The sequence below is a fragment of the Octodon degus genome, unplaced genomic scaffold (genome assembly GCF_000260255.1).
Source record: "Octodon degus isolate 3935 unplaced genomic scaffold, OctDeg1.0 scaffold00120, whole genome shotgun sequence".
In the NCBI taxonomy this organism is placed as follows: Eukaryota; Metazoa; Chordata; class Mammalia; order Rodentia; family Octodontidae; genus Octodon; species Octodon degus.
The window spans coordinates 5,157,626-5,218,597 of record NW_004524696.1 but is presented as its reverse complement, the minus strand read 5'-3'; the positions used below and the strand labels follow the sequence as shown (position 1 = coordinate 5,218,597).

Here is a 60,972-nt window from a genome sequence, read left to right as displayed (position 1 = left end):
CTGGGCTAGGACTGGGTCTGGGTGTTCTCGGAACGTGGCAGAAATTCCTACTCAGCGGGCGGGGTGGGGGAGATGCTGCGGAGTGGTGGGGAGCGTCCCAAGGGGGTGGAAGACAGTCTCACCCATGCTGCGCCTGGGCTGGGACCCGGAGTTGGTCCCTCCAGCGCAGGGTAGCCGGAAGCTCTCCCACACACTCCTGCTCTTTCTTGTAGATATAAATCCTGGTATCGTGCTTGCCTTTACCTGTTCAGCATCTTTCTCTGCTTCTGGCACCAGTTATCAAACAAGCATTGAGTAGACAAAATGAGTGTAAAATGTTGACAAAGCCTACATAAGAAATGACTTGAAACTTGCACCAAGTTTATTTTTCATGTTTGAAGAAAACAAAAACAAAAACAGGGTAACAGCTATGATATTATCTTTTTTTATTTTTTTAATTTTTAAAGAATTCATAATAGTAAAGCATTAGAAACAATACAAAGTTTCATTAAACAAAGTAATTATGATATTTTCTTGACTGAACAGTTATACCAGGGGAGCTTATGCACATGATAGCAAAGAAGATATTAATCAATTTAAGAGGTACAAGTTGGGTTGGAATATGCCAATTATGTCAAAGTTACAGCAAATAGACAAAACTCAGATGATTGTGTCATGTTCCTACTCATTTCTGCCTGTTCCTGATGACTCTTTTCTCCTTAACTACAGGGAGCCTGACAAGAGGAAATGATAGACATGATTAAATATTTGGAGAGTTGGTGAAGTGGAACAAATGCTTATGGAAAATTAACTAGCAATTCAAAACCATTTATAAATGTCGGGTGTGGGAATGAGATGACGAACAAAGTTCTAACCAGGGAAGTGCATTGCAAGATGAATTTCAGGGAGACACATGCACAGAACTAATTCACCATGTTTGCCTTGTGTCCTGACTCACAGGAACTATACACACTCTTCTTCACCAAGAGTTATCATCCAAACCTTTATTCTCCAAGCAGTATGGCCTCATTGCAGAAGGTAGAATATGTTTGTCTGTTTAAGTGACCACCTTGCACAGATATGGCGGTGCGCACCTATAATCCCAGCACATAGGAGGCTGAAAACAGGAGGATCACTAAGAGTCTGATCTAGGTAGTGAGACCTATGACCTCTGTAGACCATGTACTAAACACATAAAAACTTTAAAGTTATGTTATTGCATCTGTTACTCATCAAAATGCATTCAAGAATACTAAGCTTGTAAATGTAAATCAATTAAAAATATGAAAGTATTGTGGCAGAATACAGATAAGTTTGAATTAAATTTTGTTAATGAAAGACCTTTATAGTCATCATGGCAAAGACAAATGAATATAAAGGAAAATACTAATAAATTGAGCTATAAAAATTACAATTTTTAATCAAACTACATACAAAATAGAAGCCACACAGCACACAGTGTGATAATCACGATCATGAGCGCTGAAGAAATGGCTACCTGTATGTCCTGGCACAGTCTTTGGGTCTGTCACCCTCCATCTCTACAGCCACAATAGTCCAGGTTGCCTGCACTTCTTTTTCACTGCATTGCTTCTGACCATAAAATTCTTTAACGCTTTCTTATCAGCCTCAGATAAGTGGCACCATCTTCCATGGGTCTGTAAGGCCCTAGATAAACTGGCCTTTGCTTTTATCTGAATCCTATTCTTCTTTGCTTATCATGATTCATCTCTCAAGACTGGCTTAAATATATGAAGCTTTTTTTCTTTTTCTTACTATTTGTTCTGTGAAAAACACACCTCCAGCTTCTGCACACAATTGGTTATTGCACCTTGGGATTTCAACCTTAGAAATGCTTTCCTGCCTCATACAATCAAAGGAAAATCTTCATTTCTTCCCACCCAAATGTTTCCATCTTACTATCACCCAAAATATTCTCTAATACTTCTACTTACGTGCTTATTTACTCTCTATAGAACTATAAGCTCCATAAAAGGTTAGACAGAGTTAGGCTTTGGTCTAGCATGCTCTCTGTAGCCACCAACATTACAGTGTACAGAATTTGTCAGCTTTACTGAATAAACACTGATAGGATGATTTCAAGAATGGTAGGTGCTATGGTTTGTGTCTAGTTGTCCCCCCAAATTCTCATGAAGTCATGGAGCAGCTTCTGGAGTTTGTGACTGATTCTTGATCCAATGCTTGGATTATGTATGTGAGTGCCCTGAGGTAGATATTCTGAAATACAGTGTAATGGGGGTAGAGAGGGTAGATAGCTGCCTGAACTGCTGCCACTCTTTTTGCTCTCTTGATCTTTGCCACCACCATGAATGGCTGCTCTCTGTGCCATGTGACACTCTGCCTTGGAGCCACCTGAGTATGGACTGAAACGTACACTGATTGTAAGCTAAATAAACATTTCCTTCCTTCATTTTGGGTGATGGGTATTTGTTCCACCAATGAGAAAAGAGTAACTGAGACAGAATTTGGTACAAAGAGTGGAATCATTCCTGTGGCCAAAACTGACCTTGTGGATTACAAGCTTTTGGGACTCGCTTATGGGAAGAGGAAGGAAAGATTCAGAGTTGTCACCTACAAGAGAAGAGCTTCAGCTCTTCTGTGTGGGAGATTATGTCAGAGCTCAGGATACCAGAAGGCTGATAGAAAGCCTGCCTGTAAAGACCAAGCTGGGGGGGGGGGTTCTGCTGGAAAAAAGACTGCATTGGTTGTTGGACTCCACATGATTTGTATTATGACTTTGCAATAAGTTTGTCTGAATTTTGCTTGTGTTAGAGACTGCCTGAGACTGACATTAAACATGACAGACTGATTAATCTTTCAAAAGAAATGTCAAATCAGTTGAATATTGAGGCAGTGGCATGGCTATTGTTCGATTCTTTTAGCCAAATTTATGTTAAGAATCAAAAGCAAAGATATCAGCAGGATGGTTTAAAATGTTGTGAGTTTGGCCAGAAAGAAGGTTCCAATAACTCTGTGGAATGCAAAGATAGAGGGAGAGGATCTTCATTGTGGAGAAGGAACAATAGAATTGAAAGAATGGCCTGAGGACATCACTGAAGGCAACAGGTCTCCACTCTTTGCAGCTTCATAATTGCAAGGGAGAGGGACTTTGCCTTGAGGGGAAGCCACAGAGCCCCATGTTCCAGAATAGCATTGGCATGGAGAATTTATTCCTCAAAATCAGGGTCAGAGTGCTCAAAAATCCAGGCACTCAACCCCTACAGCCAAGAAAAAGGAAGCCTGGCTACTGCTCCAGCTGGCAGCAGACCTTGGCATCATCTTCATGGCATTGGTTTTATGTACTTGCAGAATGCAGGAGTTCTAAGGTTAAGAAAGCTTCCACCTAGATTTCAGAAGGCCTAGGAGGCCAAGGTAGTATGGCCCTGGGAAGGTAGTGTGTAAAACTGTGAATGAGAAGCCTATTCAGTGGAAACTCCAGAAGTTTGGAAAAACCAGGAACCTAGATCATCTAAGGGAAACTGCAAGGAGGGAACAAAGTCTGTTGAAGACAGAAGCCGTGGGAGCTATTCTTGGCAGTGAATTTATGCAGAAATATTATAAGAAGTCTGACAGGGCCAGGCCCTCAAGGCAATAATATGGAAGATAAGATGACTTTGCAACTTGGAAGAGACAGACACACTCCCGGTATGGGCCAGATCTCAAGACAAAGGAGTAAACAAATGCAGCCACATGCTTCCCTAGGGACGGTCATCAAGGATAGATATTCTACATAGGTATCGATCACCTTGAAAGAGCCCAAAAGAGGCTCTAACCCAACCCCCAACAAAAAAAGACCCTGTCCCATGACTCGTGTCCTCATTTGGTCTTGGATTTAATCAACTTTACCTGAGGAATAGTGCTATAATCTGATTGGTTGACCATAGATTTTTCCCACCTCATGCCCACCTAAGTGAATTGCCATGTTCTCCACCTTAGACCTGCCTCACCATATGGTTTTAATCTACAAAAATCCTTGGAAGAAACAGCTTCCCAAGGCAACCCGCTCAGATTCCCCTTCTTTCCCTCTCTCAGACAGAATCTTTCTTTCCCCCAATAGTCTGCTCTTAAACTCCATTTGTTCCTAAAACTCATTCTTCAGTTTTATAGAACAGGTACTCATCCCAGGTACATTTCAGGTTGGGAATTTCATTCCCTATATCAGAGCTACCACCAAAAGTTCTTTAGGGGCAGAGCCGTGTAAGGCCTTTGGAGCTCTCAACTCATCACAGATTGCTTCAGATGTTCCACATATAACTACAGGAGTGAACATTTTCCTGCTGAATTTTGGACTTGTATTGGCCCCAGTGCTTTGTATTCCCCTGTTGTTTGTATGTTTTGGAATGGTAATGTTTATATTTTGCCATTGAATGTTGGAAGTGTTTAATTTTTCATTTGTACAGGTGCTCATAGGAAAGAGTTTGCTTTTGATCTTGGAGGAGATTTGAGACTTGGACTTTTCAGCAATACTGAAACTGTTATGACTTTGGCAACTCTTGGAGATGGACTAAAATGTCTTTTGCATAAAAGAATATACATGACCCTTTAGGGGTCCAGGGGCAGAATGTTATGCTCTGTGTCTAACTGTCTCCCCAAAGCCTCGTGCAGTCATAAGGTAGCTTCTGGAGTTTGTGGTTGATTCTTGATCCAGTGCTGGGATTATGAGTATGAGTGCCCTGGGAAGATACTCTGCATTACAGCATAAGGAGGGGCGAGAAGCCTGCCAGCTGCCTGAGCTGCTGCCACTCCTTTTGCTCTCTTGATCTTTGCCACCACCATGAATGGCTGTTCTCTGCCATGTGCCACTCTGCTTTGGAGCCAGCTGAGTACAGACTGAAACCTCCACTTACTGTGAGCTAAATAAACCTTTTCTCTATTTGGGGGGTTGAGTATTTTGTCCCAGCAATGGAAAAAGGAGTAATTGAGACTGTTGGTACATTTCCCTTACCATGGCCACAACATGAAAGTGTTTTATGTATATTATCTCTTCTAATCCCCACAACAGTCTTATAAGTAGAGCACTGTGGCACTATCCCAAGAGCTAGCCACAAATCTAATGTTGGTCAGAGTCACGATTAGGAAATACGTTTATATGATAGATAGATAGATAGATAGATAGATAGATAGATAGATAGATAGATGTATCACATTCATATGACACAGATCAAGGAATTAGGGACCACATTTTTTGAATAACTTTTCAAAAATTAATTTTGTTTTGAGTGACTCAAAGGGTAGAACTGTATGACAGCATCGCCTACAGCCACCTATGTCTGCTTATCTGTGCTCAGCCTAGTGCTGAAATGCAAGAATTGTTTAGTGCATCTTGCTCAGCTAGCCCTACCATCACCTCATTCCAGGTTCCCTTAAGACAGGTTCTGACATGCAGGTTTTTGTGCTGGATGTTTATTAGAAGTTGGAGAAGAAAGATGGAACACTGGACTTTGGCACATCTTTCAGCTCCTGCGGACATCTGATGGTAACAACCTGGACATGTTTCCTTGTGGATATGCTAGCTGCACATTCTGATGATATTTAGTAGTGAAGAGTATCTATGGAGTACTTTCATCATAAAAGCCTGATGAACAGAAGTCTAACCAGGGAGAGTGAGTTGCAGGCTGAATTGCAAGTAGAAGTGTGCCCAGAAATAAATCATCATATTTGTCATGTAGCCTGAGTACTTTCAGCATGATAGATCTCATGAAATGGGCTGAATTATGCCCTGTCTTGGTCATTTTCCTTATCTTGGAGACACAATTCCTGACTCAAAACTTAAAGCAGTAGTGTACTTCAGTTCACAGTTTCAGAACTTACAATTCATGGTTAGCAGGATCAGACAAAGAAACTGGATGGTGAAGGGGATCTAGTGGAGGAAAACTGCTCACTTCATCATAGGCAAGAAGCAGAGAGAAGAGAGGAGACAAGAAACAAAACCCAAAACCCCACCTCCAAGTTCATGAGAGTTTAGCAGGTCATCTTGATCTCAAACATAACATTCTCCAAATTCAATTTTGAGATGTTTAACCTCCATCTTGGATGCCAGGGGTGTTAGGGAAGTAATTAACATTAAACAAGGCCAAAAGCATGAGAACTTAACCCAATAGAGTTGGTGTCCTTAGAAAAATAGGAGGAAACACCAAAGGATTTTCTCTGTGTATAGTGGAAAGACCATGTGAAGATATACCAAGAAAGGTACAACCTGCAAGCTAAAAGAGACCTCACCAGGAACCAACAGGCAGCAATCAGACCTTAAGCTTTCTAAGCTGCAGAACTATAAGATATATGTTTCTCCTGTTAAGCCACCCACCCTGTGGAAATCTGCCATGGCAGTCCCATTTATCTGAAAAGAATTGCTTATAGTCAGCAAATGCGTGATTATTGACTTTATATAGTGTGGCTCTCTGAACTAAGTCTCCATCAATTATGAGTAGCAATCGAAAAGTTTTCATGGTTTTTGTGGAATTAATAGCCTATGTGCATTAGTGCTTGCTTGTAGGTTTCATTCAGTGAGGCACAAAAGGATCCAAGAGCATCGCTATCCTGATGCCCCTCCTGTTCCACTCTAACAGGCTCATTGCCCGCATCCTAATTCTACTGCTCTTCCTAGGGTCTACCTGTCTGGTGTATCTAATGTGTTTATTTAAGTGCCAGAACTTTGCCTCAGAGTGTCTTTTGATTTGAGCAGTTTAGTAACAGTGGTCAACTTATATTGAGATCCTGTCTTAATATAGTGAACAGTACCCAGGCTCATGAAATTAATTTTTCCATGATTCTGGTCAAAAACTGAGTTGGATAGGACCTGAATCAAATTCAATGGTTCAATGCTGACATTATGAGAAAATTTGATTGGGGAGCAAGAGCCCCACTGCTCAGGGCCACCAGATGTCAAACCCCAAGGAAGCACCATAAACACAAAACTGTGCTTCTGTTGGCTAATGTCCCCATGACCCACACTGACCTAAAGCTTTCCTTTTATCTTCAGAATGTCAGGATTGTTCTGGGAACAGTTAGATTCACCTTTTATTTATCATCCGCCTCATCAACATCATTATTATCTTGTTCATCACCATCATTATCTGCTTTAGAATACAAATGAGCTGTGTTACAGTCACTCTTAAAATTCTCCCATCTGTCACTCCTTCCTTTTGCGCCTCAATCACCTCCATCCTTCAAAGTACACACAGCACCTTAGTACCACCTGCTTAAAAAGCTAGGATATATATATATATATATATATATATATATATATATATATATTCCTTGTATAATAGCTAAGAGACCTCAGACGCAGATCTGAGACTGCCAGAATCTCTCTATGCCCCTGACTGAACCCTTCAAGTGTTTGATCTCTAAGGGCATGCCCAACAGCATAGCCCTGACTGCCATCAGCAATCATTACAGGAGCAAGGCACATGCAGTTACTGGCCCTCTGTTCACCTCTGCTGCCTAGCACTTGCTCATCAGTGTTCTGACCATCTCACCCGATCACAAAGCAGAGAAACAAATTACTTTGAATAGGGAACAGTGACCAGGGAATGGCTGGAGTGTGGGGAAGAGGAAAGGCTCAGAGTAAATTTGCTATGACTCATGCTGCTAACAGGATTCAGAAATCTATGCTTCTCAACAGGCTCATTCGAACCTGACATTGACTAAACAGCTTCAGTTTTGCCCATTATGCTTTCTTCCTATTGTGTACACAGCCTGTGCTGTGGATATTGATAGTACTTATTTCCTATGAGAAGGGCCTAAACTCAGAGGTCACCCTAGCTCACACAAGCTACCCAACTAGTGAAGTGCAAGACAAGAGGAAGGCATAAAATCCAGGTCTGATCTGAAGTCCTCAGCCACCTATTGGATCTCAGAAGCTCCAAAGCCAGCCGTCAGGGTCCCAGAATATACTGTCAGCCTATAAGAACTGCTGTGAAGGAAACTACACTGTGGAGGCCATAAAATCCATGAATGTGCCCTATAATGTCAAAGAAAACAAGGTAAAATGGGCAAGATCTCTGCTCAATGCTCAGAAGAATAGCCTTATGTGTCTGTGCCTAAACCTTCTTGTCAACAGTGGGAGGATCATGAATAAAAACTTAGTAGAGGGGTGAGTGATGTCTTGTGAAATCTTATACCATCTAATGCAGCTAACACCAAGCTGGTGGTGGCTAGGCCAAAATGAGCTGTGTAGAGCAAGTTTGTAACAGAGTCATTGATTTTCAACCCTGAGGAGCTGAGAGAGCACTCAGTTGTGGTTGTTACACATTGATGAAAATGTATGGATTTTTCCATTAAAAGCAAACTGACACATGACATTGGAAAATGTCACCAAATTAAGAATATCAAACACTAACAGTAAAAGATGAGTTCACAATATCCAGTGACATGAGTGAAAGTTTAAAACTAAATCCTGATCCAATATAATAGATGAGAAAATTATTATTTCCCAAACAATCAGAAATATTAATTGTAATATCATTTGATGAAAATAATCCATGTCTAATGACTTCTTTTATCTAAGTGTCTCTTATGTCCTTCAGTTTTGTGAATTTAAAAATCAATGACTTTTTGGAAGGAAAATAATCAATAAACCAAAAAAAGAAGAAAATCCAGTGAATTAACTAATATGTATAGTATACATTCACATGTTTATATTTAAAGTTCCTACATATGATTAAAACTGAGATTTACATGCCTTGTGTGCACAAAAATGGGAACCTATTCACACTGGCCTAACCTAGTGTCCTACAGATTATGCCAATGTGAACGCAGCTGATGTGATGCTTCTCATGTACCTATATGTCTTTTTAGCTCTTATAATCCTCTCAGTAATACTGGAAGAGAGGTTTTATTATTGCATTTTGAAATATGCTTTCCTTATTTTATTTCAGTAAAAGAGAACTGAATCTCCACTGTATGCACATAGCAACTTCTAAATTAAAATAGATTAAAAACTAGCATCATTTCTGGCTCTTCAGTTACACACTTATCTGTGATATGACCATATGTTAATATCATGATAAGCTGAGTCAAAAATAGACATTAAATACGTACTTAGGAAATTAAAATGTTGTTATGACCCAAATGCATGAACCTTCTGACTTGTTTTGAGATCACTCTCTTCAAAAAGAGCTAAAACTATCAGATGATGTATTTAGGAAACGAAAAGTTAAATATATGGACATGCAAAATAAATTTTCCTGGTCATTTCTTACAAAACAAAATTGTATTTTAAAATTTCAAGAACTTTTTAAGCAGAAAGATGAGCACAGGTTTGGCAGATGGAAAACAATTTGGAAGAGCTTGTGTAAGGCCAGATCTCTCCTCCATGGATTGAGACTCAGGTCTTTACTCACGTCCGATGCAAGGCAAAGACAGTGTCCCAACACACCTCTTCTCCTTCCTAAACTGACATTGGTGTGACTTTCATGGCCAGCCTTCTGGGGGCAAAAGGAGGTTTGTGAAGAACAAGGCTGGTCCAGGTAGTTTGGCCACAGTTTAATCAGCCAGCACCGGGATACAGTCAAGAGATAATTCCAACGAACAGGGTTGGCTTTTTCTCCAGCATCTCTCCATTGCTTTCTTCCGATGTGCTTTTCCAACCTTGAAAGGCTGCCCTATCCCTTACAAGGCTTCTCTGGGATTGATGCCAGTCTCTCCAGTGTTTTGGATTCATCAGCACAACCACAGTTCTCACAGGACTGTTTGGTGATGTCGCAGGTCTCTGAGACTTCCTTCATGTACTGCATTCTTTGTTCTTCTTGTTTCCCAGACTGGACCGTCTCTTGTGACCTGTTGCCAAGTATGCCTGTTTATATCTCCACTGAGCCAATTTAGTGGGATTCCCTCATTTTAATTGCTGTCCGTCTCAACTTCATTATTTCTATTTGGCTTCCTTTTACAATTCTTGTCATGCTACCAATATTCTTCATTTGTTGAGATGTTGTCCATATATTTTTCTTTACTTCTTTAAACATATTTTAATTTAGTTCTTTGGACATATTCAAACTAGTTGATTTAAAGTTTTCATCTAGCAAGTCACAGATCTGGATTCCTCAGAGATAGTGTCTACTGATTACTTATTTTCCTATGTGTGGGTCATATATTGCTGTTTCTACTTTTTTTCTTGTGAAAGTTGAAAACTGGACATCTCTAATAATGTAATATGTAGCAACTCTCAAAGTCAGACTTTTCTTCCAGTTTGTCATGCATGATGACATCTGTAGCTATCTATTTAGTGTTATGGTTGACATCTGTAGTGTTATGGATGACATCTGTAGCTAGTCTATTTAGTGTTATGGTTTGTGTTGAGATGTACTTCAAAAGCCTCGTGTAGTCATAGGTTTTGTTTTGTTTTATTTTTGGAAATGGCTGAATCTAGAATGTGTGATTGATTTGTAGTTCAATGCTGTGATTAAGGGAGCTGCAATTAATGGTGGGTGACTGCTGGACGAGTCCATTCATTGGATTGGCACCACCCTGATCCTGGTAGACTAGATGTGATGTAAAGCTCAGAGGAGGGTTGTCTTTCTCTCTTATTGCTTTTGCTGTCTTCTGCCACCACCCTGCCTAGGAGCCAGCCAGTTCTGGACTGACACCTCTACAAACTGTGAGCCTAATAAGCCTTTAACTTTAGGTGTCTAGTATTTTTTCTCAGCAACAACAAAAATGATTAAGACATTTAGTAATCTCCCTAAGTTAATTCTGGAAAATCTGTATCTTTGACATGTGTAGTCACAGATGTCGCTATTCAATTATCTTAATATTTGCCTAACAATTTGGCAGAGTCTCTTTTGGATACCTAGGGCTGATGAATTTCCCCTTTTCTGAAAAAGACTGTGTAGATGTTTGGACTCACATTCAACTTTTAGCCAGTGGTTTTCAACTCTGCCACCGCCTTTACTTCCTGGTTGCTCAGAGCCGCAAGGTGAGCCAGGAGCAAGACCTTAAGGACTTCTATGATTTTTCTGGGCATATGCATAGCCCTGCGCTGCACATAGCCCTACAAATACATATGGTTCTCTAGATTCCCAGGTATGCCAAGGCTTTTCAAAATCCCTGTGCCATTTGCATCAGTGCATTTTCTATTGTTATGGAAAAAACCTGAGGTGAGGTAACTTCTCAAGAAAAAGAGGTTTATTTAACTCACATTTTTGGAGCTAGCCTGAGGCCAGCTCTGGCAAGGACTCTCTGGCTATATCCATCCCAGTGGATAGCATCCCTATGATCAGAGTGCCACCAGTGAGAAGAGAAAGACCACAAGGTGACAGAAGAGGCCAGACAGCAAGGAGAGTCCGGAGTCAGGATTTTGTATCTTATTCTCAGAGAACTAACTGGGACCCCGTGGGATCTACTGGGTCCCTTCCAAGAGAGAAGCCCCTGGCCCAGGCACCTTGCTGGGTCCCACCCTCCTCTTCGTGGTGCCCCCAGTTAGTCCTGCCACTTGGGAACCAATTCCAGCTTAAGAACTATTGGACACAGACCACATCTGAAGCATGGCAACATCTCACTTTTTAGTGTTTCTTTTAAAGCTTTGATAGTTTATTGTGTTTCTACATTGATGTCTACTATCCCAGTCAGCTATGACAGTACGACATTTGACAAATACCCTCTGGGCAAAAGAAATTGCAGGTGGGGTTTGCATGAGAGTAAATAAAAGCAAGCAATAAATGAGATCTTCCAAGGAAACATCAGGTAAAAAAAAAAAAGATCATTTTGGTGGGGAATGAGGCTTTGAAACAGCTCCAGTTCTGTTCTGCTTTTTCAGTGGCCAACGCTATGGACTCTCTTGGTTAGGATTTTCTAGGAAAATCTTATATATACTTGTTTGTATATAATTATACAATGGTATGCATTAGACTGGGCTGTAGGGTCAGAGGCAGGAAAAGCCACTGTGGTCTGGAGAACCAGAGTATCCAGCAGTTTCTCAGGCAAGAAAGCTATAAGTTATAAAACAAGAGGGATCCAGAATGCACACCAGCCTGAGAATGAAGATCTGGAAGCTTCTGGAGAGTTGCTGATATGAGTCCATATTGAAAGGCTGAATAAGTCTGATGGCCACAGCCAATGGCAGTAGTAGAATTCCCTCAAGCAGAATGAAATGTTTAAGAGCAGGCCAAATTCTTCCTCTTCCTCTTACATTCCATCCATACTGCAAGCCTATCGAATGGTGCCACCCACACCAGGGCAGAAGCAAGGAGAGACCAGAGTCAGACCTTTGTAACTTATTCGCAGAAACTAACTGGGATCCCACGAGAACTTCTGAGTCCCTTTCAAGAGAGATGCCACTGACCCAGACCCTCCGTTACTGGTCCACACACCTCTGGACACACCCACTGAACCCAGGAGCACACTTCCCTAACTTGCCAGGTAACTCAGTCTAGTCATATTGACAATCACCAACTAATCATCACATGGGCTATCATACTTCAAGTGTCCCACTGCGTACGGGAGTAGACATGGGGCTAGAGTAATGTAAAAGTCCATAATGTTTTACTTTCTTCTGCAGGTACAGTTATTTTTCTTGATGAAATTCTCCCTATGTTTCTGAAGCTCTTTGTTTAAGTTTTAAAGTTTGGAGAAACTTGACACTGATCACTTTGTCACTTATTTTATTGCTTTAATGGGAGGGATAAATTTTAAATGACATTTTCAGTGTTGTACTCCATGAGTGATGAGTTTTAATGATGATTTAAAACATCTGATTCAGGGCCAGACTAAGCACCTGCTTAGGCAAGTGTCCCATGCACCACAGACCATGCCAGCCTGACCCTGGCCACCAAGGTGGTACACACCTGTTATACTAGCTCTGAGGAGGCTGAAAACAGGAGGATAACTATGAGTCCAAGCTGTGTAGTGAGACCCTGTACCAAATACATAAAAAATAAATAAATAAAACATTTGATTTACTAAAACATGATATATTACTGTCTTTAAAAATGTTTTCTTTTTAATTTAGGTCCAATCACTTATTACATCATATTTTTTTCCCTATGGTACCTGAAATTGAGCTTGGACCCTCCACACTGATCTGCGTACTCAGCCTAATAGATGATAATGATGAAATGAATAATAGATAGATATACAAATAGACAGTTGGACAGACAGAAAGACAGACAGACAGGTAGATCTCACTAATTTACCCAGGTGAGATTAGTACTTATGATCCTCCTGCCTGGTTCTACACCTGCCATAGGCGGGCTGGTCTGTTTACAATGTAAGGAAAAGAGATTTGTTTTCCTCCTTTTCTGCTCTTGCTGCTTTTTCTGTTTTCTGCACTGAACTGTTGCCCCAGTGGTATGCCACTTGACCTTGGAGCCAGCTGATTATGGACTGAAATCTTCACAAACTGTGAATTAAATAAACCTTTCATTAATTTTCTTGTCTTGGTAGTAATGGAAAAATAAACATTTTCAACTTTTTCCAATTGATGCTTTTACCTGTTATTGATAAATAAGAGTACAAAATCTTTCATTAAATTTCAAGACACTTTGGACATCAGACCAGCCTTCCAATTAATTAAAAACCCAGATGCCTTGGCTTGCTTCCCACCTTCTAAGTTAAAACATCTGAATTTCCATTTTCATAAGCTTTACAAGTGAGACTGACACATAAAGAGTTTGAAAAACTATTTCTTTTTTATTTTAATTTTTATTTTTATTAATACATGTTTGCAGTACGATTGCCTTCATTTTAGGGAGTTGACGTATGGTCAAGTAATGAGCTTTGGTGTATGCCTGTGGGTTGAATAATTCAAATACACATAATAGAGATGTGTTAAGCCATGATTCTTAGCCACTATTCTTTCTTTGTGACTTTGCCAAAATTGGACAGTAATTGTCTTTTACTTTGCAGTTGAAAGAAGGTTCATCCACTCTCTGAAAGTCAAATATGCCCCTGACTAAATGGATCTCAACCAGAAAAGCCTGATGAGTTTCAGTGACTAATGGAATCAAAAGGATGACATTTGTAAGTCTTTTCAGAATGTAAAGAAAGAACTTCCTATTAATGTATTTCAGATAGCTTTACTACTGAGTGGGTTTTCCCTCTCAATTCTTACGAGACTTCTGAGGCCCAGCCAAATAGCTCAGTGGATTAAAGCAGGAGCAGGGCCAGGGGTTCAATCCCTGGGCCTACCATGCTGGCCTGGCTCCCAGGGTGCACTGATACTGCAATTGAGACTGGGCATGGTGGTGGGCACCTGTAATCCCAGCTATAAACAGGCAGATCACTGTGAGTCCAATCTAGTAGTGAGACCCTGAACACCTGTAGATCCTTCCCTAAAATAAAATTAAAAAATAATTTTAAAGACTTCTGCCTAACTTCTCTTATGCCACTTGATACTTTTGTGAATTTGCCTTAACAATTAATCTTTTTCTTGAAAATGTGTAGTGATATTCCTTGGGGACAAGAATCACATATTATATTCACCTTTTACCTCCAAAATGCTTAAATGGAAAGTACCAAACAAAGTTTCTCAAAAAAATATTTATTGATGGACTCAAAAGAGAAAAGATTCAATTCAAGAGGTGTCTACCCTTGGACCACAAACTGTTATTCATTTATGTAAAGTAATCTTTACAAAATGATATTTAAGAAATATTTTGGAGTAAAACGATAAACTGAATAAAATATACTTCATTATGGAATATAACAGCATATGCTTATTTGCAACATACATAGGTGTAGGTGTAATGATTGATACATTGTGTCAAATTGAGAAGTTTAGAAGTTCAATTCAGTAGGGGCCAGAATCCTCATTCTGTAAATATCCTCATCCTATGCAAGAGGAAGATATGGAGATACTGTGAGTTCTACACCTACGATGGGGGGCTGGTCTGCTTACAATGTAAGGAAAAGAGATTTGATTTCCTCCTTTTCTGTTCTTGCTGCTTTTGCTGTTTTCTTCCTTGAACTGCTGCCCCAGTGGTATGCCACTTGACCTTGGAGCCAGATGACTATTGACTGAAATTTTCACAAACTGTGAATTAAATAAACCTTCCATTAATTTTCTTGTCTTGGTAGTAATGGAAAAATAACCAAGACAGAATTTGGTACCAGAGACATGGGGTGGTTGCTGTGACTATAACTGACCATAAAATAAGGTATAAGAACCTTTAGGAATGGCTTCTGGGAAGAGTTTGGAAAAGTTCATAGAAGTTGCCTGAAACAGTAGCGCTAGAATGCCTTAGGCTGTTCTGTTTTAGAGATCTTGATCAAAGCTCAGAAGTCCAGAAAACCAGTAAAGGCCAGGCTCAGGAGATTTTTGCAGGGAAGAAGTACTAAATTAGCTGCTTGACTCCACATGATGTGTGTTATGACATGGCAAAAAGTGTGTCTACATTTTGTTCATGTCCAGAGACTTTGCCTGTGACTACGGGCAGTGGACTAATTAACCTGGCAGATGAAATTTCAAGGCAGTCAAATGTTGAGGCTGTGGCATAGCTATTGTTGGGGGCTTTCAGCTAGATCTATGTTGCTTATCAAGAGCAAAGAGCCCAGTGGGATGATTTAAAATGTTATGAGTTTGGCCAGATAAGAAGTCCCAGTAAAGCTGTGGACTACAAAGATACAGCCAAGTAGATCTAAATTGCTAAAAAAGAACAGGAGAATAGAAAAGATAGCCTGAAAGCATCACAAGAAGCAGAAAGTCTCCAGTCTTTGCAGTTTCAAAACTGCAAAGTGAAAGACTGTTTTGAGGAGAAAGCTGCAGAGTATCATGTTCCAGAATGGCAGCAGCTGCACCAGATTCCAGAATGGTGCTGACACCAGACAATCTGGTCCTCAGAACTGGATTCAGAGTGCCCGGCAATTCAGGCACTCAACCTCTACATCCAAGAGAGAGGAAAGCCTACATAGTATTCCAGCTGGCAGCTGAACCTGGCAACCTCCACATGATGCTGGTTTAGGTGCATGCAGAATGCAAGAGTTATGGGGTTAAGAAGGCTTCTACCCCAATTTAAGAAGGTCTGGAGGCCAGGCAGTGTTTTGCTGAGAGCACAGTGTGTGTAGCTGTGAGTGTGAGGCCAAAGGTACAGTGGAGACTCCAGAAGTTTGGAAAATCCCAGAAAAGTGGATCATCTAAGGAAACCTGCAAGGAGAGAAAAAGGCCAGCACAAGAATGAAGCTGTGGGATCTATAACTACCAGAAGTGCTATAGCAGTGGAACCACACAAACCTTTGGAGCTTGTAATTTGCCACAGAGTACCTCAGATGATGCACATGGAATTACAGGACTTAATATTTGCCCTGCTGGATTTTGGACTTGCTTTGGTTCCAATCCTTTGTATTTCTGTTTGTAACTTTTGAAGTGAAAATGCTTATTTTGTGCCATTGAACAGTTGAAAGTGTTTAACTTTTCATTTATAGAGGAGCTTGCAGCTAAGAGTTTGCCTTACATCTTGGAGGAGACTTAAGACTTGGACTTCTCAGCAGTGCTGAAACTGTTAGGACTTTTAGCAACTTTTACAGGTAGACTAAATGCCTTTTCATAAAGGAATGTACATGAGTCTTTGGGGGATGAGGGGCAGAATGTTATAGTTCTAATGTAATATAATGTTGATAGACTTAAAATTAGTTCTTAAGGATTGTTAAACCTGTGTTATAGTATCCAAATTGTGAAATGATAAGTATAAGCATGGTTTTGTATCTAGAAGTGTCTGGTTGCCAAATTGGCAAAGGTGGATTGTAAAAGTTCATACATTGTGTCAACTTGAGAAGTTTAGAAGTTTAGCTCAGCAGGGGCCCAGGGTGCTCACTTTGTAAATATCTTCATCCTATGAAAGGGACAGGCACAGAGAGGATGCAAGTGCTACACTCACCCTGGGGAGAAGGAGATGGTGAGTATCCTGCTTACAATATAAGTAAAAAAGAGGTTTGTTTTCTTCCATGTTTGTTCTTGCTGTTTTTGCTGTCTTCTGCTGCCTTGAACTATTGTCCCAGTGCCATGTCACCTTGCCATGGAGCCAGCTGGTTATGGACTGAAACCACAAATTATAAACTAAATAAATCTTCCCTACCTTAATTTTTGGTGTTGGGTATTTTGTCTCAGTAATGAGAGAAATGTGACCAAGACAGCAGGTAATGTATCTGAAGAATTGTGTGAATATTTAACATACGTACATTCTATACCTACATTGTTATCACCATATGTAGAAACAAATTTTGTGAATTTATTTTTTCTCTCCTCATTCCTTACTTCTTAAGAGACACTCCACAGGAATTTTATCTAGATAAGCCTATTGGAAATATTCTAGTAAGTCCATTAGACAACAAAGGGTAGTGTCCCAAATAAAGGGTATTTAATAATGTTAATATCTTTATTCTAATGTCTACAAGAATTTTCTCATTGTAAGTGTCAAGGGTAAGGAGAAGTAGGCAGAGATGCCTTCTTTCCAGGAGTTCTTGGGTAGCGTCTAGATACAGAGAAGATGGGCAGGGAATTACAGCTTCAAGGGGGATCAACCCTGAGGATGTAGGAGGGGCAGCCATTGAAAGGATCCTGTGACATCCCAGAAGACACAGCCAATAGAGCATTGTAAGAGGTACAAAGAGGTGTATCTATGCTTCTTGTGTGTCTAATGCCTTCAGAAGAGAGAGCCACCCACCTGGTATGGCATAGCTCATAGACTGGTGCTTCTGCACATGCAATTTTAACTCTTTAGGTCCCTGTGTTTAAGGATTTACAAGATACTGTTAGTGCTGAATTTTATCTCCAATATTAAAGAACAATTTACTGTGTCTTAAAGAGAAGGAAGATATTAGAAAATACATTTTAAGTCGGTTATTGAAGGCATAATTTTTCTCTCAATTGCCATGCCTATTAATTTTTTAAATAAATATTTTTCACTTGAAAGAAGCACCAACTGGGCTGGGGATGCAGCTCAGAGGCACAGCATCTGCCTGAAAATCCTGAGTTCAATTCCCAGTACCAAAACCAAACAAAAGAAGCATAAATTCCTAATGTTGTGTGCATGATTTTGAGCTCACTTTTACAATTATCTTGATGGTAGATGAAAACTCTTTATGAGCCAGGATCTATTCTCATGTACCTATACAGAAAATTGTATCAAATCCATCCATTATGTCAAAAGAAAGCATGGAGTTTCCTCTCACTAAACAAAGTAGTACACATGACAGAAACTGGAAAGGAAAATCTTGATACTGTGAAACTCTGCAGCCTCCCAGGATTGGACACAAGGACTGATCATAGAGGAGGAGGAGGAGGGACACCACGATGGAAGGACTGGGGACCCAGCCCTGACAGCCCATGGCCAAGTCCTCTATGTTAGGATTGCAAACAAATTCAATAATTTGAGACTTATAGGGAGTTTGATGTTTTGTCAATTGTCAACTTGTTTGAAATCACAGTTTTAAGAGAGCACTTATTTCATTATTTTAATGCCTGCATATTGTGCTGTGATTGATGAAATACATATTATTTAAGTGTAACACTCACCATAGCAGTTTTCATTTTCTATTTTACTTATTGCTCTTGAATCCTGTGGTCTTGCTGAAATCACGTATTAGTTTGACAAGGTTTTTGAAAATTTGAGGAATTTTCAGAGAGGCATCTTGCCAGCTGCAAGTAGAGATAATTTAATCTTTCCCTTCTGATCTATGTGGCATCTACATTGTCTTGCCTGCTTGCAGTGGTTAGAATGTCCGCACTGGGTTGAAAAGAAATGTCATTTGTTACAGCTTTGCCTTTTTCCTTAGCTGAGGGGGAAACACTGGATCAGGAAGTAAGTTAACTGTGAGGTTCTCTTACACTACTTAACTAACTTAAGGATTTTCCCTCTGCTCTTAGTTTGTTGAGTTTATATATGTATATAGTAAAATGATGGCTATAGTTAAGCATATTAAGTTCTACCATCTCATAGTATGGTAAGTACATCTAAAACTTATGCTTGGTAAATTTCATATAAACATTGCTGGATATGATTTAGCATTGTTTTATTCAGAATTTTTATGTCTATGATCATGAAAGTTACTGGTGTGCAATTACATTTCTCCCACTGTATTTTTCTATCAGTATATTTAAAAAGCAAGAGAATATGAAAGATATGTGTAAAATCCTTTTGCTCCAAAGTTGGAAAATCACTAGGCTAAATGATCAATAAATCCATTGCGTTTTTATGAAACCATAATGCAGTATGCAAATTCCTCAAAAAGTCAGATCCTGCAATCACACTCCTGCGTATATATAAAGAAAGTGAAATCAGTGTGTTGAAGAGCTAACTCTACTTCCATGTTCTTTGTACCACTGTTTGCAAGAGCCCAGGTATAGAATTTCCCTAAGTGTCCACCAGTAGATGAAATGATAAAGAAAATGTGGTACACATACACAATGGAACACAATGGTTCAATTCTTTAAAAAAAAAAATAAAATCCAGGGGCCAGGGAGATGGCTCAGTGGATTAAGCGCTTCCCTGGCAAGCGTAAGGGTCTGAGTTCAATCCCTGGTTCTGCCAAAAAAAAAAAAAATTAAAAATAAATAAATAAATAAAATCCTATCATCCACACCAACATAGATAAAATTATCAAACATTAAGTGAAATAAAACAGATACAAAACATAAACACTGCATGAAATAAAACAGTTCATTTTAGAAGTTAAGAGTCAATAGTTATTTCCAGAGGCTGGGGAGAGGAAAGCGGGAAGAAGGAGGAAGAAGAAAGCATAGTCAACAATTACAAAGTTATAGTTTGATAAAAGCAAGAAGCCTTATTGCTCCACTCCACATGTAGGAAGAGGGTAACTACAGATAATAACAATGTCCTATACATTTCAAAAGGCTAGTTTTTAAAATCTTTCACCACAAAGAAATGACAAATATTTGATGTGATGAATATGTTAGTTACTTATTCTATTCATTACATATGTATTTGTGTAACAAAACACATTATAACCCATATATTTTATAATTATTTTGAATTTTTAAAAACATACAATATCCTGAAACATAGCAAAACAAGAAGTGTTCAACATGATGTAAATACTGTGCAAATATCCCAAAATGTGAAAACAAAATAAATTTCTTAACAAATAATATATTAATTAATACACATAATTATGACTTGTACAAGATAATTTTACATAAAATGGGAAAATTATTATATAAATAATAGTGTAGGAAAAGAAATTCTGGAAGGAACTCCGATATTCTATGAGTAATTAGCTAAGGTTGCAATAACAAACGAATACTGCCTAACACTAAAGTGTGTCCACAGTTAAAATTCAGTTCTTCATACTTTCTTTTAAAAGTATGGTTATTAACTATCTAAAGTCTCACAGTTTATCCGCTCTCACTTTGCTTTTTGCCAAGATTGTGTGAAGTCAAAGCTAATACTTCTAAATAATAAGCATGGTAGTGTGATCCTACTGTTACAGAAGCCCTCCTCCTGCCCCCATTCCTCCCTCCAGTCTCTACTTCCGGTCCTGCCCAGTGGAGATGTGACTAAGAAGACAGGCAAAGCATGCTAATGATTTCCCAGGAATGAATTTTGGATGAATGTTTATTTTTTTCTTTAAAAGTTGTATAGCAACTTCTTTCTTTTCTACAAAAAAAAATATTTTTTTTAAAATAAAGAAAAGTCAAAGTGGTTGGGATAGATATATAGTTACATTCTGTTAATGAATAGAATGATTTGTTCTAATGGTGTTTGTAAATAGGATCACAAGTCCGCATCTTGTACAGCAATTAACCACTAAGAAGAATATATGTAGTGTATTATTTGTTGAAAAATAAAAAAAAGAAGTAAAGCCATGCTGTTATGTTGAGCTGTAGGGGACTCAGGTCAACAATTTCTGACATTGCCAGTTAAGCAGAAGATCCAACACTGTTATGGATTACTGGACTCTTTTAGAATATTTTGCTGAGTTAACATACCTATAATATTCAAATGATGGAACTAAACAAAAAAGGGCATACAGATGAATGTCCATTTTTGTATCTGTGTATTCAAAATAGTTAGGATAGATATAAAGTTACATTCTTAATGAATAGAGGGATTTGTTCTAATAGTGTTTGTAAATAGGATATCATGTCCACATCTTGTACAGCAAATAACCACTAGGAAGACAGTATGCAATGTGTTAATTATTGAAACTACCAGTTTGATTTGAAACTGTCCCATTGCTATTTGTTTCTCAATAAAATTATGGAAAAATAAATTTAAAAAAAAATAAAATAAAATAAAGAAAAGTTTAAAGCTTCATAAACACAGATGTCATGTTTTTCACCAACATGATTCATCTTATTTCTCGTGATGGAATCCAATGATCATGAAGTTAGTGCAACAATTTTGTATTGTGTTTCTCTAATTGGAGAAGTGTCTTACAAAACAACATGATTTGAATTCTTCTGAGAAAACAAAGTACACACTTCAATTAGAACATTTTGAAGAATGATTTTTATTTTCCACTGAAGAAAAATTGGTACAAATCAAAAAGCTCTGTCAGATTTCATGCAGAACACAGGCAGGGTGACTCAGAATGACTACCTTTGGCATTACATGAATTAATATAAACTTAATTTTAAGCTTTTGGTTTTGTAAGCTTGCTTTCATTCATGCTGGAGCTACACAAGATGTGATCAAGTAAACTCCTTCGGGAAAGGCTTCGGCAGCAGCAAGGGCCCGAAGACCCAGGTCCGGCTATATTTTATACAGCAGCATTTAGGCGATCACTCTGACAAAATTGAAATACAGTATATACAGGTCTTTATTTCTCATTTGTACTGCTCACTTGATTAAGAATATAAAATATTATCTTTATCTCTTAGAGACAATATAGACAGAAATTAGCAGCCACATAGAAAGACATGCACATTTAATTTAAACATTGAATTAAAATGCTCGGTTGCAGAATTCACACAGAACAATTCTGAATATCATTTTAACCTTTTGTGTTGGGGGGAACAAAGGAGTGCGTAGGTGCTCTTTCCTCCAAGCTGTCTCATTTTTTTTGAGGAAACATTGTGATGATTCTAAAATGCCTATACCTAAGTTAGCAAACCCCTTCATGCTCTTGAAAACCTAGATTTGTGTGGCTAAGGTATTTTAATAATGGACAGGTAGTATGAATCTGGGTTAACATAAATAATAAAAATGTAAATGATTTAAGTCCTATGTAAACTTTTTTTTCCCCTCATAAAATCATGGAAGTTGACACTTATAAAAGCCCTTCCTGTCAACCTGAACAATCTTCAGTTCTGGAAGTGCAAGTAGAGACCTTGAAACACACACACACACACACACACACACACACACACCTACACCCCTACTCGGGTTCCACCTTTACTTTCTAACCATTGTTCAGGTTTTGTTTCTCTTCACATGACCTTGGGCTGGCAGTGTGGACATCCCCAAAGATCAAGCTAGCTGAGCACATTCAGGGGCTTTGCTCCAAGGTGCCGCATTGCATAGCCTGAGGGTTTACCAGAAGCCTGTGCTAACCAGCCCTTTCAGTAACTCTGATGGTCTATCATATTTGAAAAGCTCCATCCTAAGGAGAGGCCTGAGTATGGGACTGTCATAAATCCCCAGCAAAGGCAGTTGGCTTCAGACTTATTTATAATTTCCAGATTCTTTCTCCACACTGCAAGATACAAAAGACAGTGATCATAACAGTAAGTTTCCAGCAGAGTTTAGATCATATGGTATTATCACATCCACTCTCTGAGTAATGCACACAACTATCCTCCCACAGCAGGTACAACCTGAGAAAGCTACAGCTGTTCAGCAATGTTCATAGAAACTTCAGATTTCTACAACTCTTGTCAACTCTTCAACCTTTAAGTGATGTATGAACAGCAAAACATGACTCTAGAAAACCAAGATATGGGCAATAGCACTTTCATTTCTGCTTTGAGGATATGGCCGAATTAAAATCTGGTTTTGTTTCAGGAGAAATGTCGAGCTTCGCTCTTCATCCATGAATAGCTCTCTTTGGAAAATGTCCTAAACATTACAGCCTGTTTATTTCAACCACTTATCTGCAGAGTAAAAGTCCCTCTGCAGGCCAGGAAGCTGTAAAGAACTAAAGCCTAAATGTCTTCCATCTTTTCTTTCTTTTTTTTCTTTTTTTGCGCGACCGGGCTAAATGCCTAAAGCTGGTGTTGAGCTCCTTTTTCCTTCCTATCCTGTGCCTGCCCTTTGAAATCAGTCTCATTATCTGCATCAACAGACCAGCAACATTCTCTGCAAAACAAAAAGCAAATGATTCCAGTGTTAAAGACACTTTATTATTGTCAAAGCTGGGTGGCCCTGGCAATATGCTCCAGTACTTTCATCCTTCCTAACAAGATGAGAAGATTTCCACTGGAAACTAGCCCTCTTCCTATTTCTGCCTTTGAAGCTCTTTGCCTATTTCCAAAGGGCAACTCTGTTTAACCAGAACACTTACACTGCCAGATTCATTAGCAGTACAGCATTTCATACTCTGACTCAGAAGCTTCTCCCATGGTTGTCAGGAGTCTTGCAGGGCACCTGCACTTCCCCTCACTTGATCAGTTAGAAAGAATTCCTGCTCTGGAGTGATGGAAACTCAACAAACCTGCCCAAGTCTCCTCAGCAGCACAGAAACACAGTTTGGTCACGACTCAGTGGAACAGACCCAGGTCAGCCTGCTCTAACCAGTTTGATTCTGTAGTTAGGATTCCTCTCCTTTCAATGGTAAACTTGCATCATTGCATCCTGCCACTTTAAAATTAATGACACATGCACAGCACCTAAGGGAAAACAAGTCTTCCACCACAATGCGGCATCCACCAGGACCAGCACCCCAGCAAAGGCCCTCACAATGGTCATGGCATGGTCGACAGTCCTGCCATGTGACCCTAAAGAAACCGGCCACCTGTGACCTGCTTTAGAAATAATTTGCTCATAAAGCTTGTATTTGTTACATTTTGCTATTTCTTAAGTACTCCGAAGACAGCCAGGAGAAACCCTAAATCCAGACAAAATAGTGAGGATACGGGGGATGTGGGTCAAGTCTCTTGTGAACTTCTTGACACTGATAGAAACTGGAAGCCCCAAGCATAGAAATGGGAGAATAATAAAAGATGATATATAAGAAATAGTTCAAAAAGGAGCAACATTGGTGAATGAGAAAAGGTCAACCAACACTAGTGAGGGACAATGCAGTCCTTGGTTGAACTGCTCTGTAACTAGCTTCTAGTGAATATCCCAGAGATATCCAAAGGTCACTGAAGCAGAAGTCATCTAGTTGGATCAAACAGAAGGAGTCTAGAAGCTGCTTCCATCCATCCAGTTCCCATGCAGTCAATGGTCCCCCTAGGAATTCCATAGAAGTCCTAGGGCCCCAGGAGCAGGCCCTCCAAGCCCATATAAAACAATGTTCTTTGATTTCCTGAACAATCTGAAGACCAATTTCATACTTGACATAGCCCTAAAGACCTTTGTTTCCATCTTTGGCATCCTTCAGAAGTCCTCTGACTCACACAGAGTCCAGTTACTAGAAAGCCTCTTCCCTTGTGGGGCACAGCTGCAGAACTAGGGCTCTGAGAAAGCACTGCCTGACACTCCAGTCAGGCACAGCCCACCCTTCCTCAGCCCCAGCCACAGGGCTGCCCACTGTGGGACATGCAACTTGACCACTCAAAACAAGCTCACTAAAGAATACATAAAGAGCTTGACAGAGCCATAGAGGTATTTAGAATTATGGTACCTTAGTAGTCCAGTTTTAATAATCAATTTACAAAGTATTTAAACACAGTACTGTAATGTACAGTGTTCCATAGAAAATCCACAGAGCACTAACTCACATCAGTTTGGAAGTTATACTACTGATTGCCTTTCCCTAAGAGTTTAAAGAATAAAGAGGTGGAGCCCAGTCCAGTTCACTTCAGTTGTCTCTTCCTCCTTGACTTCTCTAACAACTGAAAACTTGGAACTCAGCATAATATACCTTGAGATACCCAGAAATTTGTTCTCCAGCAGAAAGGTGAGACTTTCCACCTTAAAGATGACATCAAAACCTTGGGCTATATTTTTAGCAACTCACACAATGTTCTTAACTCTTAAATGGAGTCAATGTTGAAATAGAGACAAAAAGTTTGGCTGCGACTATTTCCACATATACACAGGGTAGGCCACCCCGATGTCATCCTGCTCCCAGTACACACTGTTATGGCCTGCACTATCACTGCACACAGAGAACAGCCTGAGGATCATCGGAAGCATGTAACAGAAATGATGGTAGCACATGAATGCTCAGGAGCTACACCAAGCTCTATAGGAAAGCAAGTGTCCAGTCCCTGCTAACCCTCTGCAGATCTCATAGAGCAATTAGAGGTCGTGGCCTCAGAACCCTAAGATGGCAGCTGAACCTGCCACATTGCAAAGCCCCAGTCCAGAATAGGAGATAATCTCCAAATAATTACTAAAATATCCTAACTAATACATTACAACACACAATAATAGATATGCTTGTCTTACTGGAAACAGGCCGTACCAAAGATATCTGAAGCAACCAGGTGCAGTAGCACAACCCTATAATCCCAGTTACGCTGGAGACTGAGGAAAGAGGTTCACAAGTTTGAAGCCAGCCTAGGCAGTACAGCAAGATCTTGTCTCAAAATAAAAATGAAAAGGGCTGAGATTGTAGTCCAATGATAGAACACCCTTTGGTTCAATCCCAAGTAGAGAAAAAAAAATGTGTGAAGCATTTTAATTGTTCTTCAAGTTCAACTTTTCCATTTCTGAAAAAGAAAACATTCACATATCCTGCAAATTAAAATCAGATAAATTACCAGTTAGTAATGTTTTCTTTCCAAGTCATCAGGTTAACAGTGAGGACTTTAGACAGGTACTCTTATTTTACACAGTCATAAAACAAATATCCTTAAGTAAACATGTCATTAATATATAATTGAGAAAGACCTAACTTGCAACATTCTTAGTGGCCAACAAGAACATAATTCTCCTTAGCAAATAACTACTTACAGTACACTTTCAACAGAGAAATTATTTGCAATCAATATAAATAAAAAATTTATAAATCCAATGTTAATTTTCCTGAAGAAGTAGTCAGATTGGTGCTTTAGCCAATTCACTTGATTATATATCTTTTATCCGTGTATTTAATAAAGCTTTGAAACAAGAGCACAGTGCAACTATACAGCACATGGTCATACCCAGTGTAAGGTTTCTTCAACACAAGCACTTTAGACCTTGTATCCATAGCCACACATATGGGGGAAGCAGACGCTTAGGTTACACTGTCCTCTCCTGACAGAAGCAGCCTGATCTAGGGTCCCAGTTAATAGAGTAGAATGATTATGGTGTAGTCACGGAGCTACTGAGAGCTGAGAAAAGCAGCGATCTGCAACAATGGGATTGAAAGCTGAGTCACAAGAAGTCCCAGAACGTGCATGACTCACGCAATTCAGCCAGCATCTCTCCCTTTCATTCTAATTAGTTGTATCTGGGCTGAAGAGAAAATTTAACTAGAGTAAACATTGGAGGGAAGAATTCTGGAGGGAAGTAAGTTGATATGAAAAGAAACACAAGAGACTGGGGGCATGGGGGCATGGGAAGTGATTAAGGTACTCTCAATGCATAAAATAGAGCACTTCAGTTAAAAGCAAAGTTTTCCTAAAACACCTGGAAAGATGCCTCAGTGCCCCACGTTCCTGAGCACAGATGTGGTCAGAATAGCAAAGTGTGCATCTATCCTGAGGTCTCCTGGGGGAGCAGAATGAGAAAGTGCTTCCGATCACATCTCTGTATTCATTGGGGGGAACCGGGCTGGATGTCTGCACAGGGGAAGCAGCAAGCATCGCCTACCTACCTATTCAAGAGCCCATCTCCCCATGTGAAAGCAACAATCCTAGAAAACAATAATTGCCATCTGGGGGCACCAAAGCAGCCAATGTGAAGAGATGCCATCAGTAATCTTAGGTGCACAGTAAAAAGCCTGGTTCTCCAGCACCCTGATTTCAAAAGCACACACAGCTTTTCTCCTTCAGCCTGGCTGCTGGAAGGAAAGGCATGGGTCTGGGAGGCCTCTTCACTCAATCGTGCAAGGAGGAGTGCTGTCAAACTGGGTGTGGTGAACTGTAATATATTAGGAGGAAAATTTACCTTGGAGGCATAAACCTGACAAATGCTCCTTCTGTACTCCTCTGGGAAAGTGATCTGCCAAAAGTCCCTACTACACTCCATCAGAACATTTTGTAGTTAGATCATTGCAGAAAGTAAGTTATTGCTAATATAATAGCAAAACTGGTTTCAGAAGCAGATTCAAACTAAACTCTAAATAACATTTGGCATGGCAACATGCAGGAAGAATATCCTATGTATTTATAAAATAGAAGAGTATCTTTCAATGTTTAGAAAACTTGGGGATTTGCAAGTGCCACTAGTCACCTCTGTGCTGTATCTGCAGCCTCTGCCGGCTCAGCAGCATGTGAGCGGAGCTCAGGCTGGGAACACTGTCAATGCGTGCCAAGGCAGATTTCAGCCTGCCTGCTAGAAAAGGGTAGCGCTCTCCACAGTATTCTCAATGCTTCCAGTTGTGTATCTATGAAACAGAAGACAACACAGAAATAAAATCATCCTGCTTGTGCATGCAAGTCCAACAGCAGCCAGGAGGCACATCTCCACACACTGCAGATTCACATACAAAGAAACTGTTCGGGCATCTGCCTGGCAGCTTCATGTGCCACATGTCACACAAGGTACCATTCTAAGGACAAAACATTTCTGCTCCTATGTTCCCATAAAGTGCAAAATATTTCCACGCAAAAGGCTTATACCGTTCTTTAAAATGCTCGCACACATCCACTCAATGCCTCATTCCCTAGGAGCAAACAGAAAGCTCATACAGTGTCATTGTTCTAGCAATTTTCTCCTACTCTGCCCACAGCCTTATTTATACAAATGTAGACACTGCTCACATGGGTACAGTTAAAGAAAATAAACTGATGAGCCGGAAAATCTAACATGCTACAGGCTTACACCGAACATCTTTTTAACTAAAACTTGGCATTTTATATGAAGTCCCGATCTTGAAGTGTCACACATTACACAAAATCCTTTTCATAAAAACATTTTTGCTTTTGTCACCGCCTAAAATATATTAACCTCACAGTCTGAAAATAACACTCCTAATATAGGGTAATTTAATATTTCCATCTCTTTTTTCATTGTAAACATAAATATGAAAATTACATTTACAACTCAGTAGTGATAGTTTTAACCCCAAACAAACATTACCAGAGGGAATATTTGGGGAAAACATGCAGTGAAACATTTACCACCAATTTAATTAATTGTACAAGGCAGAATATTTTTAAGTATATTCTTTCACAAGAGAATAAACATTTAGCATGCTTCATCCATATGGCACGAATGCTATACATATGACTACTGGATTTGATCCCATCTTTGGCTCCATAGAAATTACTGTGTACACATCATCCTCATGACTGCTTTCAGCTCTCTGTGTGGTTGGTTTCACACAAGGTACAGCTAATATCTGGGCCAGGTCCCTACTTGAGATACCCAGTTTTATGCTTAAAAATTCATCCACAGCTTCCACAGTCACAATAGTTGTTCTTGAGTCTTTTCCTGGCTCCACTTAGTTACCTGTAAAAGTCCAAGTTTTGCGGGGAGTTTATACTGGACAGAGTCACCTTCTGAGATGACCTCTTCACATGTAGAGGTCACAGACAGACCCTGTGTGACTTCCAAAGCTCTGTACACCATTTCAAGTGGGCATGGAGGCTCCTGTGTACACAGACAGCACAAGGTCTCTTTCCCACTAGGATGAGTCTCCACACAAATGGCAAGAAGCAGAAAATCCTACACTCTGTGTTAATGATTGAATTTTAAAATACAGCCTATAATATTGTCTCTTCTAAACTTAAAGAATTAAAGCATAATTTTTTTCTAGATGAATCTACTTTAAAGATCACCCTGCAAATATTTCTTACCATATTTAAGTGGTTGTTCTTTATTTTATAAAGAATTAAACATATCTATAAAATTCTGCTATGCTTTCACTTCTCAAGAGGTACAAAAGTTATAGCATTTTCATTTTGTCTGATTTATAATTAATGAATAAAATAAAATAAACCTGAATAATAAATATTCACTAGACCTAGGAATTACCTAAATTAGGAACCAAAGTTCCCTATAACACAAACAGAATGTGACTAAAATAGTAGGAATTGTAACTGGGACAAGTTGCCGTGTAGCTCAGCAGCACACTGAATTTTCTTTTATGAGCCACAAATGGAGCTTGCCAGGCAAAACCCATGCATCTTCTTCACACGTGAGTACAGTTGGTTGACGATGGGGTGTCTATTCGGGTTTTGTTTTCTTTGTTTTCATTTAGAGGTGACTCATTTTGAATGCGGCACTTGAACACTTGCTTATAGGCCTTTCTGAAATTTTCAGAGAGGAAGGCATATATGATAGGATTCACCGAGGAATTGCTGTAGGCCAGGCAGTGGGCAGTGATTCTGAAGAAGAAGGAAGCTGGGGTCAGCGGGAAGGCCCCGAACTCTGCCCAGAGATGGATGATGTGGTGGGGCAGCCAGGAGATCCCAAACACCACAACCACCACCAGGACCGTCTGTGCTGTCTGGAGGAAGAGGACGGGGAAGAGAAAAAGCAGAGGTGAAGAGGAGAACCGGAGGTGCACGGCCACACCAGGGGAAGCCCGCACGCTCAACCCACCCTGAGGGAATGTCAGATTTATTTTCATGGGATCAAAAGAAAGTCACTAAATCTACACAGGTGCTTTCACTTCATAAGATGTTTCTGTTTGTAAAAGTTTTTAAAAGAAAAGCAAAAACACACACAGCTACCACTGCTCTCGATCACAGGAACAGAAATGTGCAAATATAAAAGCCCTTAATTATTAAACCAGCAAAAACTCTGCCAGGGTGCACACACCCCGCTGCATCTCTGGGGTGGTAGCTCTAAGAGCACCAAGCTTTGCTCCCAATAGTCATTTCCATGGACAGGTGTGAAGATATTTGTTTCTCTTCATTAAACTTCAGTAAACTAAAGACCACATTGATTGACTTAATGCACTGAGGCATTCCACTTACAGTTTATTGATCACTGGCCCCATTTCTTGCTGGCTTTTGTCTTAATCCTTCCCATGCTGCTCCTAAATCATAAGCACTTGGAAATCTGAGGCAGGATTCAAGTATTCCCTTTGCAAGTCCTGCTGAGCTAGGAGGCAGTTGTCTCTGTTTGACAACCTCCAACACAAGAGAATATGTGCCTGCTTTGCTCTGTGTGCTGTCTTTGTGGACATGCAGCCCAGTTGACCACAGACCAGAAGGCTGAGACTGAGCCTCCAAAGGATGACCCTGTCCAATACCTGACGAAAGGCAACAGCTGTAGAAACCTGTGACTATTGAAAGAGATCTCTATTGAGTCAAACAGAAGACAATAGTATATCTTATTTAAATGCCTTAAAGGAGCTTAGTATTTTTCAACTGTAAAATTCAGAAGAACCAGTGGGCTCTTTCCTTAAAGAAGGACAGCTTCAGAATGGTGCGGGGCCTTGCTGGTCACAGAAGAGTCCAGGCAATTAGCCTGTAAGCCGACAATGGCCAAGCACTGGCTATATGCACAACCTTGCTCAGCTTCCTCCACAGTCCTACAGAGTAAGCCCTAGAGGGACCCATAGGTTTTAAGCAGGGAAACTGAGACTCAGAAGAATTAAGACAGCTGTAGGCTCCACAGTAAAATTCAAAGGCAGAGCTGAAAGCCAAGACTGTATGCTCCCAAATCCACATGCAGAAATGTTGGGAGTTTCAGAGAGAGAGGTTCACAAATCTACATGGTCACTACCAACCACACCCCCTTCTCTGCTACCCAGGGCTCCCCATCAAGCAAAGCATCTGGGGCACAAGCCCCTCATAAGGTAGTATTTGTGTCACTTCTCTAACCTAATCAGACAAAGCAGCTCTGGCTTCTCCCATGTGTGATCCCAGCACTCTCCTTCTCACTCCGCAGAACAAGGGACACAAGGGCTTCAGGGGCACATCTATAGAGCCCTTGGCCCAGGGCCGGAGCTCCAGTGATCTCCTGCTTTCCCTCAGGCACAAGCCAGGTGGTCATACTTTAGCATATGCTTCAACACCTGCCTACTTTGCAGACCTAGAGGCTGCAGGGCTAGGATCTTTCCCTGACATTCCAGTCAGGGTGCCGACTCACATCACAAGCTTGGCCTAACCGATGGCTGTCAGTCAGCATGCTCTTCTGCAATTTAACTGAAATGTATGGACAGGAGAGAAAGTTAGCAGATTCTGAAAGAAGGTGGAACCATATGGAGGCTTATGTTTCTCATAGCTTCACACTGATGGAAGAATAAGACACAGGAAAATGACTTCTATTAAAGCTGGGTCTGCCAACACACACCTATAATCCCAGAATTCTGGGCTAATGAGGTACAAAGATTGCAAGTATGAGCAAAGGATGGGAAATCTGGCAACTTAGCGAGAACATACCTCAAAATTTAAAAAATATAAGGGAGGGTGACTGAAGATGTAACTCAGTGTGGAAACCCTAGGTTCAATCCTCAATACCAAGACATTTATTTTAAAGAAAAAAAAAACACTATTAAGACATACATCCTTTCATGTAAAACACGAAGACCTCAGGCCCTGTAGGACTATCGTTAGGCAAAGAGAAAGCAGAAAGAGAGTGCAACTCTACACAGCTGTGAGGGCCACATTCCTGAACGGCAAGAGGGTTTTCTTACTGTTTCTCGAGTGGGGATCCTATTCTTACTGAAAATGACATGGAGAAGTTCACATGTGAGATACTAACCTTTTCCAAACAGATGCTATGTAAGAAGACCTAGATATGCATTGATCAAAACTGTAGGCTGGAAGCCATGAAGCTGTGGCCAGCACTCAGGCAGAAATGGTGGAGAGGATGGTTAGATCTCTGCATATGCAGCAGTGAGGAGCAGCAGGTAGGACAGCTAAGCTCGATAGGCACCCTGGGCTTTGCAAGACCGAGGAGCTGACAGCAGGTCTGGGCCGTGCACTAGCTGCCCAACCTTACACATTGTTGTAAGTTACTGGTCAGTGCCGAAAGAAACGATGAGAAGACCTGATGAATGTAGCTTCAGAGGTCTCACTGAGATTAGTCTCTCTCCAAGTGAGCCCAGAGCCTCAGAAGGAGCTCACATTTATTGAGGGGTAAAGGCAGACTAAGGAATGTGCATAATTACCTAAGTGAATGTAAACTACTATCTCTATTAACTTTCACTATTTGCTTAACACTAGGTTTACACAAATGCTAGCCAATAACATCTCAAGCAAGGGAATCAAAGGACAGGGCACCTGCAGGAGAAGCTGCTATCTGCTGCCTTGGGTCCCAGCTTGCCGGGAATTTGTAAACAGACAGCAACCCTCTTTGGGCTCAGTCCAGTGTTTCCTGCTCTCTTGGGACACCAGGCTTTTGTCTCAAATCTATATCTCCACAGCACTTAATTTATGGAGAAGAAAAAATTGGGAAATGATCCCCAGACAAGGCCTTATCCACATAAGCACTAAGACAACTGAGGTATAAAAGCCTGTGGCCAGGTGTTATGGAGTAAAAGCTTACATTTTAAACCACTTAGTGAATAACACACAAAGCAAACAGGTAATATGCTTACCTGTATTAAGGAAGTGCTTGCTACTGATTCATTTACCCATTAGTATGTGAGAAATGCCACTCCCAGAGCATTTAATCAAATAATCTAGATACGATTATGCCTACTAATAGGACAGAAATACTCCCCTTTTCTTTTGAAGACAATCAAGCCATATCTGCATTTCATAAAATAATCACCCAAATGATACTACTGCTTCTTTTAGGAACTGTTTGCCAAGCACAAATGTGCTCTGACCTCAGCAGCTGATTGATAAGATCCATATCTTATCAAAACCCATAAGGCAAATGAATGGCAATCTGCTCCAAGTGTGGAATATTTTCTATGGCAGTGTTTGTGCCTCTACACATCTGTAATTCAAAAAATTGGACAAGAAATGTGGGCAAGAGTCATTTTTCTTTTAACTGGTCAACTGGTAGCTTTGAGATGTGACTAGATTATAGTTTATAGTATAAATATTGAGATACAGTACTGAATAGGTATTTATATAAATTATCATTTATCTAACATCACTCCTAAGAGTTTAATAGAGAGCTTGTCAGGGCCAGCTTTGATCTGAGCAAAGCGTCTAAGTATTTCCTGTCCTCTGCACTTCTCTCCCACCTTCTCAGCCCACTGTGGTTGCCTTTCTCTTCCCTGACTTACAAATCAGCACCATGGACACAGGCCTGAGCCCTGTTACCCAAGTCCCCGGGCTGATACTGCTTCAGATACAACAGCATCAGGAGACAAATGTGTGTGCGTGGCTGGAAAGAGTAAATGATTTTGACCTTCTTTTTTTTCCCTTGTAACAGATCCTAGCAAAATTGAGAAGATGAGTTAATCATAAACTGTAGAACTGTGCAGTTCATGATCTGAGGCTGGGATTGTGGGTCTGAGTACTGCTGGGATTATGGGTGTGAGTGCTCCACCCAGCCTGGGTCTGATAGCCTGAATGTAACATAAGAGAGACAGAAAGACAGACTTGCTCTCTGTATCCACTGTTGCTGCTACTTCTCTATTTTGCTCTTTGCTCTTGGTCGCTGCCATGAAAGGTTGCCCTCTGCCATCTGCCAGTCTGCCTTGAAGCCAGCTGAGTATGGACTGAAACCTCCAGTAACTGTGAGCTAAATAAGTCTTTCCTTTTGAAGAAGAAGGAGGAGGAGGAGAAGGAGGAGGAGAAGGAGGAGGAAGAGAAGGAGGAAGAGGAGGAGGAGGAGGAGGTAGACAAAGAAGGAGGAAGTTCCATGCCCACAGGAAACCAGGTTTCTTGATTCTCCATTTCATCTTTTCCAACTCAGAACACCGTAGGTCTAGAATGCTCTAACTAAAGTTCAAGATGTGGTTACACTGCACACAACCCCAGCTCTGGGCTCCTGGGAAGTCAGGACACCCATTGCTACCCAGTGCAAAGCTCTGGGCCTCAACCATTGCTGATTCATCTGGTAGGAGCTATTGGGAGGCTAGCCTTTTTAAGAAGCTCAAGGGGTGCTTGGAGAGTCATTCATAAATTACTGAGAACACACTATGAAGTGCAAATTACTTCTCTCACCTCAAGGTGAAGATAACCAAAGCGATGTTTTGTTCAACACCAACAACCTTCAAGACTAAGGCAGCCCCTCATCAGAAGAAGCAAAAAAGTCTGTGTCCCTTCTTTCTTTCTGAAATGGGAACGTAACACAGACTCCCCTTTGTGAAAATGAGGCTGACTTGTTTTCATTTCTTACAGGATCATTTGCCTCTCCAGGAAATGGAATTGTAGGCAGACTGTAAATTACTAATCTCAAGAGTCTATTTAAAGCATAGAACCCCAATAATACCTGCTGATAAATGGGGGAAAAGTCATTAAAGTTCCATGCTAATATTTACTATACTTGAGATTAGATTCTTTATTAGGTGATTTCTTTTTGTTCTTTAAACTGAGAATATCTAAAAAATATTAGACTTCTGATCACAGGATGCTCTTTTTCAAGCCATTTGAGACATCTGTCCTTTCTTCAAAGAGTGTCACTCACAATGTACCAGTGAAAATTGGCTGGGAATCAAAGGGTGACAAAAAGATGAGAATGATGAAAAACACTGAACAATTTGTATAAATGACAGCCAAAAAGCTACAGAACTACTTCAAATCAGAGAAACAGAAAGTAAAATGAACCCAAAAAGCAGCCAGTGAAAGAGCCCAACCGTCAAGGCAGCCTTTGATCCAGGTCCTCTCCCTGAAGAAACCACCCCTCCCTGACCACCTTCTTCTGAGGTCTTCCATGCACTGCCCATGAATTTATTCTCATATCCTGTGAGCCTCACTCCAGAAACACTTCTTTGTGTCTGGTAAAGCTTCAATAAAAACATTTCAGCAGTTATAAGGTTCTATACTATTATTTCTGTAATAGAAATCACCTCTTCTCTTGCATTTTCCTCCAAACAATAGAGTAACTGCATAGTTATCACAAAAGGCTGAATTCTCCACTTCATAAGAATCATAAACCTCCCCTGATGTCGACATGGTTTAAGTGTCTGTGTCTAACCCTCAACATTGTACTCTGACACCTAATCTTCACAGAGATAGTATTAACAGATGGGCCCAGGGGGAGGTGACTAGGCCGTGACCCAGAGGGAGGTAACTAGGCCATGGCTCAGAGCTTTCATCAATGGAATTAGTGCCTCTGTAAAAGAGCCTCCCTCCCAGACAGCTGCCTGCTTCTTCCTCCGTGTAAGAATGAAGAGTGAAGAAGCAGCATCTATGAAGCCAGAAAGACTCAAATCTGCTGGCACTGGGTGTTGAATATTCGAGCCTCTGGAGCCCTGGGAAATAAATTCTATTTATAAGCTAACCGGTATGTTTCATTTTGTTATGTTATGGCAGTCCACAGTGATACTATAGAGAAAGGAAATTCTACTTAGCCCTTGAGAAGAAAACCAAGAAACAGAGTAGAGAAGAGCAAGCCACCAAAGTCTACATCCTATCTGTCCATCATCCATTGAAATACGTGTCCCATCAGTCCACTCCTGACCAAAGCTAGATGACATCGGCCCTCTGGTCGCCAGACATTCACTGTCACAGGAGCTGATCCTGTATTCTTCTTTCCTCTCCACATCACTGTCCGTTCTCTGATTTCCTTCCCTTGCTCCTCTACCTACTGTCCCTTCTCCCGACTTCTTTTCTCTTTCCACTTGATCTGCAAGCCCCTCCCCTGCACCTCTCCCTTATCTGTTCCTTAGACACACATGTACCCTACCACCACCACATTTATTTGCCTTATGTAAACAAAAAGGCAGTTAAATATAACAAAAGATAGTTGACATCTGTTCAGTAGCTAGTGAGGGTTACTATGAGGAAATAGTATAAATTTTCTTCTCTTTTTCAAATACTAACACCTTTCTACAAACAATGAACAAGATATTTTATATAAATAGATATTTTACACATATATGCATATATCAAAGAAATTATTAAACTACTAAATTTACTTTTTTATTATAAAATAAAATAGAAGTTTTTCTAATCATTGTTTATAAGATGTATTTCCTTTCTTTTAACTGTTTTGCTCCTCTCTAGAAACATTACAGCTTCTCTGTAACATTTTTAAAATATAGAGAATAGAACCACAGCATAAACACCCAAAACCTAACCATAGACCTGAACACAATGCATCTAATATTTTAGATATACCTCATTGCATTCTTTGATAACCCTAATTTTTAAAAAATCAATAATAAACCTGTAGCAATGGTGTCATCTCCCTTAAGTACAGTGAGCTGCTCCTTCCCAAGGGAAATCAGTCTTTGCCTCCCCTGCTTCTTGAAGAGTTCAGCACTGAGCAGTGCTTCCGGGCTCAGACACCTCCCTTCCACTGCAGCCTTAGCTTCCAAGTGCAGCCCTTCCTCTTATACCCCCTAGGTCGGCTCAGTCCTGCATGGGGTAGATACTCTAAATAACTACCCAACGGGAAATCAGAAACAATCCTTAATTGTTCTAATGCATAATTTTCATAGAGATGAGAAGTGTGGTTCAAAGGCTTTCTAACAGACTGAAAAAATATAAAAGCTACAGAGAAAGAGTACCTCGCTAAAAACAGGAGGAAACCAGCTTTTGGCCTTTGCTCCACTCACACAACTCAACAGCTGACCTCCTCAGATGTTCCAAAGAGGGGGCTAGGAACTTCAAATTGGGCTTTCTAACCATTTTTCCACCCTTGGTTATCAATTCTGCAAAGAAGCAAATTTTAGCCACTTTATGATTTACACACAGGGACATCAAGAAAAACTCTTGGAGTGGAATTTTTTTAATGTAATTAAATTACAACTTCTGAAAATTATATGTGTCACTGGTCACAATAAATATTTATAAGGAAAAACAAGGTATTTTAAGGCATTGTTAGCAATGTTTCCAGGTTAAAACCTTGGGTATAATATTTTCCTCCCCCATCAGATTATCTAATAATTTCATTCCACTCTCTGAAATCAGAAATTTTATAGCTCTTATCTGAATATGAGTTAAATTAATCTCAATGAGTTAAATAGTCTTTTTTCAAATGTACAAAGTGATAAATATCAGAAAGTTGGATGCTTTAGTATTACTCTGGGGAAAATCTGCTCAAATCAGGAATCACTGGATGAGAAAGAAGAAGAGGATTATAAGAGATCAGGTTCCCCTATGATCTTTCATCCTGTTCCCCACAGTATGTTGGGGGAAGAGCCAAGAACAGTAAAAGGTTCTTGAGTCTTTGGGGAGTAATTATATCAATGAGCTCTCAAAGGGAATTAAACCAGGCCTTTTGGGATCACACTAGAGGTGGTAAAAATGAAATAAGATGAAGGTATGTCCTCACGAATCACCTCTGCCCTCGCCCCAGACAACTGAGAACACACCTCCCCATGACGTAAAGTACCCACAGTCAACCTTTCCTGGCCTCTGCACTGCCTCCTAAGTCTGGATGCAGGCTGTGCTCCTGCAGCCCCACAATCACTTCTCTCTGACTTAGCAGTAATAAATCCTGCAAATATCTGCCCAAGGAACCAAGATTGCTGTAGACTTTGGAAGATATAAAGATAATTTAAAACAAAAATAAACTAAGTTCTCAAAACAGACAGAGACAAACATTTATTAATGTTACCTTTTTCTTCGATGTTTCTGACTTCTTGGACATGTTCTTCAATTTTTTATGTAAGTGATTAAGAACCTGAAAAATATATACCAATGAAATCTCAGTTTGCCTCATACAACACATTGCCAGTTTTGTACTGAAAATTATGGACACAATGAAGTGGCAATGTTACTGTATACTCCCTAAAATAGGAACACACATTACATGGCAAAGTAAGAGTCTAACTGCTGAATGTGTCTGGCTTTCTAGCATTTAAAGAAATCCTGGGCCCCTCTTGTATATGACTGATCTGTCTCCTGCCTCAGTTTCCTGCAGAAGTCTATGTGTCAGCAACTGCCTGTTCACTACTACTATACATCAAGCACAATATCAGATAATAGATAGATTGAAGCCTAGAGACCTGCACTCTGGAAGTCTGCCTCCCAATGGGAAAAGGCAGATGAACAAACGTAGATAATAGAATTCAACCTTTCTTGAGTGTGATCAAGCCAACCTCGGCATCATTCACCTGCACATATTCCTTGTGTTCCTTTCATGAGCTTGTGCCACTTCAAATCTCCATAAAGCAGATAACTCTCCATGGAGCCTCCTTTCATTTGTTATTCATATCCTACCCATTTGACATGCTTTTATAGGCAATGTATTTTTTTTTTGGACTTCAGCATCTCTGATGCTTTATAGAGCATTTTGCAGAGCTTTACAATCAATAACCTTGTCAGGATGTCTCCTTGAGATACACTGGCTTCCTTAAATTCAAAAAACTTTTTTTACTGCTTTTCCCAGAGTAATATTTAACAGAAATGACATGAAGTGATTTGGCTCTGTATAAGAATTTCCAATCTCCACTTGACTGACAGAGCTAACCCTGCAAGACTGTAACCAGAGCTTATTTTCCCCCTATGGGAGAACCTGGAGCCAGTTCAGCATTTACATGACTAAGGGCTTCAGATTGGCTGTGGATTGCTGGAGAGTCTCTTGGGGAAGTGGAGGTACACTCCAGCCATTTCTGTTTCCTTCCAGCGCTGCAATAGGGAAATGATTGAATCAAATTGGCTTATTACAGAAGTCTGCTCCTTTTGGCTAGAAGCTGAATTTCTGGGGCAATCAGTCATGTCGTAATTGAGAAGTCACAAATTTATTTACCAACTCGCCAAACCTATGCTGCTTCACAGTTGTAGTCAGACTATGGATTTCTGACTTTAGATCCTCTGCCCTACTAAAATACTTCTCATTTTCTGAAACAGCTTAGCATCATCTGAAGTAATCCCAGTCTTCACTTGCTATGGGTACATTTAGGATGACCAATACATTGACAATGGATTAATGCCAACAGAAATTGGGGTTCAAAACCTGGATATATAGAGAAAAAACGGGAGCAGCCTTTTGAGAGCTGCAAGTGAGAAAACCTCATAAGAGGGGTGGATGACTAAGAGGAAAGGCCCTGACCAAGGAGATCGGGCTGTCCAGCTGACCACCAGCAGCCTGCCACACGGGTGAGAGCAAAGGATGGCAATGATCAATCACTGAGGGCAGGTGACACAGTGTGACTAGAGGAGAAGCTGCACACAAAATCAGACAGGGACACCTGCACAGTCTGTTTCACATGTTATAGGAGGTCTACTCCTACCATCAACAAACTAAATCAGGTCATCACTCAGCAACTTTGAAGCACCTAAGAATGCTGAATGTTGTCCACTGGTCAGTGCAGAAAATTCCTAACCATATTTTTCTGAGCCCTATTTCTTTTCAGTAGCTCTTACAATGAACAATAATACACAGGACAAAGAATGTGAGTATCATGATCGATTATGACTATGACCCCACGGTGTCATCTCCCTACCATTCTAGACATTTCCAAGTGTTTGGGGGAAGGTGTCTGTTCAAACCCACACCAAGGTCATAGTGGGTACATCCCATGAAGGAATGTGGTAGGTGGGCACAACAGGAGTTTATTCTCCTGTTAGATGGAGGGGGGTTCTGTGCAGCAATTAATTCTAAGGGGAGCAAGTAGAAGACAACAGCAAAGAGGGGAGGCATCCTCAGGGGACACCCCTGGGCCAGCAACTGCAGTTTGTCCTCTGGCCCTGTGTTTCCTCAGGGATTTTCACCTATAAACAGCTGTTCTGCTAAACCCTGCTGCAGAGGACACTAGCACACAATTCTCTGATTAACTTTATCTGAGAAATGAGAAAAAAGATCCACACATTTTAAGTTCAAGTGTCTTTTTTGGCCATCTCAAAGTCTACATGCTGACCACCAGATTTGGACATTGGGAAAACAACCAGTCCTGGACCTCATACTCAAAAATGTCATTAATTGTATAGCTCATACTTAATAGATGAGGAAAACATAGCAGCTCAGAATATCGCATCCCCAGCTACTCCCACTCTGAAGTGAATTTGCAATTATTTCTTCAAATGCAAAGGATTTCTGTAATTGTTCTTAGAAACAAACTATTTCCTCATAAAAATATACAAGTGGTCACGCAGCCATTAAATTTTTAAAATCAACGTTAAACTTTGCCCTCCACATTTAATTTTTATAAACTGTTAAATGACAGAAAGATAGCCTGACCGGTCCTAAAAGACCTTGCCTTTCCATGAAGACTAAAATAATTTTCCTAAAAACTTTGGGGAAATAAAGACAAGTGCTTAAATTCAAATGCAAGATAGCAGGAATTTAAGAGACAAATCTCTTAAGAATCACTGTAGCCCCAAGACTTATGTTCTGCCCCTCCTTCCCCACAGCCCTCTCTGAAGAATTCATCTCAAATCCTTTCCCAGCTTCCCAGTCAGAAGACTCCTCGGAAACTCCTTCTCTTCACTAACAAAGCAGGAACAATGGCTCCCACCCATGGGGTTGTTGTGCAAGTTAAATGAGATGATGCAAGTTAAATCAGACAACTGCTGTGTGTATGTTTTAATTTTTTTATTTGCAGATGACTGGTTGCTGAAACCACCATTTCCAAATTGCTAAAAGAGTTATTTTCCAAACTCCATACCTCGACTGTATTCCTGTGTGCATAACTTTGGGCTCAGACTACTCTTGCAGACAATATCCAAACGGTCCCATTCGAAATAGAATCTGCACAAATAGTATAAACAGGGCAGGGACATGTCGTTTATTCTAAACAATTTTGCTGGGAAAAATACATGAATAGAAAATAAGGAATATAGTCTTGTAGTCACAACCTTCTCAGGAGCAGGAGAACCAGAGAGAGACGGAGTTAAGGAAGCCTCAGAATTGGGGTGGGGAGTCTGCTGGTGAGGGTGCCCTGAGGGGAAATGCTGGGCCCTGGACTTTGTCCAAGAATGGCTAGCCTATCACGTGACTACTAATCATGCAGTTGAGCTACTCAAACATGCAAGTTGTTTGCCAAAGAGGTTTGAGACATTTTGATGAGAATAAACTCTTCAAATCTTGTGTAATTGATGAGAAGGAAAGACTCTTTGGTCTCAAAATGAGCACTAGCTCCCAGCAAGAAGAGATGGTCCTGGAGCTCCGTGTCCTGTCGCCCTTCACAGCTGAACTGAACTCTCATTGCTGCTTCTATAAGTGTTTAAGAATGGGGAAACACTGCCTTTCCACTCCCTCCCACCCGTAGTTCTTTGGGGACTCCCATCAACAGTCTGTGAATAAGTACCTCTTTCCTGCTCTGGTTTAGAAAGCTAAACTTTTGTTTAAAGTAAAATGCAAAGTGCTGTTCCGCACTCGGAAGGCTGATTCTGCAAACCCCTGGGAAATAAGGGCCCACTGTGCACCCAGAGGACCCTCCAGGTCCCAGCTGAGAGTCATAAACAGCAAGAGGGCGACATCGCGGCTACAGACCAAGCTCCCCCAACGCACTCGGGCAGCTCCCAAGGCTGCAGGGAATTAACTTCCTTGCGCCCAGCTTATACGATTTGAGAGTCCCTGGAAGCCAGCCTGAGTCTCACATCGGAGGAGCAGCTCAGGGCAGACCCAGGCAGCACTGCGGGGCGTGGAGGGCAACGAAGCCCGGGAGGGGAAGAAGAAACAGCGGCTTTACTGGACGTCCAGAGCGGGTGGCAAACTTTCCCCAACTTCTCTCACACACCAAGGAACTTTCCTGCACCAGCCGCAGCAACTGTGCGGGAGTAAGCAGAGGGACAGCACGCTGGAGAAGAGAGGATCCCACCGCACAGCACTCTGAACGCTACACAGCGGACAGGGCAAGAGCAGGGGTGCCGAGAGACTCGGCCAGGGACACAGGGAAAGGAGGTGGGACCCGGCGCCCCTCGCCCCTCCGCCTTCCTTGAGACAGCCCGCGCCCGCTCAGTGCCCACCTTGGCATAACAGAAGCAGATGAGCAGAAGAGGCAGCAGATAGCCAAAGACGAAGGTGCACACCACATAGGCCTTCTTGTGGCTCAGGTTGGGCCACTGCTCCCAGCAGAAGGTCTGGTTGCTGATGTCCCTGTGGAAGAGGCGCTGGTGGTAGGCCACGGGCGAGGCCATGACGATGGAGAGCGCCCAGATGAAGCCCACGCCCAGAAGCGCGTTGCGGGACACCCTGAGAGAGGAGGAGCGCCGCGAGTGCACGATGGCTACGTAGCGGTCAACGGACATCGCGGCCAGGGTGAAGATGCTGACCAGCATGGACACGGTGAAGACGTAGTGGGTGAACTTGCAAACGAAGGCGCCCAGCACCCAGGTGGGCAGCGCGTACACCGTGGCTTGGAAGGGGATGCAGAAGAGCAGGTAGGCCAGGTCGGCGACGCTAAGGTTCAGGATGAACAGGTTGGTGGTGCTGCGCGGCTGGCCCGGCTTGCTGCGCGCCAGCACTGTGATCACCAGGCTGTTGCCAAGCACGCCCAAGACGAAGATCAAGGCAAACACCACCAGCGTGATGAAGTTATCCACGCCGATGCCGAAAAGCAGCCACGGCTCCGCGGCGAAGGCATTTGGTCCGCTCACGTTCCCCACGCTGACGTTCGCGGCTGCCAGCTCCATCGCCCACCTGGGCGCCCCCAGCTCAGGGCAGCGGGGAGCACTAGGAGTGGTGTCCACCTGGGAAAGCTCGCGCCAGGGTTGCCTGGCTCCCAAACCAGAGCACCGCGCTCGCGAGTTTCCAGCAAGAGCTAGTCAGTTTGGGTGGGCAAGGCTGGGGTCCGTACCCGGCGGCTCTGTCTTCGTGCCAGCCCTTGCTGGAGAGGATCTGGGGAAGCAAGCCCACAGCTGGGCTTTCCTGGCGGTGGCGGCGGTAGCCGGTGCGCAGAGGTCCGCTCCTGTACGCCTCTAACTGCTTCGTGGTCACAAAGCACAAAGACTGGCTTGGGGAGCCAAGAGGATGGAGAGAGCCCGCCCCGCGCCTAATCCCGTCCTTACCTGTTGCTCCCGGCCGCCCCCAGCCGCCGCGCTCTCAGGCTCTGCGCTGCACTGAGCAGCGCACTCGGCCTGCTGGAGAGGGCTCCTCCGCTCCCCGCGCGCAGCCTCCCCGCCGCGCAGTGCCTCCAACTCTCTCCAGTTTCTGTCGGGATTCCGAGTCCAGAGTCCACGGGGCGGACGCTGGCGCTCTCTGTGCTTCCTGGTGGTGGGCAGAGCATGAAGCTCCGACCTCTGCTGCATCCGAACGGCAGGGAAGACTCAGCCCTGCTCAAGTCTGCGCCCCCTGCGGGCCTCCTCAGGGTGCCCCCCGGAAGTCACCGCCCGCTAGCAGAGGGAGAACATTCCTAAACCGAAGGGTTCGCCGCCCCCTCCCGGCGGGAATAAACCCGCTGGGCTCCCCAGGTGCAGGCTGGCCGAGTCCCGGGAAGGCGGCACTGGGAGCAGCGCTGTCCCAGCAGGACGAAGGCGACTGCTGCGCAGCCTCCCAGTTGTGTTACCCTTAGTGTTCTCCAGGCGCTGCCAGGGAGAGCGCTTCCTGCCCCAGAACAATCCCTGGAAAATCAAGGATTGGCACTGCTACCTAGCATTTCCTAAAATTCTCTGTCTAATCCCAACCTCGTCCTTTCAAATGCTATGAGGAGATGAGCAAGGAAAAAAAAAAAAAAAAATCCGAAATTTTCTTTATAAATGTGTATAAGGATAAGGTGAGGATCGCGGTCTCAGCGCTTTGGAAGGCTGAGGCCGGAGTGTAGCAGGTTCAAATACAGCGAAGACAATTTAGAGACTTAGGGAGATCCTGTCTCAAAAAGCTGCGATAAAAAGGGAGGTAGCAGTAACAAGGCCATTGGCTCAATCCCAGCCCCAGGGAGTGGGGGTGGGGGTTCAGAAGACAATGTACTGTTGGTACCATTCCACTCTTGGTCTTTTCTGCCTTTTATCACTCATATGAATGACATAAACAGTATTAAAAAGTAAAGTATTTGTAAAATGAAAGAACAGGTTTAATATCAAATCACTGCTATAAATAAAATCTGGATATAGCAACAAGAAAGTGAGCTCTTTAAGCAGTGGTAGCAAGCAGTATCATCGTTTGGGTAGTTCCCAAAGAAAGTGCTGAAATTGACATGCATATTTACAGAGTTTGTGTAATTTGTCTATATTTGGATTCAAAACCACCAGCCTGTTTCCAGCACTCTCCCATGGTGACTGAGCTTCCATTCCCTGCTGGCCACAGGGCTACAGGGGCCATAACACAAAGAATAATGGGCACAGCTTCTTGGAGAAGCTCCCTGGGGATATGGCTAAAGCCGGCAAGAACTGCAAGAAATGTACCCACAAAGTCGACCGAAGAGCAGCTTCGCCTTGGGGAACGTGGGACTGAGGTATTATGGCCTTTTCTATCTCCCTTGCGCTGGTCTGCATCCTCCTATAGAAAGATTCTGATGTAGCTCACTACCTTAACCATGTACCTCATTTAGAATGGAGTGTCAGGCTGGGGACATAGCTCAGTGGCATAAGTGCCTGCGTGACAAGCACAAGGTTCGAGTTCTACCCCAGTACCACAAAAATAAATATAAATATAAGAAAGCAAAAGGGGAGTGTCTTGCAAAAGAATAATTTTATTGAAGCCTATTTTCTAAGGGTCTAAAAAGAAGTGGAATAACTCGTTTGCAGTACTGGAGCCAAGCCGGAAAACCCTCTTAGCTGTCTGAAGAGGAAGTGTCAATGTGCTGCCCCATTGTGTGGTTCATCGGCAATGTTGTGTTCCCCAAGGTGTTCTCTACCTAGGCTTTCATACATTCCCTTGTGATGCAAAACGTTGCACTGAAAGTTATATTTAATATGACTTGGGGAGAGTCATATTTTTTATTGTTATGAACTACTTTTAACAAAGAACACATATTATGAAATTATATCAAACATATGAGCCTACAATCCAGCTTAAAATGCTTACAAATTTAGCAGTAATATTGAAAGGATTTTTATATACTTCACAATTTTTACCTCCAAACACTATCTCCAGATAACACAAATGTGCTGGCTGTCAGTCATTGCTTTACATATTCTCAGCATGTTCTTAAATAGTGATAGTGAGGTAGCTTTTTTTAGTGTGGGGATTTTGTTTTTGCTTTATTTTAGTCTTATGAAATTAGTATTATAATACATGTCTTTTTTTGCTTTTGGATTTAACACATAATTTGTTGTTACTCAAGTAAACATTCCTTGCATCATTTTCTGTTATCCTTTTGCACCCTTCTTATATCCCACAGCCTCTTCAAAGCAGCACATAAATAAATTACTTTAAAATTCAATTTCACAATCTATTTTCAAACTAGTAAGTTTAGTCCATTTATATTTATTGTTATAATGATCTGTGTAACATTTAATTTTCACACTGTTTTCTGTTTCCTGAAGTTTCTCCCTCTGCTCTCATCTCACTGAAAGGTTTGATCCCCTGGCCCTCTGATCACCTTACATATCACTGCACCCTCAAATCATTCTCTATCCCTTATCCTGCTTTATTCTCTCACAGTATTTACCACATGCCACATGATAGGGGTTTTTTCTCTTTCAAAGTGTTGCCAGGAAAACCCATGGAGAGACTTTGTTTTGTTAATTGTTTCATCTCTAGAACATAAAATAATTCCTTGCACAAAACCAACATTCAACTGTAACCAGAAAAAAGTAGTATTTTAGGTACTTATTAAATATAGGGTTGGCAAACATGAAGTTGGGTAGGTTCATGAAAGATTACAGCTGTAGACATGAATTTAGAAGGTACTAAATTTCAATGAATAGAATTTAAAATTAATTGCTATCACTGTTCTCTTCCAAACAACTCAGTCTCAATACTTTTTAGCTCCCACCAACCTTTTTGTTATGGGTCAACTCTGCATAGGAACCAGATCAGCCAGGAACCAGATCAGCCAGATAGAAATTTGAATAGAGCCTTTTATTTACTGAACTCAGGTCCATCAGCCACTTCTCACGCAGGAGAAGGCTGATCGGCAATCGAACATAGGCAGCAGTGGGGTATTTATAACAGAAATCACATCCAGTTTGGTAAGCGAATTTGTTACCTAGCACAGAACAACAGAAGACTACATTCATTTGACACAGCTGCAAACTGTTCGTAATTAAAGATCTTTCATAGCTTAATGATAAGTGCATATTTTACAAGATACATCTTAAGCTGACCACATTACAGGAGATGGTTTGGGAGGGAGTTGGCTGCCTTGACAAGAAACAGTTATTTATTGTTGAACAGCCTTGAGCCGAGAGGGAAAATACATGTCTTAGAGTAGATAACGGGAAGCACAAGGGTTTTTTTTAAATAATTTCCCACAGTTAGGCACAGAATTCTGTTAACCCTTTATGCTTTTCACTTTACCTGGGTTTATTGTTCCATTGTTTAGGACTTTGAATTTCCTCCCATGAGGCACCACTGCTACACAACCAAGGTTCACTTCACCTTCCTAACTACTTGCCAGCTGTCTTCTTCTCCTCCCTCTCTGCATTTTAAACCTTTCTTTCTGCTTAAAGGATGCATTTTAGATTTTCCTCAGTGAGAACCAATGATAAAAATTGCTCATTTTCTTCCTAACTCAACTGCCCCTTATTGAGTAGTTACAGGACAAGCAGTTCCCTACTCTCAGCACACTAAATTTGTTATTCCACATTCTTCAGCCTTTATTTTTGCTCCAAGAAGTTTTCTGTCATGATTTATTTCTGTATAAATAATTTTACTTCATTTCTAATTTTGATATTTTGTCTTTCTTAGGAGTGTTTTATAATGCACTTTAATGTTTGTGATGGTATTCCTTTTCAAATCATTTGATTTTTAGTTGTAAACCTAAGGATTAGTGTTTTTCATTAATTCTCAAAAATTCTCAGCCATTAGCTCTTTCATTGCCAAATTTCTCAATTCTTAGAATCCTCTTCTTCCAGAATTCTGAGTTTTGTCACTCTCTTCTCCAAGCCCCTTAGTCATGTCTTCATGTTTTTAATCCCTTTATTTGAGTCAGCTTACTGGTATTTCACTAGTTATCCATACCCTCCAACTCATTGTTCTTCTTGAGTTATAATGTGTTTTTATCAAATGTACTGAGACTGCTTTTTAATAGTTTGTTTTTCATTGTTCATCTTTCTATTTACCTCTCACTTTTATTTACATGCTTTAAGAATCCTGATTTTATATTGTGAAAATTCTGATGTCTAATCCTAATAAGGTACAATTGTGTTCTCATCATTTCTATTGAAATTACTGTAGCTTACTTAATACTTAAAAAAAAATCTTTTGTACTTTAGAGTTCTATTTGGCCAACACGTAGCTGTGAGAAATTTGTGAGCACTGGGTTATGAGTATATTCCTACAAAGGTGTATTCATGACTTCTACCCCGAAGCTCAAAGCACCATCAAATCAGGAAATTTTAAAGTCCACTTCTCAGTGTGACACTTGACATGCCTCAGGAAACACAAAGATAATCATAGACCCCAAAAGCTATATGACACATACAACGAGGACACACATTTTCAGTGATACTTGTTCCTCCGGTCTCTCTGGATGCCACAGAGCTTTCTAGAAGTCCTCTTTGGCCAGATTGCTGGAGTGTTAAGATTACTTGCCCTCCTTTCTGAAAGTTTCTGTAATCCTTCATTCACATTGCAACTCCTTGAGCCTCTCTCTTTCACAGGAGTAGAAATTATACCCACTTCATTCAGGCTTTGCTGCATTAAAAGAGCAATTCCAAAACTTACAGGACTTGACAGGAAAGGCTTCTTTTTCATACCTACAAAGGAGTGGCTGCTGTAGGTAACTTTTATCCACTCAGTTATCTACTCTCTTCTATTCACGGTTGCACATCAAAGCACAAGGCCTCCTCCATGGTGACCAAACTGGTCAAGAGAGAGTGGGACTGCCCAGTTGCAAGTAGTCATCTTCCTACCTTGGCTTAAAGGTAATACATAGCTCTTCCTTTCATATTTGACTGGTGTTAACTAATCAGGGGAACTCACTCAAGAGCTATGGACTGAGAAGTACATGGAAAGGTAGAGGTGAACAAGTGGTAGACATTCCTATTGTCTGCCAGTTATTGGTAAATTTCCCTTAGCAGAGACAAGGCTTTGGACCCAGCCAAGATGACAGTGTTGAGCTGAGACATGGTAGGAAGCCTTGGTCTATGAAGGCTACACCATCAGTGAGAGAGAAATCTCTGAACTTCCCTGCAAGTGAGGACATCTGCCTGCTTTTACAAGAGTAAGCAACAATAATAAGTCCACTAGAGCTGTGAAGGTACCTTATTTATATGACATTTTGCTTCAGATCAGCTGAAATTCTGCTCTGTGTTCATTCAATGCACAGCCTGGAGAAGCAATGGCTCTCCTGCCTGTGATGCAGAGTCTTTGTTTCAAAGCAGTAGGACCCCTGCTTTTCTCAAATCTTTAGCTCAGTTTGACCTCATCCTATGCTCTAATGCATTCATTTATTCTACTCATTCATTGCAGGAATTCTCTTAAGTAAGTCACAGTAGTTTTTTTTTTCCATTAGAAATGAAATATGAAAAATTTGTAGGAAGAAGGATTATTCCATGCACCTTTTTCCTAAACAAGTGTGCCTTAACTAGTGTATGACAACAACAACAAAAGTACATATCCTAATTCCACAAATGGAAAATTTTCACATTTCCTTTAATGGGTGCTGAGGGTGCGATTGTACACCTACCACAAAATGCCAGTCCCTGTTATGAGTGCTGCAAAAGGGGGCCTCGTAATAGAAATCATTTTCACTTCTTGAAAGGCATTGTATCACTTAACGGGAAACCTCTGAGAGGTACGAAACAAGACACTCAGAATAATGTGGAGTTTTCTTGCAATGTTCCTCATTAATCTCACCAAATGAGGCCAAATATTCTTCTCATAATTTGAAGAATTGTCAGGGCTGTTAGTCAGTGATTCCCTAACCCCAACTGCAAATCAATCCCACGGGGGAGGTGTGGTATGATCACCACACACATCACACAGCCACCAGGCTGGCTGTGTCCTTCAGGTACATGTGTCTCCTGACTAATTAAGCTGAAGAAATGGCCTATCTTCCGCCTGCATAATCAATATATTTGTCTTTAATATGTGAACTTACTCTTTCTGAACAAATTGCTTGACATCGTTATGTTCTTTCTTTCAAGCTGATTTGAATTCCACTATTTCAAAAATGCTGTTGACTTCCTCTATCCAATTATCTTTGTCAATTTATTTTTAACACATTTATTCCATCTCTAAGCTTCATATGAAAATAATTGGTGGGCAGAGCATCATCTTTCATCCTAGGGAAAGCATTAAGGAGAAGCTTCCTCCCATGGCCCACATATTTTTCCAATTCTCACTCTGACAGCTTCACACATCCCTGTTCCTGAGTCCTGCCTGCCAGAGCCCTTCCTGCCTCAGCCTCCTCCTCATCTTGGTAGCTGATGCATCTTGGGCACTAGAGACGTGGCTTGGTCTGCTCAGGGCAGTGCAGTCTCAGCATCTCAATGCTGGGAGATCATGTCAGAATGCAGCATAGCGTCTGCCTGAGGCTCGACTTACCCTCCAGCTACCTGATAGCTCATCATTGAACCACAGGGGTCTTCACTTCCTGAGAAACAAGAATGACCTTCTGGGGGCTAACTTTACTTAAAATTGGTTCCCTCTCATTACATTCAATGCATGTTTAAAATCACAGGAATAGTAAAATATAGACTCCGTGGCAGCATCTTATGTTATCAAATTTATTTTTCAAGTGAAAAGACACATAGGTATAATCTGAGACACCGAAATTAACAGCTCAATTTTTGAGTTTTTAAAACATGGTAGCACACATACCTGAGGGGGGAGCTTGCCCAGTTTCTCCTGTTCTCTGTCAAATCCACCCTCCAACACATAGACACACTATACAGCGAATAGAGTGATTGCATCTTCCAGGCCCTCAGGTCACCTTCACAGGCCTTGGTACTCCAGGAAAAATTGGCCTTCTTGTTTCCATGTCAAAGCAGAAGTCTCCTGTCATTTTACACTTAGGTTAGTCTCTATCTTCACAAGCAGTTGAAGTAAGAAAAGCTGTCTTGCTGGTCAAGTGACTGCTAAGTAGGCTGCAGAGGGCCAGGATGTTTCTCTCCCCTACACTCTGAGCTGAGAATAAGGCTTGCAGACAAAAACAGTGCAAGCACTAAAGCAAACCCACCACTGCTATAGCTTAGAAAACACTGACACATGTGTGACACATAAAAGCTACGTTCGCTGCAGTGACACTCAGAGTGCTTCAGGGCTTCCCTATTTATGACCAGCACACAAGACAGAAACATAGCTGCATGCAGAGAAGGTGAAGTGCCTCCCCTGCCCCTGGGATGGGCTCTGCAAGGAGAGCAATGGCACCTTTTAAAGAGATAGCACCTTCGGAGGACACAGCACAGGTTACCTTGCCCTGTAGGCACCTGCACTTTAGTCCTTCTTCCACATGTGTGAGTGCAGCTGCTGTCATCTAAGGAAGGGTCATGAACTCTGTGGTTGGCTAGTCATGACCATACACTATTTTATACTGCAAGCTGTCACTCACCTTGTGTTTTTGTCATCTGTAAAGAAAAACTCCAACTGCCCAGGTTGGATGTTTAGGGCACAGCTTCATTTCTTGAAGGGTTCAAGGAATGTAAAAATTATGAGGACAATGCTTACCATGAGCTGGGTTTCTAGCAGGAAATCTGGTGAAGGACTTCATGGCTGGCTGGCTGGCTTAGGAAACCAGTTCTTCCATGTTGTTTTGCTGTATGACTTTGTAATTATGGCAGTCTTATAATCCTTTATTAGTACATATCTGTAGGACACGATGTTTATAGGTACAGTTCTTAATCTATTCCACTTGCTTTTATTCCCCTTCCTATTCTCTCCCTTGCTCCCCTTGAAAGTTTTTAGTTTTTGTTTATGGCACATAAAGATTCCATTTGCTATGAGTAGCTGGAGTCTGTTCATGATGCGTCTTAAATCTTTTTATGTCCCCTTCTCTTCTCTCCTAACTCTCTTAGTCCCTTGCCTTCCTTCCCATTTGCAAAAGATCTTTCTCCCTGCTTGCTTTCTTTTATTTGGACTTTGAATGTCTCATGAGGGAAACTATATGGTATTTAAACTTTGTGCTACATTTATTTCATTTCATATTGTTTTCAAAATTCATTCAGTTTCCTACAAAGGAAATGCTCTTTTTACAGCTGAGTAGCACTCCATTATGTAAGTGTACCACATTTGCTTTATTCATTTGCCTGTTGTTGTATATATAAGCTGCTTCCAAGATTTTGCCATTATGAATTGTGCTGATATAAACACGCAATGCTGTAATGTAATGTTTAAATCTTTAGAGATGATACCTATAAGAAGAATAACTTGGTTAAATGCCATTTGTAGTTTCAGTTTTTCAATAAGTCTCCATACTGATTTATCTGCAATGTAAGAGGGTTCCTTTTTCACCTCATCCTCACTGGTATTTGTTCTAACTTGATTTCCTGATGATAGCCGTTCTTTCTAGAGTGAGGCCAACTTTGTATTGTTAGATTTGCATTTACCTGATGGCCAGTGAGGTTGAACCATTTTTCCTATATTTAATGGCCATCTGCACTTCTTCTAAGAAGGGTCTACTCCTTTCAGTTGCTCCTTTGTTGATTGCATCTTTTACTTTAGAGGTCTAATTATTATTTTTGTTTGTTTTTCGTTGTTGCCCAGTACTTTTTCTCTTTTCTTTTATTAATGCATGTTTACGGTATGTAAAGCTACTTTATATTGTGGGGAATTGGTACATGTACATAAAATATTTTAATTCCTTTTGTAAATGTCTTTCACCTTTCCTCACTCTCCTTCCCAATCATCTGTTGAGCTCCTTTTTCTTTTTGTATGCGTGCTTGCAATACAGAGTATGGAGTGGTGCATGGATAGAACAGATCTTCGCTCCTTTTGAACCCTTTCCCTTGTCCTCCATTCATCTCTTGTTCCCCTTGCCCTCTAAGAAAGATCCACCTCCTTACTTCCTATTGTCTATCTTTTCTTTTATTCTCTATCTATACTTTTGATTTCTCATATAAGAAAAGCCATGTGATATTTAATTGTGTATCTAATTCACTTCACTTAACATTATGGTCTCAAGATGCAAACATTACAGAGTTGTGCTCCATTATGTGTAAATAAATCCACATTTTCTTTATCCATTCCTGTCCTGATGAATATATGGGTTGGCTCTATATATTTAACTATTATCTGTTTTTAACTATTATGTGTTTTTCTGATGCAAACATGGATATGTGTGTATCTCTGTAATATGATTCCTCTAACTCTTTCAGGAAGATACCTAAAAGGAGAACAGCTGGGCCAAAGGGAGTTTCCAGTTTCAGCTTTTTGAGGAATTGCATGCTGATTTCCATATTGGTTCTTCTAATCTATATCCCACAATGCAGAAATGTTCCTTTCCCTCTACAGCCTCCCTAGCATCTATTATCATTTGATTTCTTGATGATGGCCACACTTTCTGGGGTGAGATGGAGTAACCGGGTTATTTTAATTTATATTTCTTTAATGACCAATGGTATTGAGCATTTCTTCAAGAATTTATCAGTCATGAGTGCTTCTTAATTTGTGAAGCATCAATTCATTTCAGTTTTCCATGTTTTGATTGGGTCTTTTATTCAGGGAGGTCCAACTTTTTTTAGTTCTCTGTGTATTCTAGATGTCATTCTTTCTATATTCTAAACATGTTCCTCTGTCTGAGGAATAGCTGCAAATTTTTCCCATCCTGTAGGTTGTCTTTTCAATGTGTTGGTTGTTTCTTTTACTGTACAAAAATGTTTTAATTTGGCACGACTCATTTGTTCATTAGCAGTACTATTTCCTGTGCACCTGGAGTTCAGTTCAGAGAGTCTTTGCCTATGTCTATGACTGAAAGTTTTACCTATTTTGTGTTCCAGCAGGTTGTTTCTGTTCTAATACTTAGTTCTTTGATCCATCTTACTTTAGTTTAGCATATGGTAACAGACATTGGTACACATTTAATCTTGTACATATGGTTAACCATTTTTCCAAGCACCATTTATTAAGAGGCTGTTTTTCCTCCAGTGAATATTTTTGGCCTCTTTGTCAGAGATCAAATAGTTGAATATGCTTAGAATTGCTTCTACATCCTGTATTATCTTCCATTGATCCCCACATCTTTTTAATACGAACAGCATGCTGTTTTTATCACAGTAACTTGATAATATAGCTTTAAGTCTGGAATTTTAATACCTCTCACTTTCCTCTTTTTACCCAGGATTGTTTTTGCTGTTCTGAGTCTAATATGGTTCTATATGAAAATTACATTCTTCAGTTTTGTGGAGAATGCTCTTGGTATTTTGTTTCAGATAGTGTAAAATATGTACACATATTGGAAGCATGGACAATTTGACATAGTTATGCCTATCCAGGGCATCTTTCCATTTCCCGTTGTCCTCCTCAATTTCCTTTTTCAGAGTACCACAGTTTTCACTGTAGAGTATTTCACTTCCTTATTTAGATTAAATAGTAGATACTTAATTTTTTGTGGTGTTCTTGTAAATGATATTTTTTCCAGTCTCTTTCTCAGTAGGTTTATTATTAGTGGATAGGAACACTGTTGATTTTTGTAGTCTGTTATACTATTGAATTTGGTTATTTATTCTATAATCTTGTGGAGGATTTTTTGGGCTTTCTACGTTGGTAATCTTGCCATCTGCACATAATGATAATTTGATTTCTTCATTGATAATTTGATATCTATACATACCCCTTTCGTTGTTTTTTCTTACCTGATTATTCTTAGTAATGTTTTGAGTACTATGTTGATCAGAAGTGATAACAGAGGGTATCCTTGTCTTGCTCCTGATTTTAGAAACAAATATTTCAGTTTTTCCCCTTTCAAAATGATGTTGGCAGTAGGTTTATCATAAACAGCTTTTACAGTGTTGAGGTAAAGACTTTCTATACCTATTTTCCTCAAGGTTTTTATCATAAAATTATTTGGGGTTTTATCAGTCATTTTCTGCATCTGTTGAGAATGATCATATGATTTTTGTCCTACTAATTTGCTGTGTTGAGCAATCCTTCCATCCCAGGAATGAATCCTACTTGATCATGATGCATGATCTTTTTTTTTTTTTTCTCACTAACTTTATTGGAAATCAGTAATTATACAGCATATTAAAAATTGTAAAGGAACATTGAAATGTGAAACATATAAGGTGTAGACAGAGCAAATTTTAGAGAAGTATTTCTGAAATGAATACATAGCATGAGATTAATAATAGATTGCACATTGTAAATAAATTATTTACAAACTTAAATGAACATAACAATAAAAATTGTCCAAAATAAGACATTTTCAGGAACATTTCCACCCCATTCTCAGGACGCTTTCCCCCCACTGTCTCACTCTCTCCAGAAAACTCCACTCCTCCCATCCATCATAAGCACAGGCCCATCAACTGTGTGGGAGAGCTTCTGCACTCCTGTGTACGCCCTGGGCCAGGGGCACAACAGAGAGGCACCACAAATTCACTTCCAAGGGTTGCAGCAGGAAGGAGCTAAACACAACAGCTAGACCTAAGCCAGGCATAACTGGAAAACTCAAACGTAAAAGAACTGCACCCGAATTTCATTAGGTGCTAAGGTTATAGCTGCACCAAATCTCTAAACAAAGGTCAGAAGACAGAGCCATACAAAATGACAACAAGAAGGAGCAAAATGCAATCTCATACCCCAAACCCACCCATAACAAGTGCAGAGGACACTAGAGCAGAACAAATTGGGAATCACACAGCTGAAATCAATGAATCACCATCTTATGAAATAAAGAAACAACTGCAGAAAGGTATAGAGGAACTCAGATCAGAAATAAAAAAAGAAATCTTTGAATTGATAGAATCTGAAGTAAAGAATCAAATGCAGAAACATATGTAGGAAACCCAGTGCCCACACAGAACAAGTGCAGAGGACACTAGCTCAGCTGAAATATATGAATTAATAGTGTCATGTCAGAAGTAAATAAGCAACAACAGAAAGGTATAGAGGAACTCAGAGCAGAATTAATTTCTGAAATAAAAAACAAAATCTTTGAATCCAGAGCATCTAAAGAAAAGAATTGAATACAGAAACATATGGAGGATACCCTATCTGAAAAAAAAAAAAAAAACCTCTGCAGTAAAACAATTGATAACTGCTTCTAAAGAAAACATTGATAAAAAAAAATAGAGGATATGAGAAAAATCATGGATTTCTTGAATGAGCAATACAGGAAAGAAACAGATTGCAAGAAGCAGAGTCAAAGAGATATAGTAGAAATTAAAATCTCAATCACAAGCCTACAAAACTGTAAGGAAAGTGAAAACAGACTTTCAGATCTTGAACACGCTGGGGAAGCTACTGAAAAGGTAAGAAAAGACCTCTTGAAAACAACTAGGATGCAGGAAAAAATAATTCATCACCTGCAAGATAATGAAAAGATGAACAACGTGAGAATAATAGGCATCAATGAGAAAGAAAGAATCAATACATGATATAAAAAGAATATGGGCAAAAGTAATAGCAGAAAACTTCCCGAATATGAGGAAACAATCTGACATTCAGGTAACCAAAGCACACACAACACCAAATAACTTCAAACCAATTAAAAACACACCAAGACATACAAAAATCAAGATCCTAGAAATCCAGCACAAGAATAATCTACTGAAAGCCGCTAGAGAAAAGAAGCAGATCACATTCAAAGGAAAACCCATCAGAATTACCGTCAACTTCTCCTCACAAACCATGAAGGCAAGAAGAGCAAGCAGCAGAGTACTTCAGGTCCTCTACTGAAAACAAATTGCAGACCAGATTACTCTACCCTTCAAAACTCACTTCCAACATTGATGGAAAAGTGAAATACTTCCATGACAAAGAACAACTAATGAATTTCATGATGACAAAGCCAACACTACACAGACTACGAAAAGACGTTCTACACAGGGACCAAAATGATCAGAACTCCATGAATGAGAACAGAAGGAATCCACTAAATAGGGCAAACAATTAAACACAGGACAAAAACGAGTAAACAACAGCAGATAAATAGCATGTCGATTGCAAGTCAACACATCTCAATTATAACCATCAATATATATGGACTCAATTCACCAGTTAAGAGAAATAGACTGGTACAGTGGATTAGGAAACAAAATTCAACAAAATGCTATATGAAAGAAACACACTTAACTCATAAAGAAATTCATAGGCTAAAAGTCAAAGGATGGAAAACAATACTACATACCCCAGCACCTCAGAAAAAAACAGGGATAGCAATCCTTTTCTCATATACTCTCAACTTCAAACAAAGAATGATGAAAAGAAATAAAGAAGGCCACTATATACTGGTTCGGGGAAAAATTCAAGAGGAAGAGGTAACATTCATAAATATGTGTGCACCAAACAAGGGAGCACCAACGACATGAGACAAATCTTAATAGACATGAAAAATCTAATATTCAATACCCAAACTTAACAGGAGACCTTAACACACCCTTATCCCAAAAAGATAGGTCAACCAGACAAAAAATTAGCAAAGAAGTAGCAAAACTGAACCAGAGCTTGGAAGAAATGGACTTGGGAGACATATACATAGTGTTCCATCCAACCACAGCTGAACACACAGTTTTGTAAGCTGCACATGGGTCATTTTCTAAAATAGAAGACATACTAGTCCATTGGTCATGCTTAAGTATATGCAAGAAAACAGAAATTATCCCATGAAAATTATCTGACCACAGTGCAATGAACCTGGAAAAAAAAAGATGAAACAAACCAGAAAAATACTCTAAATACATTGAAATTAAACAACACCCTAGTCAGCAACCACTGGGTCACACATGAAATTAAAGAAGAAATTGAACAATATCTACAATTCAATGAAAATTCAACCACAACTTATCTGAATTAATGGGATGTGATTAAAGCAGTTCTCAGAGGGAAATTCATAGCTGTGTACTCACACAATAGGAAAACAGAATGGGAACAAATAACTACCCTAATGCTGCACCTTCAACAACTAGAAAAGGAAGAGCAAACCAAACACAGAGCCCAAAGATGGGAAGAAATCATAAAGATTAAAGCAGAAATTAATTCAATTAAGATGAAGAAAACAGTTCAAAGAATTAATGAATCAAAAACCTGGTTCTTTCAAAGACTAAATAAAATCAATAAGCCCCTAGCTAACCTCATCTAAAAGAGGAAGGAAAAAAATCAAATACAAGCAATAAGGAATGAAAAGGGAGTAATCACCACAGACCTAGTGGAAATTCAAAAGATTATCAGTAGCTACTTTGTGAATCTTTACTCTTACAGAATAGAAGACACACAAGAAATGGACAGATTCCTAGAAAGATAAAAATTACCAAAACTGAATCAAGAAATATAACAACTCTCAATAACTCAATAACAGCCAATTAAATACAAGATGTAATAAAAAGCCTGGTGACAAAGTAAAGCCCAGGTCCTGATGGATTAACAGCCAAATTTTACAAGAAATTTGCAGAAGACATAATCCCATCACACCCTCAAACTCTTCAATGAAATTTAAAATGAAATAGTTCTCCTAAAATCATTCCTGGACGCAAGTATTATACTGATATCAAAACCAGGGAAAGACACAAATAAAAAAGTGAACTTCAGGTCAATCTCCCTTATGAACATAGATGCAAAGATCCTCAATAAAATCCTAGCAAATACAATACAGCAAATCATCAAGAAGATCATATACCATGACCAGATAGGATTCATTCCAGGGATGCAACGATAGTTCAACATTCAAACATCTATAAATGTAATACACTATATAAATAGAGTGAAATCTAAAAACCAAATGATCATCACAAATAATGCAGAAAAGGTTTTTGATAAAGTGCATTCCAACACTCATTCATGTCCAGAGTACTACAGAAAATTGGAATAGATGGCCTCTACTTCAATCTGGTAAAAGCCATTTATGAAAACACAATGGCTAACATAATCCTAAATGGGGAAAATCTGAAATCTTTTACTCTAAGATATGGTACAAGACAATGATGTCCTCTATCACCTCTCCTATTCAATATAGTTTTGGAATCATTAGCTAGATCCACTAGAAAAGAGAAAGAAAGAAAAAGAATAAGAATAGGTAAAGAAGAAGTTAAATCATCATTATTCACAAATCACAGGATACTTTGCTTGGAAGACCCAAAACCTCCACCAAGAAGCTACTAGAATTGATACACAAATTCAGTAGCATAACAGGTTACAAAGTCCACACCCAAAAGTAAATAGCCTCACTCTACATAAATAACAAACACACAGAGAGGGAAATTATAGAAACAATACCTTTTACAATAGCACCGAGGAAAATGAAATACCTTGGAATTCATCAAACTAAAGAAGTCAAAGATCATTTCACAGAAAATTACAGTACTCTGAAAAAAGAGATAGTAGAAGATTTCAGAAAATGGAAAGATATTCCCTTCTCCTGGATAGGAAGAACAACCATCGTGAAGATGGCCATACTCCCAAAATGGTTGTACAGATTTAATGCAATCCCTATCAAACTACCACCAACACACCACACAGACCTAGAGAAATCATTCCTAAGATTTATTTGAAAACAGAAAGATCTAGAATAGCAAAGACAATCCTGACCAATAAAGAAAAGTCAGGAGGTATTACAATTCCTGACTTGAAATTATACTACAAGGCTCCTGTGATAAAATCAGCATGGTATTGGCACAGAAATAAACCTGATGATCAATGGAATAGGTTAAAAGATGCAGAGAGCTCTATGAACACACTCAGCCAACTGATCTTTGATAAAGGGGCCAAACACACTTACTGGAAGAAAGATAGCCTCTTTAACAAATGGTGCCTGAAAAACTGGCTCTCTACATGTCGAAAACTAAAACTTGACCCAGGTCTATCACCATGCACTAAACTAAAGTCAAAATGGATTAAAGATCTAAACATTAAAGCAGAAACACTAAATCTCCTGGGAGAAAAAGCAGGAGGAACTCTAGAAGACAAAGGGGTACTCAAAGAGTTCATGAACAAAAATCAAATCACATGGGAAATGCTTGAGAGAATTAACAACTGGGAGAGAATTAACAACTGGGACCACCTCTTATTGAGAAGTTTTTGCATGTCAAGAGAAATTACCAATGAAGTGAAAATACAACCACAAATTTCAAAAAAAGTCTTGACTAATAAGCACTCAGACAAAAGTGTGCTCTCTAGAATTCATAAAGAACTAAAAAACATTAGGGCACCTAAATTTAAAGAACCATTCCAGAAATGGACATCCAAGATGAACACATATTTCTCAGAGACAAAAATTAAAGAGACGAATAAATATATGAAAAAATGTTTCACATCACTAGCCATCGGTGAAATGCAAATTAAAACAACACTGAGATACCATCTCACCAAACAAAGAATGGCTATCATAAAGAAATCAACCAACAACAAATGCTGGAAAGGCTGTGGGGAAAAGGGAACTGTTCTCCATTGCTGGTGAGAATATAGACTGGTGCAACCATTATGGAAATCAGTGTGGAGACTCCTTAAAAAAGTAGGACTGGAAATCCCATTCAAACCAGCTATTCACCTACTGGGGATTTTCCCAGGGGAACTGAAAACATCATATCATAATGATATATGTATGCCTATGTTTGTAGCAGCACAATTTGTGATAGAAAATCTTGGAAGCAACCAAGAAGACCATCACCTGAGGAATGGATGAAAAAGTTGTGGTTTTTTTATATAATAGAATATTACTCAGCTATAAATAATGATAAACTCGAAGGCTTCTTATTCAAGTGGATGCCACTTGAAAATATACTCATAAGTGAAATAAACCAGGCACACATTTGTAAATATCATACAGTCTCCCTAGCATAAGAACTCAAAAGAAGAAATACAAATGGAAAGGTATAATACAATTTAAAGGAAAGCAAGAACTTCAGGATAAGACAATGAAGAGAGAACAAGGAGAAGAGCCAGGAAACATGACAGAGGCAGAGCCATACAGTTATATGTACAAGATGGGTAAGGCAATGATCCTGAGAATCTTCAGAAGATTTTTGAATTTAGCAGTTAATTGAAAGGATTCTCACCCTTACTAACTATATATGCTGACACCTGTGAATTAAGCAACTGCACGGAAGATGGCAATTTGTAATAGTAGGTTCATGCTGGGAGTGCCTGTCATTCTGGTCTTCTGAATACAAGCTGCTTATCATGACATGCCAGTTGCTGCCATGCTGTCTGTCAGGTAGATATTTGTTTAAAAGGAAAAGGGTGGTGAATGAAGGTAGGAGACAGGAAAAGTAGTGTCGTGGGGCTGTCCTGCTGCTAGGCTGTATATCGTTAGATTTCTGAACTTATGTATAAACGTATATAATTCTTATTCCTACTTTTTAAATATGTTTTAATTTTTTTTAAATTATTTCATCATATTCTGTAGGGACTTAAAGTTTAATATATCAATACTTTATAAAAATACCTGTTCCATGTTATGCCTAAGATATTTGATATTCAGATAGATGGTGAAGTTAAGCTCAACAGCCTAGGTTGTATGGTAATAACAATAAGCTTCTCTTCTGGAGGGTTAGCAATCTGAGTTTGCAGACAAAAAATTAGAGAAAAAGGAGGGCTGCAAGAAAAGCCAACATTTTTGCCCTAGCCATCCAAGGTCTATTAAGACTCAGGACCGCTACTGTAACATCATGTAACTCAGTTGTGTCCCAAATTTTCTGATCAAGGAGATTATGGGGCCATTCATCCCAGGGATGCAAGCATGGTTCAAAATTCAAAAATCTGTAAATGTAAT

At 40.2% G+C, this 60,972-nt stretch overlaps 1 protein-coding gene across 1 annotated transcript; it reads right to left on the bottom strand.

Moving 5' to 3' along the window:
* Nucleotides 1-29,283: 29,283 nt before the first annotated feature.
* Galr1 (galanin receptor 1) lies at nt 29,284-42,702 on the bottom strand. Its single transcript, XM_004640198.1, has 3 exons — nt 42,032-42,702; nt 37,737-37,802; nt 29,284-29,601 (listed from the first exon to the last, which is right to left on the bottom strand). The coding sequence occupies exons 1-3, from the start codon at nt 42,695-42,697 to the stop codon at nt 29,284-29,286; spliced, it is 1,050 nt and encodes a 349-aa protein (XP_004640255.1). The 5' UTR covers nt 42,698-42,702.
* Between the last annotated feature and the right edge of the window lie 18,270 nt (nt 42,703-60,972).

Coding starts and splice junctions, on each gene's coding strand:
- Galr1 (XM_004640198.1), bottom strand. CDS start 42,697: ATGGAGCTGGCAGCCGCGAACGTCAGCGTGGGGAACGTGAGCGGACCA. Junction 37,803..42,031: donor TCTGCTTCTGTTATGCCAAG/GTGGGCACTGAG, acceptor TATATTTTTCAG/GTTCTTAATCACTTACATAA. Junction 29,602..37,736: donor CAGAAACATCGAAGAAAAAG/GTAACATTAATA, acceptor CTCTTCCTCCAG/ACAGCACAGACGGTCCTGGT.